Source organism: Chrysoperla carnea, chromosome 2, assembly GCF_905475395.1.
Source record: "Chrysoperla carnea chromosome 2, inChrCarn1.1, whole genome shotgun sequence".
Lineage (NCBI taxonomy): Eukaryota > Metazoa > Arthropoda > Insecta > Neuroptera > Chrysopidae > Chrysoperla > Chrysoperla carnea.
In genome coordinates, this window is record NC_058338.1 from 80,518,710 (window position 1) to 80,590,798 (window position 72,089).

Genomic DNA, 72,089 nt, shown 5'->3' on the forward strand with positions numbered 1-72,089 from the left:
GCGCTTTCGTTCTCATGGACTGTTATCTTCATTTTTTGACCCTTGCCAAAATACCAAAATAATATGAAAAAGGTCTTTTTTTTTATAGTTATTGAAAAAAAGAATGAGGCAAGATTTGTAGTAAATTTAATAAAAAAAAGGGATCAGTTTGATTATTCCCTATTATTTTAAGGGGATTAAATTTTGTCGTGAGAATGTAATTTCCGTCAGATTGTAAAAATGAGTTAGAAAAAACAACTCGAACTAGCACTAACTGAACACCTACTAACGAAATTCGACTACTTGCGTTATGTTTACCTAGTTTGGATGAAGTTAGCATGAGTTGGGGTGATTTTGTGCTCTTTTTTGGAAAATAAATTAAAAATTTTACTCGTTTAATATTTAATTTTTTTTATTTATTGTCATTTTCGCTGATGAAAGACTAAAAAGATATAAATTTGACTTCTTGAAAGTTGATAGATTTAGCTTCTGAAGATTGCCTTAAAGATTATTATTATATTTTTTAAATAAATTCTTTGAAATTATACATCCAGTCGCAAGACAGTAAACGCCAATCTGATGTACTTTGAAAGTAGTACTGCGTCAAGCCATATGAAAAGCTATGTACCCTTACAAATACAACAATATGTAAACTTGCCAATACTTGTAACTTGCATATTCAAAAATGATTGTATGTCAAGTAATGATGTCATTCAAGACGCCATGATACTCTACACTTTTTTAAAAGTCAATTTGGATTCGTTTTTTGAAATGCAAAATACATAAGGTAAATAGAGTTTTTTTTTTTTTCAATAATACTTTTTTTGGAATTTAATGTAATTTATTCATTAAATTATTAATTAATAATAATTCATAAAGCAGATACTAATTAATACATAAGGTATAAACCAATTTTTCAAATTTAGGAGAAAAGAATATTGGCATATATAGATGATCATTTTTTTATCTGCACATTTTCAGTAAGAATATATCATATTGCTATTTATACACCCTATATTATTAAAACTAATAAATATTTATTTATGCATATTCATTGGTGTTTTGTTATAAATTATATTTGTAAATATAGTTCGTACAAAACCAAGTGGCACCGAGCAAGAGAGAGTGTATGATGTATATGTATGTGCACTTATATCTATACTCTCTCTTGTTCGGTGCCACTTGGTTTTGTACGAACTAAATCTCTAAAAAACAGAAATAATAATAATAATAATAATTATTATGATCATTTATTTATTTGAATATTTACAAAGTTAGAGTGAGCAGTCATTCGTTCATAATATAATTATTATTATTAACATTACCAAAAATAATTTGTTGTATTATTATGATTATTATGATTATACAAATTTTAGTCAAACTGTACTATTATACAACATGGATTATTTAATCAATAATTAAAAAGATATTGTATTGATATATGTAAATTACAGTAAACATTTTTAAATAAGAATTGAAATTTACATCATTTAAAAAATTCCCGGCAAATTTTTCGAGTACGAAACCCTAAACTTGCACTTGAAACGTATGTGAGAACATCCTCTATTAAATTATCTTTTTTCTTAGAGCCTTCTCAAAACTGAACCGATTTCGAAAAACATCGCCTATTTTCCAGTTCTTTCTATTTTTCAGCGACCCCAATTGAATTACATTTCAAACGAAAAAAATCAAAATCGGTTCATCCGTTTAAACGTTACGATGCCTCAGACAGGCAGACAGGCATAGTTATTTCTTTTCAACCACCGTATGGTGGTCTTGCTATAAAGGATTCTGTTCAACAAAAATTGTTTCGAATGATTTAGTTGGTTTTTTTCTTGAATTGAAAAACTTTTGAAAAACACGACCTCTCCCTCCTACACTCCACGTGAAAATTATTCGAACTTACGTTAATCTCAATTTTTTAGTCATCAATGAATATAAATTGTGTTCGCAAGCTAATGTATATTTTTTAATATTATTAATGCGCAATTGTTTTACAACAAGAGGGTTTCCTGTTTTCCATATGTCGAAAGATTTTTAAATGTTGCAATGTTATCCAGTTTCTATATCATCAACTGACGTCAAACATCATACCCCCATGACTTATTCTTTTTGAATGCCACTTTTGAAAAAAAATTTTATTTTTGATTTTGCTATGAATTACTTAGACAGAAAAGCTTGTCCTTGTACAGAAAAAAAATTGTAGTTTTTAAATAATTTTCTTAAACAAAATAGAATTTTTTTTTGGTAAATATCAAAAAGAGGCCTTTGTTTTCAACTTAAACTTGATTCTATTTAAGAACAAAAACAATTTAATCTACTTTGCCCTATAAAATATCTTATTACATAAAGATTTTATGTATTTTTGTGAATTGTATAAAACTTTGTACATCACCAATTTACTTATATGTACATCACACTTAATACAAGGTGGGCCATCCTAATCGATAAATGGAAAATTTTCAAACGTTCCTAAAATGCAGAAAAAAATTGTTTTAAAATGATTCAAAGGGGAACCGAAGGGAAAATATCTTTAAGACACTATGTGACCTCGACGTTTCTCGAAACTCCTTTTATCCGGATCAATTTCTCGTAATAGCAATAGCTGAGTATATATTTTAAAAACCTACCTTTATATCTCTATCTCTATCTCTATATATTACAAATGCGAAAGTAAGCATGTTTGTTTGTTTATTTGTTTGTTACGCTCTCACGCTAAAACAAGCGAATGACTTTTAACGAAACTGTACAGCAACATAGCTCATACATCAGAATAACACATGAGCTATAATTTATAAAGATATACTTAAAAAAAAAATAAAAAAATAAAATTCAATTTGACGTTTACTTTTTTAAATTTTTACAGAAATCTGTAATTTATGGTTCAAAAGATCTATAATGGTCATTCAAAAGATCTATAATGGCCATTTTGAACCATAAATTAAAGTATTCTGTAAAAATTGTAAATACTTAATGTCAAATCATTCATGGTCAACTTTTCTGGTATACTCAATAAATACATTTAACAAAATTGAAAACTGTGCACATCAAGAGAGGTGGAAGCTATAAAGCGGTGTTTTTTGCTTTTAAGCCCAGTGAAACGGGCGAGTATCAAGCTAGTTTCTAATAAACCTGACTATGCATTATATTAAGGCAATGCACTAACTTATGCATTATGCATTATATAACAGCTTTCTTACTAAATGTGTTTTTTTTATCTATGACCAGTTACGAGATCAAATTCAAAGTGCTAAGAACATGCCCCCCTTTAAGTCCAATTTTGTGTTAAAATATTTTCTGTATTTTATTTTGGATTAAAATGGTCCACCCTGTATATATGTATAAAATACATCCATATTGATTAAAACAACGATATCAGACTTAACACAACCCTTTTTGTTGGCTGGTTTTGTGCAATACTTCCTCTCATTAAGTCCTCACCATCATTCCTTTTTCTAATAAAAAACTTTTCTTTAATTAAACGTCTTTATTTCTATTTTAACTCAATTCAACATGGAAAATTTATACAGAGAATTCGTAAGAAATGATAAGAAATTTACAAAAATAGTAAAGCAAATTTTTGTATCCCTTGAAAATTGTTTATTATTTTCTTAAAATCATTTTCTATGAATGTTTTTACCCAAAGATTACAAAATATTGTCTATTTACATTCTTTTCTTCGTCCTTTTTCGTTTAAAATTTCATTTAATAAAAAGCGTTTAATTATAATGAAAGAAATAGCTGATCATCTCCGCTTATAAGGGTATAACCGTGTTGGAACCGTTTATTAACGGTGGAGTAATTCAGCACAAAATTAAGCAAGAATCTTACACAGATACAAGCTCTCAAATCCATAATTTATAAAACTAAAACTGTATAATATTAATACCTTTCAGAAAAATTTTTGTGGAAAGGTTTGTATCGTAGCACAACAAAGTGTCAAAAATCAAAATAATAAGGAATAAAGTGAAATTTTCCACAGTTGTTTCTTAGATAGTAAAAATTTCGTACCAAAAAATCGGCCAAGCTCAAAATACAACTTTGAAGAATCTCGAAATACTCTGTGTATAAAGCGTTGCCAAGTAGAGAAATAACTAACTATATTGCTTTCTAAATAGGTATATCTTTAAATACTTTATATTATATTTTATATCTAATTACACCAACATAAAATTTATCTGAAAATTGGATGACATAATCTTTCGACAAGTTATTTTGTTTTTTTCGTTTTCTAGTAAAACGAAAGACGCCTAATTTAAATTAATAAGGTGTTGTATAAATTAGGAAGAAAAATAAAAATTTATATTTTCAATTAAAATAGTGTATTTGAACAAATTAGTAAAATTTTCATTAAAAAAATTCGTAGAATATATTAGATTGAAAAAAGTTTTCAATTCTATAATAAATCGTTGGATATTTATTTAAACTTTTAAGTAAATTGACAAAAATGAATTTCATTTGAAAAAAAAGTCATAATTTAGTGTGATTTAGAATATATTTGAATAAATGTCATCTGTTGAAAAATATTTTGGCAGAGTCGTTTATCAATTAATTTTTCTCACCTCCGTGCAGAAAGAGCCACCTCTTGCCGCTTTCCGCCTACGTCAGAGAGATGGTCAGGGATCTTCTTTTATCTCTTCACAGACACTGGTTAGGCGACATGCACTCTAAACAACTTGGTCTACCTTTGCATAAAATTTATTGCAAGAGAGGCCACAGCCGGAACGAGGGGGAAACGATGTACCATCTTGCTTGTCATTGTCCAGCTCTTGCCATGAGGAGATGGACTTACTTAAGTCAGTCTTTCTTCGACGACCGTACTGACCTGAAGTGCCTTGACGTGCTTAAAAACATCAGGAGGATTTTCTGTATCACAATGGTTACTACGGTATCTGCAACGGATTCTATGGTACACCCCAAGAGTGCCACTCTAACCTAACCTAACTTGCCTCTTCGCTGCACTATTTGTATGTTTACGTTGAAATAAATATTATCTTATGAGATTAGTACCTATCGATACATTCGAATCGCGTTTCTATGTTAAGAGTACGTATATAGGACAAGAAATCAAGTTATGGCGTAATCAATCGAACATTTTGTTTTTTCTTTCGCAAAACCTTACAAACCTCTACATATACTTTCTCTATTCAGTTTCATTACACACATTTTAACCAAAAAATCAACGTGACTTCTCTCGAAGTGGTTTCTGTAACGCAATCTTTGTTCGAACACTCGAACAAAGTGTAATAACGGAATAACACTGATTGCACGCCTAAATGTTATTAGCCTCCGACTAAAAAGAGGGGTGTTTTAAGCTTAAGTGTCTGTGAGTCTAGGTATCTGTGTATCTGTGAGTCTGTGGCATCGTTTCTCCAAAACGAATGGCCCAATTTTTTGTTTCAAGGGTACTTTAAAATATCTGTTGTTTCTTTTAATTTTTTATATTGGTACTATGTTCCTGATCGCACGATAGTTGTTTGCTGGTTGGGAGTTAAAAACCAAAAAAAGTGCAACAGACATCATAAACCGACATCTAGGTTACTTAGGAAACTAAAACTTTTTTCAATTGATTCACCTTGCTATGAATTTTGAGAACATGCAAAAATATTTTTATAACCTTCAACTTGCATTTTTTGTAAAAATTTTAATTTTATCATTTTAAAAAAATGAGTTGCGAAAGTTATCAGAAGTTAAAGAAAACCGCAAATTTTTTGCAAATTGCAGGAAATGCAATTTTCATGTTATGTCATACATAATAAATATCCTGATCAAGCCACACGTAATGTTCTCATACATTGGGTGGCCTACTAAATCAGAAGTATGTCTTTTTAAATCAAATAAGGTTGGCTGATAAGTCCCCGGTCTGACACATAGATGGCGTCGCTAGTATTAAATGCATATTATTTTTATATAGTACCAACCTTCAAATGATTCGTGTCAAAATTTGACGTCTGTAAGTCAATTAGTTTGTGAGATAGAGCGTCTTTTGTGAAGCAACTTTTGTTATTGTGAAAAAAATGGAAAAAATGGAATTTCGTGTTTTGATAAAATACTGTTTTCTGAAGGGAAAAAATACAGAGTCCGGAAACTCATTATCAAGCCAAGTTTTTGCTTCCACTGTATTTTTTCCCTTCAGAAAACAGTATTTTATCAAAACACGAAATTCCTTTTTTTCCATTTTTTTCCACAATAACAAAAGTTGCTTCACAAAAGACGCTCTATCTCACAAACTAATTGACTTACAGACGTCAAATTTTGACACGAATCATTTGAAGGTTGGTACTATATAAAAATAATATGCATTTAATACTAGCGACGCCATCTATGTGTCAGACCGGGGACTTATCAGCCAACCTATTACTACAATAATTATTTCATAGTAGTTAAAACTAAAAGTAGCTATAAAATTAAATTTAATTAAAGAATGAAACAAGTATTTGACTTCTAAAATTAATACTTTAAATCTTCTGAAAAAATAACTTGTAAATAAATAGTAAGCGCTACATTTATAATGTACCAAGGTATGAAGGAAATATGGTTCCTACCGGGTTTCCCAAGACACTTGATCTTTTTTTACAATATTTTAAAGTCAACGATTCTTAAAGCGTTTGCTATTTCGAAGTTAGTCTAAAAAAATTACTTTTGATCAATAAAAAATATGTTTAATAAACCGCTTTTAGTAGGCCTAATAACTAAGGAATTTCAAAAGCTCTAAAAAGACTACGAGCGTGACTTTTGTGAACTTTTTTCGAAATGGATACGCACCCATTTGAGGTATACCCACGTTTTGTTGCAACATTAATATAAATGAATATATAATCAACATTGAAATAATCAAACCGCAAAACAAAAATGAAATCATTGTTAACTAATTACAAAGAAAAGTTTTGTTAGTTAGCTCGGATTGGGACTGTTGTGTATAGGTTTACAATATTCAACCCTGTGTATATAACATTTATAGAAATACATCTACACCATTGTTTATTTTGAGAGTTTTGTGAATGTGGACCACATTAATAGTTGGATGGGCTAGGAATTGGGGTAATGGTGGTAGGTGGTGTAACAACACTAGTAATTGTAATAAGTTTATACAATTTTAACAACATTAGAAGGAAGTAAGTTACTCTCTCAACAGAGTGGTATATCCTTATTGTACTAAATAGTATATAGATTCAGCTTCCATGACAGTAACAAACACGTCATGGGATACGTATAAATGGGTAATGAATTATCTGATGTCATCAAAGAATTTTCCAGAACATTCATAATGTTCACATTTCGCCTTTAATAATATTAGTTAAAAAATAAAACATTTTCTACAGGCATTTTTAACGATTTCTATGCTTATAAAATTCCCTTGACGAACTTTTATACCATGTATATATGAAATATATATTAAGGTATACCTACTTTAAACCCAAGTTTATAACGCTTAGAAATATTCATGATATGAAAAAAATTTTGGTAGACACGATATCTCAAAAACGAAAAGGGATATCAAACTGAAAGTCATACATCGTGCTTAGGAGGTTTGAGTTCGTAAATGAGAAACATTGGATCCTTGGGTCGGAGATCCTATCTTGTAAAACATTAGAGATTGATAAAATGATATAAAAAATATTTCTTAAGTTAAAAAAACTGAGGTCCTACGTCCCTCTCGGGATCATAGGACATAAATATATAAAATATATAAAAACTAACAACTTTTATTTGAAACATTTTTTCGTAAGCATCACTGTTTACCTGTGGGGGCGTAAATTATAACCAAAACATTGGTGTCCAACTTTTCGAATTTATTTAAAATAAAGCACGCACTAACATTCAACACTTTCTGTACAGGGTATTTCAAAAATTAACTCTATTAACTCTATTTTGTTTGTTTTTATTTGTTTATTTTGTCAAATAGATAATCTACCTAAACAACTCCATCCAAAGTTCGCCTAAAATAAAGCAAAATTTCTGTTTTGCGTTACGCTAAGAAATTGTATTTTTAAACTTTATATCAAGTATAATATGTCGAAAACAGGTCAATTTTGACAAAACTTTCAGAAGCAATTATTGACTCTAGAGACATACATATAGTTCGACCAAGAGTGCTAAAAAACTTCAAAAAATGCTATCATATACCAATTTGACAACATGAGCTTTCGCATATCTACTCCATTGGACCTGCAAGAAGTTATACTACAGTATTTATTGGTTTATTAAAATAATTTCTTTTTTAAATAGTGTCAAACTGCCCTGAGTTCTTGGAAGTCAATAGTTTTAAATGCTAACTGTTATGTGACATTAATTTACCTATACACATGACGGTAACTGTAATAATATATATAGTATAAAGTCGGTAATGTAGATATTATGTTGCAAGTTAGCCAAACAACATTCAGGTTGCCTCATTTTAAGTTAACAAATTATTTAAATTTATTGTTTTACCACAAAAATAAAACATGAAAAAAGAATATAATGAATTTCCATTCTCTAAAAGTTCCTTTTCTTAAGAAATTTATAACATTAGAAGGTTCACTGTTTATATTTTTGTTTTCATATTTTAATATACAGATTGTTTGTGTTTTGTTCAACTTAATTATCACTAGAAAATTAGAAAACTTTAAGAGGCTTAAAAGGGGTACATCTTGATTGCTTGGATTAATGGAATCTAACATTCAAGTAGAATTTCTCAGCTAGTTGGGAAAACCCCATGGTTTGTTATGATTGAAAAACTACACTTCGACCTACATACTACTGTGTCCAAAAAATAAGGTGACATTGTATTTATTTTGAAAATTCTTTATTTATTCTTCCAAATCAATTTCAAAGTAACCCCTCCCGATGCAATGCACTTATACCAACGCATTTTCGCATTCGCTGCAGCTTGAATCTCCTCTATCGTATCAAAACGGTGTCCCGGGGGGCAGTCTTTTGAGCTTGCTGAACAGCCAGAAGTCACACAGCGCCAGATCAGATGAATACGGTGGTTGTGGAACGATATGAGTTGAGTTTTTGACGAAATGATCACGAATACGAGTGCAGTATGGGATGGTGCATTATCGTGGTGTAAAAACCATGGATTGTCTTTCCACAATTCCAGCCTTTTAGGCGGATAGCGTTACGCAAATGATGCATAACGTTCAAATAATTTTGCTTGTTGATTGTTTGGTCGAGCGGAAGGAATTCATAATGCACAACAAACTCGCGCAGTTTAAATTCAAATGTCACCTTATTTTTTGGACACAGTATTATAGCAGATTTTTAAACATTTCTTTCCTAGATGTTTCCTTGTTGGTTGTAATTATTATTTTGGTATGTAAGTCGCCGTGTTATTTTGATAATATCTGGCTAAAAAACACTGTTGGATGTTTTCGAACTAAAATAAAAAACAAAATAAATACTCAAATTGAAACAGGCATTTACCTTTGTCGATTTTAAAAAGATGACAATTTATTTGATAAAATTTCAAAGTCATTATACCAAACCATTATGTGTTTATTCTAAGGACCGTGAAGCAGGATAACACCATATATAAAAATGTACTTAAGTTATTTATTAGTTTCTTACCACATTAAAAAGTTATTTATTTGGAAAAAACTTTTTATACTCAGATATATGTGTTGTAAGGATATTTTATTTTATATATATATATAGAATACAGAAAGAATAGAATTAGGGGATGTCTTTTTCTCATATTAAGTATACATAGTATAAAACACAGGATAACTATTTTAGATATTACAATCTATAAGCAGTAATTATCTTACAACAGTTGTAATATATCTGTAAAAAGTCTCAAATATATTACTTACATCTTCAAGAATATAATATAATAATGTTAAGAGTTCGTTTAAAATATTATTGCATTGTTAAATATATTATTTACCTAACATTTATAATACACAGAAAGTCATTTATATTGTCGGTGGTTGCAATAAAAACTTAAAATGTAGAAGCTGCATAGTCTTCAACAACTTTTATGTTGAACATTATTTGAAATGTTTTCAAAATACCTTACTTCATGTGATTGGTTTGAAAAAAATGTTAATAGGTAATATTTCTTTGGTAAAACCATTATGCCATCAGTAAAAAATTTCTAGTATCAAAATAGAGACGTTGTATGTTTTTTAATCTTTTTTTTTTTTAAATGCCTACTTAAACGACTAAGAAAAATTAAAAAAAAATTTTTTTTTTATTTTTCATGTAGTTTTACAATTGAAAATGGTTTTTTTAAACTATAAATACAAAAACCAGTGACGGCAACACATCATTTTAGCAACGCCACAAGCAGATAATCATGAATGGTTTGTCTGATTAACTGTAATTTTAATAATGAATAATAATTTTCCATAGAAACAAACTGAAAAATGTAGATTTAGCGTGATTCCAATTGGCAAATCGCCTCAACAAATGTAAATATGTCACTACCATTATTCAAAAATATAACTCTTTTTTATTAATAATTAATAACAAAATGGAATTATTAATTTAAAAAAAAATTACATAAATATACATTAGATGAATTATTATTTAAATATGAATTTGTGGTAAAAAAAAATATATATGCAAGTTCTCAATTCACATGTATACTTTAAACAAAGCCATACACTATAAAGAATGTATGGCAGAAAACTTTGCCGCCATCTTTGCAGCTGGATTGTACTAGTTTGGAACAAGTTTTTTTTACAATTTACTTTTCATTAAGTTTTATTTGCATTTTGGATTCAACGATTTGCAGATGAAAGTAAGGTCATTGAAAAAACAATATTTCACTGTTAATTTATGTAGTATTTAAATTTGAAGTTTTATTTTGATGTCATACAGTGACGTCAAAATGATTTTTTCGGTGACGTCAAAATTCATTAAAAGTGTAAGAAATACCCTTGAAAACATCAGGCAGTTTTTCCTTGATAATAATTGAAAATTTACTGCTACTCTCATTAATATGTCCCTCTCTCTCTGAATGCCCGTCATGCTAAGAAACTTACATACGTTTCTTAGCATGACGGGCATTCAGAGAACTATTATACACTTAAAAGACAGTGGCATGTCATGCAAAAAGGGACGTATTCGTGGCATTACAAAACATATATTGCGAGACGACAATCAAAAGAATGGCAAAATTATTATTTTCCTTTAAAACTATTCACAAACAACATAATGCCATCTGTTTCGAAGCACGGATTGGGAGGTAAGCAAGCTAAACTTTTGAACCTCCCACTATACTTCCCCTTTTTCGCTAATGACACAAAACAGAGAAAATATAGGAATGAATGAATCAACCTCTTTACCGTACTCTTACTCTAAGAAAATTACCTCACTTGAATGGACGATTCTTTGCGACAACGGTGATACATAATTTGTTGGCATCAAAATCCAATCTTTTTTCTGTATAGTTTGTTTTTTTTAAACAGTCGCAAGTAGTTTAAGAAAAATTGTCTGAGGCCTTTAGGGACGACTTATCTTAATATATCCCTCGTGTATAATATATCATAACGAAGTTCTTCCTCAAATAACAAAGAAAAGGGGAGCATTGTACATTACGCAGTAGGTACCAACTTAATTGAGCTAAGAAATACCATCAACAATCTCATATATTATAACTACATAGGTTTGATATAAACATGGATAGGCTAAACTATGTGCAGGATAATGCAACTACATACATACACACAAGCAATACAAAGTAACTACCTGTACAAACCAATCTAAAATGGTAGTTTGAAAACTGTATTTTAGTAAATGTTCTATTTATTCTAGACAACCACCACCATACAAAACTATATAACTACTCAAGAACATTTTATAAAAGATCAGTTTTCGGTATATAATGGTTGAAGAATACTGCTTCGGTCATCAGTTTTACCAATAGGCAGATCACACAACATTTCACAGGAATGAATTGTATAATGATCAGTGGTATGAGTTGTACCAGGTAGAAATGATATCCTGACGATCAGAGACTAAACAACGTATACACAAATACAAACAGAAACATACATACAATGCATACACATACAAAACGCTTCCCATGGGAACTGTTAGGTTGTGATGTAGGTAGGTAGATTGGTTTGTTGGAACCCTGCAACTATTTTCTTCTTACATTAAACCTTGTGTATTCAACCATATAGAAAATAAGACAACCAACGTTTTCTGTTCGACTGATAGTGACTCACACCATAAACATACATATAATAATACGTCTTTTATACAGTATGCTTGCCAGTTTATCCGTTGTTGATGATTAATAAATAGTTTCACAAGCACAACCTGGAGAAACATGAATACTATAAACTTGCTGCAAGATTCGGTTTTAGAAAAATAAAATTTTTATAAATTAATTATTTAAAAATATTTATTTATTTATTATAATTTGCAATTCCACTCTTTTTTATTTTAAAAATATGTTAACATGTTTCGGGTTTTATCCCACTGTCGAAACTAATTTCGACAATAATTAATTTATAAAAATTTTATTTTTCTAAAACCGAATTAAAATAAACTTCCACAAATTAAAGCTCACAACAATTAATTGCTGCAAGAAGGTGGAGGTAGGCACAAATTATTATGGGGGATTACAGAACACTTTTCATTATTAAAAAAAATAAAGATAGCTCCGAATCTGAATGGGGCTCCCGTTAGGAACGAAGTTCTTTAGAAAGCAGTACAAAAACAAATGTAAACGTTAATAAATACATATAGGTACTCTATTTTTGATTGTTCTCCTAAAAAAAAAGATATAAACTACCAGAATAGTAATAGATTATTTGGTAAGTGTCAAGTAGGCAGTGTTCCCAGACGCACATAATTATAGCACACAAATTTTGCCATTTTTGTATTATTTACATCCAAAACTAGTTATACATATGTATTCATATGAAAAAATGCAAAATTCTAGTAATATAATAAATGAAAATAATATAGAGTAGGTAGGTGAACATATGGTGGTTGTCATGGATATGGAACACACACACAAAGTATATCTCACATTGTTACGGGACGGTCTCTGCCAGTATTTTCTGTTACTTTGCGCACCATGGCAAGCCGCGTTAAGTTACTTCGATACCTTCTAAATATTTTAAAAGCAAAAATTTTCGCAATTAAATTCAGATTATTAGCTAAAATTAGTTTGATATTAAACATTTTACCACTCACATTTCTCTACTCTCCAGCTTATTAATATCTTTTGTCTGCTAGGCGGCGAAAAACATGAGTTGTATGTTAAAACTATTGATATGATTACTCACTTTTATCCATAGCACAAGTTTATTTTTTAGTTTTATAACTCGTGTGCTTTGGAATGTAAAAACTGAACAAATTGATTATTTAATAGTGTTATGTATTCAAATATTTCATTGAATGTGTAATAATTATGAGTGAGGACCAAAATTAAAAATACGAATTTTGTCTTGAAAATCGGTATATGAGTATAAAAAAAATATTCTAAGCAACTTATGAACTAGACAAAATATTAATAATAAACACTATTTGTTAATTTGTATTGGGCTAAGTTGAAAGTTTTGATTTCGATTAAGTATCTTAAAAAATTTGACCCATCAAATTTGACACAAATTTGACCATTTTCTGTATGAATGTGCAAAATTTCAAATCGATATTCCTATAAATAACGAAAATATCGTTCATATTAAATGCGACCCGGCACGCTGTATAACTATGGTTAGTGTTAGTAATAATTATGAATGGAATATGCACAGTCTCAGCACATACAGAATATAGAGCTACCTATTCGTTTGAATTTTAACAACTTTTTTATTATTAAATACTTTAAATATTTATTAATAAAAAAGAAAAGTTTTTTTTATTTTAATCTATTAAATTTTTTTTTAAATAACAAACCTTACTCAATAGATTGAAAAATCATCAAATAACCCAATTTTGTTTTATTTAGAAACAAACTGTATATTTGGGATACCCTCATAGAGAAGAAAAAGAAAAACTAATCTGCCTTTTAAGTAAAACAAAAAATAAAAATGGAAATGTTTCGATGAGAAAGAAATAACACACAAAAAAGTAGCAACATATATAAAAGCTCATTAGAGTTTCTTTCAAAAAAGGTTTTTATTTACAAAATGTGCTTGTTGCTGGTACGGTATAACTATATAGTGTATTGTTTTGTTTGGACTACCTAAGTTCAATTATTGAAACAGTTGTAAACACAACAAAAATAAATAATAATAAAAAAAAAGACTAGAATAAATATATTGTTTGTATATTTATTGAAGTAAGATAGACATACCATTTAAGGGAAAAAAAAAATATATTCTTATATTTTTCCAAAATTCGTTTGCTGTTTAATGAAATTACTAATTATTTTTGGGTTATACACAAACATTTTATACACATAAATAGACTGATAAAAGTTTTTCTTTTTTAATATTTTTAATTCATGCTATTTTCATTTAATATTTTTATTTTCTAACTTCCCAGTGTCAAGAAATTATTGTAATGGGTCCGCAAAATCAAATAAAAATTTTTACGTTTTAAAGTCAGCAAAATGTACCAATAACATTTTTAGATTGATGTCTGTATATATGCATGTCATGTGTGTTTGCCCATTCGTGGATAAGAAATCGTCAACATAGCGTTATAACGATCTCGGACTTACAGCAATTGAATTATTAAGCAAAATTTAGTTTAGATAAAAATGGAAAGATATAACGGTTTTTCTGCTTAAAAAAAGCCAAGTGAAGTTTTTTCACCGCGATTATCTTTATTCGGATGCAAGAAATGACCTATGAAAAGTCCATTGCAAAATCATGTGCGCAAAAAAAAATTCAAGATCAAAGGTCGCGAAAATAGATTTTTTTCAAATATCTCATAAACTTTTAAAGTTTATTGCAGTTTTAGCAATAGTTTTCGAAATATTTCGTTAAGAAAAGTTAAAAAAGTCGCATACTTTACTACACAGAAATATCAAAAATACTTTGTATAAATTAAAAATATTTAAAAGAATAAAAATAAATTTTTTTTATTATTTTCGTTTTTTAATCTTCTTTTAGATATTTTTTTCAGTCTTGAGAACTATTGCTTCTAGAGATATTTTGTAAAGAACCTTTTTTATGCAAAATTTACTTACAGGAAATTTTATAACTAAAAATGAGATAAACTTAATATTTTACGAGACATTCGAAAAAACCTATTTTCGCAACACGAATAAAAAAATTTCGTATTACATCGTGTGACGTAATAATATTAAATTTGTATGCATATACAAATTTATACAAAGGTTTTTTTATTCTAACATTTACTTCGTCACGAGCATATCACACAATGCCTAAATTACGTTTGTAATTGGTGAACTTATAGTCTAAGATCCCAATTAGGATCGACCTTCACCCATCTGTTTACCGAATGAAAGTTATTTTTTATGAAATATAAAATGTTAACAAATATCCCTGCAATGGGTTGCCTAAAAAAATGTGGTCAAGACTACTTTTAGTGAAAATATCAAGAGTAAAATTTTTTGAAATTTTTCACTGACTTGCATATCTAACGAATATTGATCTACTCGAAAGTAAAAGCCATAAAGAATATGCAGCAGCTATGCTGTCTGCCTCTTTTCGTTCACTATTTTCGCATTTATACAAGTTGTGAATAGTAATTACGTTCATCTGTTAATTCATTGCCTCACATAAAGATAATTTTATTGCAAATACGATGCTATATGATTGTCCACAAAATATCAGTCAAAAAATAAAATTTACAAGCTTTCCAAGTTTTGATATTTTTATTAAAAGTTGTCTGGACCATATTTTTTAGGGCAACCCACAACAGGGATATTTGTAAATATTTTACATTTCATAAAAAAAAACTTTCATTCGGTAAACAGATGGGTGAAGGTCGACCTTAATTCGGATCTTGTACTATTATATTTAATTATACAAACGCAGGTAGAAGCGATAAAACTTTTGGAATTTTTGGGAGAATTTTGTAGAGTATATATTTTCCTACAATTTACAATCTTATCATTTTTTTCTAATGACAAATGTTTACCTTTTGAATGTTCATTTTCTTTTAGCTCTTTATTGGAAAAATCATTATCATGGAAATCAGTTACGATATATGAAACGCCATTCTACTTACAAATTTCCTTAATGAAATCACAAAAGATTTGTATTGAATATTGCTGTTAGTTTATACCGACGATGAAATTGGGGAAAAATTTCTAAAAAATGATTGATGGTGACATCGTGAATTTGCCCTTTGCATATTTTTAATGATTCTTAGGCAAAAATAAGCTTCATTTACACCCAAACATTGAAACCATATAGTGAGCGCCAGGGAGGTAGCTGTATCTGTATACATGTAAAATTAACTTTTATGTAAAGAGCTTGATTTAACAAAATTTACTGCTAATTCGCACGTAAAAAATATACTGTAGTTTTGATGTTTCTGCCTTCCAGGGTAAATCAATCAACTTTTTGTAATGAAAATGGCCATTAGCGTTCACAAAGTAACAAAAAATTTATATGAAAATTTGGAAACAATTGTTTACAAAACATTTACAATATGGTAGATGTAAATATGATGAAAAAAAATTAATTAACTGTGCAATGAATATTCATTTCAAAATCAAACAAATTAAATTTTTGAATTCATTTATAATAAATAAATAAACGATGATTGACTATCAAAATAAAATAATACAAACATTATATATTGTTTGTGTTGATTAATTAATTTATTTTTAATATTCATAAATTTATTTATTAAAAAAAAAAAAAAACTTTTTTTTTTACTACGCAAGCAGTTTAGTTAATTTGAGAGCTTTTATAAATTACAACGCTAAATGTATTCAAATGCAATCACCAATGTAAGGCTACATCAAACACATTGTACAGGTTATATTGGGTGTCACGAAACAATAATTTTGATGTCGAATTGGTCATATTACCCATAAAATGTAAAAATAGACTTGATACTATGACAAAATTTGAAAATGAAATTAAAATTGACTAAAAAAAGAAGAAGTTACACTCAATCAAGATTACATTCAATGGTTACCCATCTCCTTTTAGCAAAATAAAGTTTTATATTAATTAAAGTAATGTCTATAACGATACCCACGTAAGATGTCACTGGTCGGTACCTTCCTTTTTGTTTAATTAGGAATGTTAAACGTTCATACCTTGCATAATAATAAGGATTTTGTAAAAACCATTCACTTTGCTATTCGTGAAGTGGGAATTCTTCATGTGAAAAGATAAAATAATTTTGTCCGATCCCTATCCTATTACGTTGGAACAGCAGGAAGATAAAAAGTTTCCAATTCGTAGAAGAAAATTTTTTTGAAGTTTTCAAGGCCGATCCTTAACGACATAAAGATCATTTATTGTATATTTGAATCAAAAATAGAAACCAATATTTACTACAATTTATTCTCGAAACTTCATCTGCTACAATTTATATTTTACGACATAATTGAGTTAAAATTTCTGAAATTTGATTTTTTGACGAATAAAATTTCATATTTAGTATTTTAGATGATTTAGATGATGAGGTACTACCTATGCTGATATTTTAACCACATATTCTTTGATTAAAAGTCCATCTTTAAAAAAATTTTGAGCCCTTAAATCAAACATTGTTGTCATGCTTATACATTCTTTAACGTTTGTATTCGTAAATATGAAACTTACGAAAAACAAGCCGTGAGTAAGCTCTTGTGCGGCTTTTGTGGTTCACACGAATAACTTCTTAACATAACAAATAGTTTTAAAATATTTAAAAATAAATTAAAACTCAACCGACTCACCAACCTAAACGAAATCGATATGATTTTTTGTTGAGGCGACATCGATAAAGACAAAATTTAAAAAGTACTAAAAAAAAGATTATCGATAATTTATCCAGATGATTTTGGCCTAAACTAATTATTATTGTATTGCCATCGGACTCTGATATGAGTGTAAATTGATTGGACAGTTAAAGTGGGTTAAAATTGACTTCCATGATTTTATAGCATTATTTTTTAGCTTTTTTTCGAGTGAAATTATTATAAGTTTGTTAATAAAAATACAATTTTTTATTTAAATTCTGTGTAGTGCTGTTTCTATACCGATAAAATATAAATTATAATTTCGAACACCATGTATTGCACAGGTTTTAATATAACTAATTGTAATATGCCAAGTTAAATAAATGACAGTTATTACAATTTCAATTGTGAATGATTTTATTGAATGGTTGGTATCGTTTGAAAATAATTACCAATTGTACACAACAAAAAGTACACCTATATATTATTTATAAATATTTAATTGATTGAATGTAACAACCAAAAAGCGATTTATTTTATTTGAGAGCATTGATTAATGTTTGGAGCGTGAAAAGAAATCGTTATTACTTTGAATGGCTAGACTAGGATCAAAATTTTAAAGTAAATCAAAAATACCGTTAAATATTTCAGGAGTCAATTTCCATTGTCACGGTGAAACCGAACGATAAATTAGTTTTGGTTTGATTGAGTCTGTTTTCAGGGAATATGACATATTTCAACAAAAAGTTTCATTATGTATAGGTACAGTAGGCTCACCCATTATCTGCTATTAATTTGGACACTACACATTTTAAATCAAGATTTTCAAATAATGGGTGACTAAGGCCAGAGAGAAAACAGCTACTGTGAAGTGATGGACATTAATTTAGCACAAACCAACGTGAAAACAAACAATTGACTATGTTAATTGTTGAAATACCATGTATAGACAGTGTTGATTTCACTGTCACATTACACGTACATACATGTCACACATACATAACTGATATTCCCATATAATACATACTATACAATTTACGCCTAATTTGCGCTCTCGCTGGTAAACAGTGATGTTTACGAAAAAATGTTTCAAACAAAAGTTTTTTTTTTTTAATAAGAAACATTTTTTTTATTTAAACTTTATGTCAATCTCTAATGATTTACAATTTGGGACCCAAGACCTTCAGTTATGTTGCTCATTACGAACTTGACCTCACTTTTTATGTCCTTAGCACACTTTAAAAATTTCAGCTTGATATCTCTTTTTGTTTTTGAGTTACCGCGTTGTCAGCCGAACAGACAGTCAGACAGACAACTAAAACTGGACTCATTTGGTGATTTTATGATCTCCTATACAAATATTTTTTCGTAGTATCAATATTTTTAAGCGTTACAAAATTGGTACTAAACTTAGTATACCTTGATATATATTGTATATATGGTATACCATGTATGCATGGTATAATAACAGTACGCAAAGTGTATTCCTAGAGATTTTAAAATACATATCTACAATTTTTTGGGACAATGTCAGCATTGGGTGGCAATTTGTTACTTTAGAATATTTATGGTAATAAAAGTTTTTTTAGTTTTAGTTTATGAATTTTTTTTGTCTTGGCAAATTGTTGATAGGAAGAAATTAACAAAAATACGTGTTTATAAAACGAAAAATTTACAACTGCAGAATAGGATAAAAAATGGTGTACGGTTGAAATGTGGAAGTTTTATACTTTTTTTTCACTATTTTATAATTCTTGAAAAACTAAAAAATTGAAAAAGCAATTTTTGTATAACTCTATTTACAGTTATTTATCCCCCAAAAGACATAGGCAAATAATCGTCGATATTTCTTACAGTAAGAGCAAGTATTTCTTACGGTGTACAGTAAGAGCCATAGTACCCCGAACTAAAAAAAGGGGTGTTATAAGTTTGACCGCTATGTGTGTATCTGTCTGTCTGTCTGTGGCATCTTAGCACCTGAACGAATGAACCGATTTTAATTTTTTTTGTTTTCTTGAAAGGGTTATTTAATAGCGAGTCTTCCTAGCTATGTTTCAACTGCAATTTTAGGGTTCCGTACCCAAAAAAACTAAAGATTGATTATCTTTAAAATCGGCTCAGTATTGAAAAACGCTTTAAGGAAAAAGGTAATTTAATAGAGAGTAGTCTTATATATGTTTGAAGTGCGATCTAAGGGTTCCGTACCAGAAAAATTTGTCGGGAGTATTTTAAATTTCGTAAATTTCACTTGTAATAATTCAAAGTCAAAAATTTTCGTCGAATATTGAAATAGTAAAACATAACTCACACACAAAGGATTTCGTACCATCACACAAGATATTACATTGCAAGACTGAACCCGCTTGCTCAAATCAACATAATCAGACTTTTCTTTAAAAATGTTGTATGGTCCCCGTTTCGGAATTTATTATCTTGGTTTTTAAGATTTATAGCGGAAAAAGTAATACACATTCTGTCAAAATTTCACATATCTAACTAATGCATTTTATGGGATACAGCCCGCTGACAGACACACGGACGAGCGAACAACGAAATTTTAGCATTAGGGTTCCGTTCGTTACTTTTAGAATACGGAATCCTAGAAACCAAATATACTTGCTTAAATTAATAAATGTTTTATCTAATAAATAAATATTTAATTGTCTCATCTTTATCATCAAATACTACATAAAATGCTGATATAAAACAATAACATATATTTTACTACTTGTGTTTTGTATATGCTCAATAAAAGGGATTTTAACCAGAATAAAACTGGACTTATAGAAATTAGTCGAAAGGATATATTCTTATATGCGCATTAATAATGGATTGGTGTTGTTATAACAAGAGTAAAGTAGTATAAGTAAAGGTATCCCTTAAATATCCTTCCTAATCAAAATTATTATAGGGAGTTTTATTTAATAATTTGTAATATCTATTTAGTTGGATTATTTTATGGGTGTCTGTGATTAATGTTCTTTTATGTTGCTACTACACACCATTATTCGTACGTATTAAGGAGATACGTCCATGAAGCCACTTTTTTTTGTAGAATGTAATAAAAGTTTGGGTAGATTTTAAGAATAATCGTTCCCTTCAGAATTGATAAATTTAATTTTTTGTCCCTCTAATACACGAGATATGCCTCAGCTTGCAGTGTTCCAGATGATTAAAAGTAGCATATTTTACGTAATAATTTTAAAACGTACATATGTTAATTTTTGACGAATTTTTTTGGAGCTAAAACTGGTTCTTCAAAAAGATACTTTCAACTTAGAAAAATGTAGTTACATGTACAAGGTGGGTCATTTTAATATATACCAACATCTAAATATCTTGTTTTATTAACCAATCAAAAATAACTTAAATAACAAAAGTTGCAGAGTTTGATGGGTGACATCATGTTCTGACATCAGATGGGGTCTTGTTATTTAGGTTTCCTTAATAGCCAATTTAGATCCTAATATTTCGATTAAACGCAATAATGATATATTTTGAAGTCGTATTTCTTCCGAAAGCAAACGTTTTTCGAAAAAATGTTTTTAACAAAAATTGTTAGTTTTTAATGATGATTAACTTTCTAAGTTAGAGTAGTACCATAATAATATAAATTGGCTATTAAAGCGACTCGAAAAAGTTGAATCTGCTGTCAGAAAATGATGACTCTCATCAAACTCTGCAACTTTTGTTTAACTTATTTTTTGATTGGTTAACTACAAAACAACCAATATTACCAATATTGGTTATTTAGGTATACAGATTAAAATGGTCCACCTATATATGTGTACATATAACTGCCGAAGAAAAATTTATTTTTGATTATTACTTTGACTACAAAACGATCTGAAACTAGAATTAGAATTTTGAAACAAAATTCGAAAAATGAATTCTTGAATACATTTATTTATTTATTTATAATTTCTTACGCATTTCTTGAAGTCGGTTATAGTTTTATTTGTTCATATGAATTTCCATGGAAATTAGGTCATAAAATTAAATGCACAAAATTTTTTAGATTCAAAATTTCAAATGTTGGGGGTCTTTTATGATATTTAATATTTTTTAAAAATACATAAATTATGGGTAGCAGAACAAAAGGTTTGAAAAATATTAAATCAAAAGATTTAACTTCCAGTAGGTCGAAAGATTTGACCAATAACAAACAAAAAGATTTGAGTGATGTTTATAACGATATTGGACTTACTGTAGAGCAGAAAAAGCAACTTCACTTTATGGTAAGTCATATGAGAAAATACATTAAAATTTAAAACTCCAAAGACATGGAATATTTTGGTAACTTATTTCGAAAAGCAAATAAAATTGAGAAGGTTTAATCAAGATCGAGCCTTACAATACTTCGTTGTATACAAAGTAGTGTTTTTGATAGTCGAAGACATCTCTTCCAGGAGGCGCACAAAATTTTAAGTTTTTCTTTAAGCTAAAAATTGATATGTATTTATTGAGAACAATTTTCATTCAAATAAGAAGGTTCATGAAAAAGGCATTTAAATTCGATTATCATCAAGTCCTAGGAAAGTTTTTAGGCACGAAATCGACAACAGCCTCTCAAATTTCTATCCTTTACTAAATGAGTTCCCAAATTCCTTGTGATCCAAAACCACTTACGATAATCTGTAGAATATATACGTCATTTTTTAGAAAAATATCTGGATGACCGAGCTTTGCTCGGTTATTCGCCAATAGATGTCAGCAAGAGTCATATTTTTCACTTTAGACTACTCAAACGCCTCCTTTTTGTTATGTTATAATTTGCATTGTATTTCATTAACTACGTTATACACCAATAGATGTCTGATGAATTTTTTTCACTTTAGACTACTCAAACGCCTCCTTTTTGTTATGTTATAATTTGCATTGTATTTCATTAACTACGTTATACACCAATAGATGTCTGATGAATTTTTCATGAAAAGACGGATAAAAGGACATTTCTGATAAATGAAACCTAGCTAGATCGACTTATCGCCCCAAAAAACCCCTACATACTCATTCTCATGAAAATCGTTGGAGCCATTTCCAAGATCGTTGATATATATATATATATATATATATATATATATATATATATATATATATATATATATATATATATATATACAAGAATTGCTCGTTTAAATATATAAGATAATTCAGAAATAATGAAACCTTCCAAGCCAATTATTTTTTTGAGAATCGGTGAAAAGTTGGCATTAGGTTTTTAGAAAAAGCTTTCCAAATCCAATAAGTTTTAATCCATATAATTGTTTCAGGTACTTCGTGTTCAAGACTTAGTTGATGTGAAAGCTTTATCAAATATTTCTTACAACGAAATTGAAGATTTAAAATGTTGCAACGATCCTATGTGCGTTTGTGGAAGTAGTATGAAGCCACTTAGGCAACGTTTAGCCGAAGAAGTGAGTAAGAACTTTATGCATACTTAATTGCACAAAAAATGCACTTTTTACATATAATATTATATGTAATCTGATACATTTTTTGTGCAATTGAGTATACATAGTAGCGAGCCAATAAATCTTATTAGGGCATGATTATGTAAACCATGCAAACGAGTTTTGACGATTTTCGTAACAAAACGAATCTTTTTACAATATTTACATCTAACGTTAATTATTTGTTTGCCAAAAATGAAATTTCTTAAACTTAGGAAAATTGGAATACTTAATTTATATTTTATTCTGAAAAATTATGACTTCATAAATCGTCCGCGGCAAAATGGATATCGTAATCTTGACGTTGCCTGGTTCTGCTTTTAAATAGATTTAAAATTAAGCACTCCTTTGGGTACTATTTGAAGAATTTTAATGAGTTGAAGGTCCGAAAGCTGCTTATCTTCAATTAATATCAGGAAGTTTCCGCCGAGTATAAATAATTCTATACGATCCATTCACAAATTTGTTCCAAATCAAAATTGCTATAAATCAATTTTGTTATAGGCATTGAGAAATTATCCAACCAATGTAATTGATGAAATAAAAAATAAAACACATGCCGTAATACATTACTCAGAGAAACTAGAAAAGTTGAAAGAAGAGGTTGGAGCCGAATATATCCTATATGAAAATAGAAGAGAAGAACATGATTTACGAGAATTACTACATGAGTATAAAACAAGAATTAAGGATATTGTGTTTGAGTTAAATTTAACAAACAAAGAAGATGGTCTACAAGGTCTTTAGAATGTTAAGCCAAATCTAAACTTCAGGTTGATAAAACGTTGTTTAAAGTATATGCACAGTTAATTTTCTTGTTCAATAAAAGAATTCCTATATTAGTACATCCCATTCTATTATATACAAGGTAGAAGTACAGAGCAGAAAAGTGTGCGATTTTATACGCTGATAAAATTGTGTAAATTATAGTTTTAACAACTTAAATTGTTGTGAATCATTTAAGAAAATTAGCTAAATATAAAATAAGTAAGTTAAAAAATGGGCTACTGTAAGATTAACCGTTAGCATTCTTGCAGACCGCAATGTTATTCGAAAAGTTGTTATTGCTTAAACTGTTCGGGGTTGATTATACTGGTAAGATTCCACTTTATTATCCCAATACTCTTGTCATAAACTCATAAGAAAGAATCGATAAATCGAATCAAATTTATAGCTGATTTAATTAACTTTAATCAGTTAAAAAAACAACAATTTATTAAAATTTTTTTTAACGCTTTTTTATGTATCATAAGATAAAAAACTAGAAAAAATTGCCCACTTATTTTATAGAATTTTCAAATTCGCAACACACTTTTTCTGCCACATTTTGAACATACACAAGTGCAATTTAAAAAATTTAAATACCACCGACAATTTTTCTAGTACGGAGCCCTAAACTTGCACTTGAAACATATTAGAACACTCTCCTTTAAATTACCTTTTTCTTTAAAGACTATTCCAAACTGAATAGATTTTGAAGATCATCGTAAATTTTTTAGTTTTTTCGGGTACGAAACTCTAAGCTCGCTCTTGAAACATAGCTAACAGCACTCTCCATTAAATAACCTTTCATAACAAATAAAAGAAATCAAAATTGGTTCATCGGTTTCGGCGCTACGATGCCACAGACAGGCAGATCCACACACATAGCGGTCAAAGTTATAGCACCCTTTTTTTTAGCTCGGGTGTTAAAAGCGAACTAATTCGTCGATTTAAGCAAATCATTTTGTGATAATAATTTATCACCGGTTAGACTGCAGATAATTCTTTCAACAATTTTTAAAAAAATGCACTATGTCTAACTATAATTTTTGGTTAAAAAAACCATTTCTAACCATTCGTTTGCGAAAGAAAGTCGTTATATTAAAATACGTGAGTTAATTTTACTTTGGGTACCTACAGAGATATATATACAATAAAGTAATGCATTTGGTAAATCGAAAAAACCAGTTACATACTATTTGTAGGCCATACACGAAGACACATTTTGTGTATGAGATTTTAATGCAACAACATATAGTTATACACGTTTTTATAAAATCTTTGCACACCAAATGTTTGTTGACACTACGTGTTAATTACATCAATTTTTTCTTTACTTTTTGGTGTACCGTTAAAGGGTCGAAAGTAATTTAAAAAGGGATAAAATCTTACTAAAATATTAACAATTTTTGAATTTTTCATTTCAGAATTTTTTATTTTAACCGTATTTTGATTTTAGTAAAAAATAAGTGGAAACAAACAATTGACTGAGTTAATTGTTGAAATACCATGTATAGACAGTGTTGATTACGTAATCGTTTGTTTTTTTACTTGTAAGTAAAGAAAATTAATCATTGTTAGATAGCCACATAACCGATAATCCCACATAAAACATACTATATAATTTGCCCTTTCACGGGTACACAGTGATATTTACGAAAAATGTTTCAAACGAAGGTTATTTATTTTTTTATGAGGAGCATTTTTTTCATTTAAGCTTTTGTTCTATCTCTAACGGCTTACAAAATAGGTCCTATGGGCCAAACCCTATTGACCTATGTTGCTCATATACGAAATCGGGCTCAATTTGTATGTCCTGAGCACGCTATAAAAATTTCAGCTTGATATTTTTTTCGTTTTTGAGTAGTCTTGTTGACAGATAGGTGGACAGAGAGAAAGACGGACAGAAAACCGAAAAAGGAATAATTAGGTAATTTTATAAACACCTATACCAAATTTTGTTGGTAGCATCAATATTTTTAAACGTTGCACACTAAACTTAGTATACCTTGATATATTTCATATATACATGGTATAAAAAGAGAATGTATTAGAAATTGGTTTGTTAAGTAATCGAAGTAATATAAAAATACACCAAATTTTGGCCGTTGCCTGTAAGATTATTATTAAAGGAACACTTTATATCGAAACATTTGATTTAATGGGCACAAATAAAATTTTTTTGGAATTGAGACACTTGGCTTTAGGAGGTGTTCAGAATATTAATTCATAGAAGGTGTCCTAAAAGTAACGAATAGCAGCGAAAATGGAAGCAGGAAATAAAATTATAAGGCGAAGCCTTACAATTTGGTGTTATTCGAGTGCGAGATTAGGATTCCATACCCGAAAAATTTGTCGGGGTTTTGTTTTAATTTTGTAAATTTCAGTTGTAATCATTTAAATCTCTTGATTTTAAACACCAGAATACATGATGAAACATGTTAAAAAATTTGTCAAATAATTATACTTTTGCATTTTCTGACATTTAAAAATGTATTTTCTTGTGGAAAAGGTTTACAAATATTTAAAACAACAAAAACTTGCAACTGCGCATTTCATCTGGAATCCATAGTTTGTTCCTTAATTTGAAAACTATTATCTGGTAATATTTCTGAGATTTATAAACTGCAGTTGTCAGGAACAAAACCTGAAAAAATAGCGTTAAGAAAAGTACTTTTAACATGAACTCATCTACTTTCATCAACGAAACCATCGACTAGAGATATAATGATACTTGAATTTCTTTAATGAAGGAATACAAAATTTTAGTTAGATTTTGACTTGAATTTTTTTAGAGTTTTTTTTTTTAGTTGTCAAAGTGTAGATAATAGATAAAGTGGTTATTTAATATGTGATCTTTGATTAAGTGAATTACATGAACTTGTCTTTTTCGTTCACAACGACATTGTAGACTAAATATAATGACGTTACGATTCTTTAAGTTTCAGTATGAGCAAAAGTATAATGCCACAAGCCCAACATTTTGTTGGCCACTTTATGAAGTGCAAAAATAAAATAGCATTTATATATAGTTTCCTTTTTGAACAAACAAAGTTAAAAGAATAATACGTGCTGTGAAAAATAATGATATCTAGCCAGTTGTCCTCCAAGGTTTCGGTATGCTATGTGCTGTTCATCCAGTAATACACACATAAAAATATATAAAAAGTTTTTGAAAAAAAACACACAAAATGTGTAAATTTATTTAAAATGAAATGAAAAAGAAGAGAAATAAAATTTAAGTTATTTTAACTTTACCTGTAAAGGGGTTTGCCAGCATTTTCACGAAACCATAATACCATATATACACGATCTTCTCGGGTATCCGGTGATATTTCACAGGGTAATGTGGCTGTATGTCCTAATACTGCATCCACATCCATCGTACCCACTGAAACAAAATGATTATGACGTTAAAGAGAATTGTTTACATTTTTTTTTTTTAATTTTAAATTTGAGGGAATTAGTGTCTTTTTTTTTAAGTAAAACAAGCTGCTTATGTGTATCAAATCCTTATGTAGTCCACGCGTTCAACTTCCCAACATCACTAGAGAAACTATTTTTGACCATGTTTAAGATGGTTGCTTCTTCGGGGAAAAGTTTTTGCTGTACGAGTCGTTCTGCATAAGTTTTTGGTAAATTGCCTTTTTCTGCCAAATGACTATACTCGTTTAAGAACGCTTGTTTATTAGGAATTCTCCTATCAGAAAACCGCTGTTGATATTCCCGTACTGACGCTTTTGCATTTCCGTCACAATATCCGTGAATAAAGTGGATATCGGCATATGTAAACATGCCCATTAAATTTGTAAACATACCCATTAAATGAATCTTAAATTACAACTGCAAAAATAAAAATCACAAACAAGGCTGTCCTGGGGAGGGGTACACAAAGACCATAGGGTCCTTTCTGATATCGAAAGAGAGTTGGCCCATCCCCGGTCACTACTCCGTGAACCATTTGGAGCTGTTAAGGAACAGCAGGAGTGCTTTGACGTCAACGGATCTCAGGCCGGAGAGATCGTCAAAGAAAGGCTGGCTCAAGTGATTACACCTCCTCGTGGCAAAAGCTGAGCTGTGATAGAGAAGATAAGACATCGTTTTTTCCTCCTCCTCACTGTGACTGCTCCTGCGGAATCAAATGCCATCATAAGAACACAACATGCTATTAAACTATGTCCATCAAGTTATGGGACACTCTGTATATAATAATATGATACACATGTGATTAATCACAAAGTAATGTTTTTGATAATAAAAGTGTTAACGAAAACAGATGATGTAGATGAATATTGTATTTAAGTAAGATTATCATAGGTAGGTAGATAAGTTTATGGCTTATATAACTATAGCTACACCTTCTACCTACAATATTGTGTTAAGGTATGTTGTACCTACCATTATATAGGTATAAAAGGTATAAGTAGGCATGTGTGTAGAAAGTGTTACATTGAAGCCTGTCCTGATGTCTATTTACTATACACATAAAATGAAATTGTAATTAAACAAAACAGTTGTATTATCTACTGGCTTGCGTAACATATAGTCCCAGCAAACTAGTAATTTTTATCAGTTGATTTTCTTTAAACTTTAGAACTTGCACTTTCTTAAGTTATGGTATTTTTTAGAACAGTAAACTCATAGCACCTAGCAAATTATGTATATATTTATATTACATTTAACATATTTGTGTAAAAAAATTGTCTATATTTTAAAACTTTTTGAATGAGACGAAACAAATTCCTAATTTGCTTGGACTAATACTTATTTATCTATAGGTTGATTTGATTCTAGGTAGAAAAGCCTTTGAATACTGAGTATATAGAGTGGTAGAACTATAATGATTCAAGTAACATTTTATATTTATAAAAATAAATATTAACCGTTGTTGCAATAAATAAAAATTTTAAAATAAATATTCACTTTTGTAATAATGCCTGACATTTCATGTAGTAAAATAAAAATCCTCGAATTGATTGTTTTATTAAATTCGATGACTCAACGGTAGTTTACATTCAATGGCTATATGTGAACGCGGATAAGATTAAATTTTTTTTCAGTTTGTTGAAGCTTCGCAAACGCCTTTAAGATGTCATTGGTAATCCTTATCTTTGGTTCAAACACGGGAAACCAACTAGGTGTTTTAAAAACTTTTATTCAAACACATTATATTACGATTTTAGGGGTAACTGCATCAATACCCTTCCCACCCTAGATATACGGTGTGAGAGACAAATTTTGATTATAAAATATTTTTATTTCAGGTTTCATAAAAGCGTATAAACCTAGTGCTCTTGTGTAGAAGATGACATGAATGATTCTTTATATAAACTTTCTTCCTTCAAAAATCGAGTCGTAAATTTAAACTATTGCATCGCATCAAAGATGTAAAGTACGATTTAATAGGTTCCTATATGCCTACCATTTATACTAGAAGAGCCTTAAGGATAAGAGTGACGATATCTTACACAGCTGAACCGACCAATATTTTGTAACAAAACAATAACATTGCTATGTGTGTGTGTGTGTGTGTGTGTGTGTGTGTGTGTATGTGTGTGTATGTGCGTTTTGAATACATAAACACACCCACTCAGATACATATAAGAGTAAAACTTAACTAACATTAATGTAGGTAAATTTATATTCAACGTATACAAACAACACATAATTAATTTGTAATGTATTTGTAGTTAAAAGTAGGTACTAAATAAAATGTGTTTTATCTTTTATGTAATATGTACATAAATATACAGGGCGTTATGTTATTGACTGCATATCCTTGGCCTACAGAAAAAAGCTCATAAAGACAAAGGAAAAAGTTATTTACCATTTTTGGATTTGAGGCCTACTTTGCGAGATAATTAACAAAATAAATTAATATAATATTAATAAAAAGTAAATAACATCAACTAAGAAATAATAACAATAATAAGAGAAGGGAAAGAAGTAGGATGTACTACATTGTACATAGATGCAACCATTCAAACTTCTACATCATATCAATATGCATACAACTGATGATGAGTCAATCAACAAATTCAGACATGCTAATTTTTTTACTGTTTTTATTTTATATATGTAAATAGATTATGGGACAACCTCCTACCATGCTTAAATATTTTATTGAACTGTGATTCGATATAGTTATTTACTTTTTATTTATATTATATTAATTCATTTTGTTAATTATCTCGCAAAGCAGGCCTCTGATCAAAAATTGATAAATTACTTTTTCCTTCGTCTTTTTTAGCTTATTCTGTGGGCCAACGATCTGCAGTCAAAAACAGAATGCTCTGTATACACATAGGATGTTGCAGAAACAAACAATAAAGCCTCCTTTACAATATTGAGAAGTAACACGAAATCCTGCCAAGCACGACGCGTGCATTTGATACTTGTAGTGTCTCGTCTGTACTCACTCTTTCTTGCCCGACTACTTTTAAACCCGAGTCCAGGGCAAAACCAGGGGCCCAGATGAATACAGGCGTGCCTTACTTCTATATTATCGTGATTGCTTTTATAGTTCCGTAGCTATTGTGGCTTATATAAAGAACTGTTATTGATTACGGTTAATTTTTTAGTAAACTTTTTTTTTTAAATAAAGATAGTAATAGAGGATAACCCTGATGTCGAATTAGCCTTATTACCCGTAAAAATGTAAAACAAGATACCATGACAAAATTTGAAAGTGAAATTAAAATTGATATAAAAACGAAGAAGTTATAATATTGCATTCAAAGGTTGCCCATCTTCTTTTAGCAAAACAAAAGTTTTATATGTTATCTTTATGGTAATCAACACATAAGACGTCACTATTGGGTATCTTCCCCTTTGTTTAATTAGGAATTTTAAACGTAAATATTTTGCATGCTAGAAAAGATTTTAAAAAATCATCCTCACCAAATGACAAAATGTCACATTTATAATTTATCAGGATTGCCATATTCTGCAGAAAGAGCTGGCCAGAAATCGATTTCTTAATCGGTCTGTATTTAGAACTTATATATATTTATGTATATGTTGTATTTAATGTTAGTTAATGTATTATAAGCTTTTAATTTAAATTCATTGTAGACAATGGCATTTTATAATAATAATTGAATATATGTAGCTTTGAGTTTATGTATATTGCTTTAAATAAATTTTTTAAATTTTCTATTATTAAAAAAAATTAACTCAACCATTTGTTAAATTTAAAAATTTAACAAAAAAAAAATGCCGACATACGCCTATAACAGACGCCACCCACATTATTATTTATTTAACAACATCCATGTTTCACAATTACATTTATGATGTGGGTGAAATCGGCTTCGTTCTTATCCAAGGGACCAAGCCGTTGACACTATCGGAAAGTACATAACAAACCTGCAATTAAAAATAAAAAGTTAAAAACCGATGATTTTCCTTCTGAACTATTGTACGAACTGTTGAAATTTATCAGAAAAATTCGTTTTTCTCAAAATTGAGATTATGCATCGGGCTAAAATTTACCACACTTTTTTTAGGATCAATACAAGTCCTTCATTTTTCGAAAAGTTATCAGATACAAGTGACAACATGTGGTTAATGCGATTTTCTTGAGATTTTAAAAATATTTTGCTATGTTCAGGGTTCGATAGCAGGGAAAGTCGATGCAAAAATTCATAACAAACAATTTTTTTTTATTCGCCTCAATTCGATCAATAGAAGCAGATATATCCAAGAAAACAACGTAGAGATAGAATGTCACAAAACCGCGTGCAAATCGTTCCGGAATCAGAAAACTCGTTTTTCTGTTATTTGCAGCCAAAGAAACCTATTAAAAAATTAGCCTTCTCCCAAAATTTTCCAAATTGATTATCAAAATCCAGTAGATTAATCTCACTATTTGGAATAAGGTAACCAGGTGCTTAAATTTACCTAAAACAAATAATTCTGTAATTAGTAATGTTTATATTTTCTATTCTGTTCTATTATATTCAATTGCTAACTCTATGGTTGAATGTATCCATTGTATACAGTGAGTCTCACAAATTACCTATGCAATCTTGAATCATTGGCTTGGAATGAACTTGACTATCACTTGGATTGTATATGACACAATCTCGGTTTCAACTGCTTCACAGTCGATATATAATTCCACTGAATGATCGAATTAAACCGGATATTTACAAATAATATTATTTTTATTTTTTGAAAGTTATGCATAAAAGTTACTGCAGAAATTCCTGATTCCTGATATAAATGTGACATCTTATGGGAATGAATGAATGTATGAAACTAATTATAACTGCTAACCCATAGGTATATATTTTAAACATACAGGACATGTCACATTTGAGAGTTTCAATAATTCGTCTCTTTTTTTTGCTTTAAATTCTGAACAATTTTCTTAAAATCCCGATAATACTGGCTATGCTATGTATTTTATATGTTTCCCTGTAAATGTTTGTTTGTTTGTTTGTAATGCTTTTCTGCAAAAACTATCGAATGGATTTGAATTAAACTGTAGAACATTAAAACTTACATCAGAATAACACATGAGCTATAACTTATAAAGATACATTTAAAAAAAAATTAAAATTTAATTTAATCTGACATTTTACTGCTCCGTCCTTGATTATCATTTTAAAACATTAACTTTTTTTCTGTAAAAATTTAACATAATAAATGAATCTAAATAAATTCATCACCATCTTTTCTGATTTACTCAATACTTACTATTTTACAAATTGAAAACTGTGCGTATATTTTATCTGTGTAAAACAATCCCTTCGAGTGTTATGGAAGGTGGATTAGTGAGATCAAGAGAGCTGGAGACTATAAAGTCGTGGTTGTTACTTTTAAGCCCAGTGAAGCGACCGGGTATCAAGCTAATATAATAATAAATATGTATTATAAATTTTTTTTTTAAATTTATAATATAGGTTTATACTCATTCAGTAATAACGTGCATATGCTTTTCATAATACCAAATAAAGCAAATAGCATCAAGGGATTTATATGTTTGATCGTAATAAAAAAAAGGCTCAACAATCCGTTTTATGTAACGACCGAACACTCAATAAAAAAGAAAAACTGGAAGTATTATTATTATTCCTAAAATTACACTTTAGCATTATTATTATTATATATATATAAACTTTGGTTGGGTTTATTTTTTTCTTTTCATTTTCATTTTAATCAGATAAGTGTTGAATATGTACGGATAAAAATTTTCAAATACAATATTTGAACATAAAAATGACTATTATAAGTTGAAAACAGAATTTTTTTTCGCATAAGGTATATCATTATGTTTGTGTTTTTTTATAATCTGTAAGTCTAATAAAAAAATTCGATTAATATGTGCGAGAATATGGACTAAAAATCACAGTACCTTCACTTTTGTAATAGGGTATTCTACTGTTTGAAAAAGTACTTCAAAATGTTGATTTGCGTAAAGTCACAAAAAATTATATTCCGGCAAAATTAACACGCTTTCTTGTAGTAAAATTAAATTAAATTTAAACTTTTTATCCTGTCAAAAACGCTGTCATCCATTTTGGTGACGTAATATTGGTATTATCAACAGTCATTACTTCAAATTATTACCAAGCAGTAATTCTCCCCATAGTTGAACTTGTACCATAATCCACTTCTATGTTGATTCTTGGCTTCTTTTTCTGCGTTTCTAATATTTTTGTCATTCAAAAAATGTGCTATTTGTTTCAAAAATTCATCACAATCATTGCAAACTTCAGACTAAATTTTATATACCTCGATATATTTATTTCATATATAAAGGATATAAAAAAGTACTGTTGGAAGAGGTTGAAATTAAAATTTGATCCTACCACGTGGTGCTAAGTTCAGATAGTACTCGATCGATAAATGATACCTTAAAATAGCCACAGTTTTTCAGAGTTTTTATATTCGGAGTATTAGTTTCAGTTTGAAACAATGAGAGATTGGAATTAAAATTACATAACGTCATGGTTTTTAAATATTTCACAAACTTTCAAAATTACTAGAAAAATTTTCAAATGTGTGTAGTGTTTCAAGTGTCTTACTCCTTATAAATACACAATTGGTTTGTTTGTGAAAAATGAACGAATTAAGGTCAATCAATAACTTGAAGTGAGTATTAAGGTTAACATAATAATATATAATTGCTATTACGTTTATTGAAATTGCTTTTCATTATTTATTATAAGATTGTTTGAAATATCAAATTAAAAACCATGAAAATAATATCTGATTCTTTTTGACTCAATTAAAAAACCGTAAATTTTTTGTTTGTTTTTGGACTTTCACGAAAATGTTGAAAATGTTTTGCTAGATTTATGTACATTTTCCTAAAGTTTGTCCCTCTGGAATCTATAAAAAGCTAGCATTATGTTTAATATCAGGGGTGAATTTAATTGACTGGTACAGGCACTAGTCATGAGACTAATCATGTATGAGTGACACCTATCAAATTATTTTCTATTTTTTGGTACAATAAAAGCTTGTGCTTTAAAAAGTATTTTTTATTTAAATTTGTTTATTATTGATAGTATAAGACCCATTGTATATCTTATATAAAAACAAGTGAAAACAAACAATTGAATGAGTTAACTGTTGAAATACCATGTAACGACAGTATTGATCACGCAATCGCTTGTTTTTTTACGTCATATAAGTAACGAAAGATAAACAAACATACATACACACACGATTAACTGATATTCCCATGTAATACAAACTGTATAATTTGCGCCTAATTTGCTCTCTCATGGGTAAACAGTAATGTTTGCGAAATGTTTCTAACAAAAGTTGTTTATTTTTTTATAAGGGACATTTTTTATACTTAAACTTTTGTTCTATCTCTAACAGTTTACAAAATGTGTCCCACGGACCAAAGATCCAATATGTTGCTCATTTACGAACTTGACCTCACTTTTTATGTCCTTAGCACGCTATAAAAATTTCAACTTGATACCTTTTTTTATTTTTGAGCTATCGTGTTGACAGACAAACGGGCAGACGGACAGACGGGCAGACAACGTAAAATGGGCTAATTAGATGATTTTATGAATACCTATATCAAAATTTTGTTTGTGGTGTCAATATTTTTAAGCGTTACTTGGGACAAAACTTAGTATACCTTGTGTATTTCATATACACGGTATATAAATTTCGTTTCCGTATGTTTATGGCCATAAAACTTGAAAAGTAGAAGACTTACTTGAAAATTTGGGTAGGCCGTTGCATTTATGATATACTTTGCATACTGAAGTTCTCACCGGAACAAATATTTAAAAATATCTGAAGCGTGTCAAACGTGTCTAGACTGTTTTTATTTACTCCCCTCACGATAAGTATCAAACAAAGCCACAGCGAAACGTGTCCGTACTCAGCTATTATACTTAAAATTTTAATATTCAAACTATAAAATTTTAATTATTCATGCTATGATTAATTTAATATTTCAAAAAAACACAGTTATTCCAAAGTTTTAAGTTTTTACTTCTGTCGGCAGTATCCATATGATTGCTAACACAATGTTAAACTCAAAATCCTCCATTTTAATTTTTGTGGCCGGATAAAAAATTAAATTTTTTTAAAATAATTAAAAGACATAGCTATTACAAAGGGGACTAAAAAAACATAATCCACAATAAAAAATGTATTAAGAATCAATAAACGAAACATCACACAAAACTTGATAGGTTTTGTTAATAAAACAAAGCCATTTTCATTTGAAAAGTAAATCTGTAAACCACATACAATATATATTATCTCAAATACAAATAGAAAGCACTCTTTGAATGGAGTGGAAAGTTGCTTATGGTAGGTATATATGTGGGTATATTGTATAAGTCACTATATAAATATAAAATAAAACGCTTACAAATTATTTATACAATTGCCGTGTATTATTTTTGAATGTAAGTAAACGTTACACCACATCACCCAACCAACACTCTTCTTCTATTCTACTTAACGCTACCACATCATCGTCGAACACACACAAGAAAGCTAACAAAACCGTCTAGCAGTAAAGTAGAAACGACACGATAAAAAGGAAAACCATTGAAAGACAATGTGTAATTATGGATTATATCATTTAAAATTGTATATAATAACATTAAGACTGTGTGTAAATGTCGGGTTGTCGTTCATCACATAAACGGCGTCTTTTCTTCTACCAATTCCTTATTATAATTCCGTAGATTTTCAATAGTGTAGTGTATAATTCCTGTGAAAATATCTGTTGGTTTAATTATATACCCTTAAGGAATATTAATTATCACACAAGTTATTGTGAATTTTTTTTAATGTGCTCTATTGCGCCTCACTTTACTACACGGAAAAGAAAATATATCAATCAATTCTTAATATCAACCGATATGAGGTTGTTTCAACCTCATCGCGGGAGCAAATGTGACAAATAGGGCCACGAAGGTGATACAACTACCGTACGGGGTTGAGTAATGTAATTGACACAACAGCATAAGTTGTTTGTATGAAAGTAATATAATGTCTAACATATTTCCAATATTGGTGTTTTGAAATGCAACATAGTTTTAAGCAATCCTTTTTTTAATTGCTACTACCAGCTATAAACATTATTATATAATAGTGATGTGATTGACACAACCGCATGAGTAGTCTTATTAGGTATATTTAAAAAAAAATCTTCGTGTAGGACTTGAACCAGCTACCTATTTATTATTTTTGATTTTAGTGTCTAACTCCACCGCTGTACCAACACTTGGCTACCGATGGTTGTTTACATCGATGGTTGTTTACAGTTGTTTACACAACTACATATTGGCTAGACGCGGCAGGTATCGTTCGTTCGTAGTAACCAAATCCTATATTTAAAGCAAACGCAAATAATTTTTCTTTTAATTCGTTTATTCGTTTCATTTAAACGATTATGTATTCCAACTTACAATTTTATTTTCTATCAATAAAATGCATGACTAAACTAAAATCAATCTCTTTCATGGAAGTTATGATTTTGTTTATTTAACTTCAGTGATTTTGTATCAATTTATTCATATTTTAAATTTAATCCCATTCTATTGTAAATAAAAATATTTAGTTTTACCTGTTCCAATCATTAGAAAATTGTTTGCAAGTATTTTAACTTTATTTCAATATGAAACGGCCAACTTTGGGATGAGGTTGTCATTATTTTAACTTTCCATTTTCAGTGTATATATTTTTATATGTTTTCAAAACACTGATTGATTCAAGTATCATGGCCACTGGTTAGATTATTTTTAAAGCAAAAACAAGAACTTTGCAATTAGCCTCGAATATTTTGTCGGCGGTGTTATTACCAAAATTTTGACTTCCTACTGCTGAGGTAAGAAGGTAAGGTCGGTCCCATGGATTATATATCTACTTAAAATTTTTTAATGTGTAAATATTTACATTCTCTACAAACAAATTTTAGTACTAATCCATTCGAGTTACGTAAAAAGTGGTCCCTTACAGATAATTTTTCGGGATAAAACAGGACAAATTATTGCTTGAAAATCCTTGAGAATTTTTTCCAAGCTTAGAATCGTTTATGCTCATGAGTTAATTTCAATTTGTTTGCTTTAATATTTTAGATTTTAAAAGAGCATGCCAGCTCTTAAATTTTCTGTTAAATTAAGTTTGTTTGTAAAACAGCCGATGAAATTCATTCCTCTCATATATCATGAATTCGTTTTATTGACCCTGAGTTGTCCTATCTCCCTCGCATTCTATTTAATTATGTATTCGAATAGATTTACTTGCTAGAGATAAATTTTTAAAAACAGTAATCTATCGAAAAAAATTTGAAAACATGCCTAAAATAATATATACTACAATAATGAGCTTTGTAAACGTTCTTCGGAATCCTTAACGTACACTTATGGATATTGATTTAACCGATGTTTCTAAATGCTTTTTCATTTAAATGGTTATTATTATTATGATTATATAGCACGCGTCGTTCAAAACGTCAAATTCATTTCTTACATAATTTTTTTCATTACTACATTCACTTTTGTATGTATGTATGTATATGTCTTCCCTTTAATTTGTCAAAAGAAAAACCATTCTATTACAAATAACTTGTAAAATATAATAAAATATTATATATAATTATATAACCAAAAAATATTATTAACAATGAAAAGGGTTATCATTATGTACTTATTGTAAGATACAATCATAATATTATCGCATTTTCTTCACTCTATACTACAAGCACTCAACTCTTGTGTCTTTTTAAACAGATGCTAATTTCCTTTTACTATATAAATATTTTCTTCTATCCTTGTTGATTTACTCTGTTTTTTTGTTTGAATTTCTTTCCCCTTTTTGTCTTTTTTTTTTTGTGAGATACGTATAAAAAGACAATATTTTAAAATGATAATAAATCATTGTATAAAAATTCTTTGATATTATTAGCGCGTACTAAATACATTTTTAAAGAACATGCTTTTCTTGGTAATAGTTTAGTATTTATTTTTAATTATTATAGGATGTTGTCCAAAATTAATTTTGGGTGCCCGATAAAAAGAATTCGAATTTTCTCATTATGGAAAAGGAAAAAAGAACTGTGAGTAGCAGTAATTCAAGGAGCCCTGATGAGACCTCACTAAATTGCCTACCTATAATCCTGATTTTTAGAAAAATTGTATAATGCTCGCAAATAATTAACAAAAAAATAGTTTGTATCACTTATATGAGCAGTGAGAACTGTTTTTGGATATTACATAAACATACAAATGGAATTACATATAAATAGGTTACACATAATTGAGTCTCTTATGTCGAACTGATTCAATTGATCTATATAACTCATTTAGGAAATCAATCTCTCTTTTTATGTTCCAACCACGCTATAAAAATTTCAGCTTGATATCTCTATTTATTTTTGAGTTATCGTGCTCACAGAAGAAATGATTTTATAAACACCTATTTCAAAAATTTTTCGTAGCATTAATATTTTTAAGCGTAACGAACTTGGGACTAAACTTAGCATACCTTGATATATATACATGGTGTAAAAATAGTTATTTTTTCATAAAACTTTTGGATAAAAAAGGATGATCGTAATTTAGTGAATGGCTTTCGAACCATCAAATAAACAGTCCCTGCCGCAAAAAGTTGATAACGAGACAAATTATGAAAGCAAGAACTCGAACACCATCAAAAAAGCTTTTTAAAAACAGCAAACATTTTTTTCCGAATTAAAAATTATTTCTAGAAGACAATTTAACGAAGACAATTTTATAAAAGTAAAATATTAAATCTACAAAACATATTTTATTTTCCATTTCAATAAATAGCACCTCTCATTTGTGGTCAAAATAATGAAATTATTTAACTTTCATATAAAAATTAAATAAATTTATACGCTTACCAAAAAAGCATTATTATATTTATTTCTAAAAATGTGTTAGGGATAAGGAGAAATTTTTTGGCTCTTTTCTATACCTACATATATTGGCAGAAACATTACCAATTTCTTGTTAAAACTTCATGTTTTTGATCTGGTAGGTGATTATCATAATCAGCGCAACATTGTATTTATCCATGTGCAATAATTTCCGTAATATTAACAAAAACAATAGCAAATGGTTTTTGAAATTGCAATTTTGAAATTTTATCATAACAATCGCAAATATTCCTCTACTCGTGAAACTATTCATATCAAGTGATAGAGTATATGTTTAAATTTTCCAAGAACCTATAATTCTTCTACGATATTGAATTTACTTAATTCAAAATATAATTTTACTGCACGTATTGCGAAACGTAATTCAACAATTTATTCTAAGAAAATTATCCATGAATGAATATATTCCAAATATAGTTAGTACAATACGCTCCTATAACTATATAGGAACTAAAAAAATATCGAAGTGCTCGACAATGCTCAATGATACATAGACCTTTCTATATTGTACCTTATATAAACCTAGCGTGATACAAAACACATACAGACTGATTTTGTAAAAAGTTTACACTTTGAAATCAAAGTGGTATTAATTCATTGTTACCGGAAATGAAAATACAACATTTAGTATTTTTAAGATGTTTTCATGGTCAAAAAAGAAACAACTTTGATTTTTAAGGCAAATTCTTGTTCTTTTTGCTTCAAAGAGTAATATGTTTTAAATATTGTGTTTTAACTTTCAAATAACCAACAAAGTTGACTCCGTCATGAGGACACCGCATACAAATACTTACCTATGCGTTTTCAAAATATAATAAATTGGCAGTACATAGTCGGTGTGGTACTGAAGTCGTGTAGTGCGATCCCTGTAGTCCACACGACTACTTTGTCATAGGGGAAAAAACATTACAAAAAAGGTCTCGTGAGCCTTCATAGATTATTCTTCGAACATGTACTGCAGCTTATGGTGGAACGATCATTATCTACATAGATAAATGATGTGTTTTATCCACTTTTCAGATTCTGTTTCTTCAGTTTTTTCCAGTTTTTTTATTACCAATTAAAAAAGGCTCAACTAACTTTTTCAGTTCTGAAATACGGGATTACGCGTCGAATAAGCCCATTCACGTGTTAATGCCATAACTGGTTCTCGAGATAATCGAGGTGAAAGGAGCCGAACGAACATACGCACATACATACATGCACACACACACACAGACATCACATTGAAAAGGTTTGATTCGGATATTGCGTAAAACTGGAGATTTTCAAAATCGGCCCTATTACATTAACTTTATCTGGGAAGTTAAAAACGGAAACTTATAAAAAATAACCAAGTATAAACCTAGCGTTTGTCAGTGGTACACAAAAACGTATATGCGCGTCTTCACAATGCTTTTCACCCTTCTTTTCTCTTTAATACAATAAAATAGAATTTTTTTCTATTCTTTACATAATATATATATATATATATATATATATATATATATATATATATATATATATATATATATATATATATATATATATATATATATACAAGAGCATCTCACCAGAATGAAAAAGGTTTTTCATGCTTTATTTACTTTTAGTGGTTTTATTTCGTACTAATTTACACTTCAACAAATTTTTTATCGAAATTCAAATATTGAAACTAAATTACATTATATGTCATATATGTACGAAAAAAATAAAAATGTGTTTTTTTTTCTTTAACTCGTAAATAAATACATAAGAAAATAGTGAAAATTTTTACTATACAGACTATTCAAAATTATTGACCCAAGGATTGATGTAGGAAACTTAAGAATAGGAGAAGAAGAAAAATTGGAAAATAAGAAGTTAACTATCAATCGTTATTGATAAATATTGAAAACCGATTAAATTTCATAAATATAGATTCTAGATAAAAGTTAAGTAAATAAACAAGAAAATTGTAGACATAACCTTTTATTTAATGGCTAATTTTGAATTTTGAACCTATTCAAATTTGCAAAAAAATATTGTAGTAGAAAATTTTATTTTGGATAATCTAGTTTGAACTGTTTCTCTCTCTGTTATAAGAATTGAAAGTGTTTTAATTATATTATCTTGAAAGTCAGGGCCATATTCAAACCTTAAATGATTTCACCTCCCTCGTGTGATCCAACATTTGTCCTTGTAATTTTTCCTGAATTGTCATTTGTCCTTCATTTCTGAGATCAAAGGGGATTCCGATATTTTTTAAAAACCCTGTGCATGAAATCAGGAGGTAGGAAAAGTGGTATATCTTTCAAAATACTGGCTTCAAAAGGCTATAGTAACTTTATATGAAGCAAAATATTGTCAGATGTATGTTATTTGTAAAAATTTGTAAAAGATAATGTTTTACAGTTTTAAATCAAGGAGAGATCTTTGGAAAATGCAAAATAATCCCAGCAATTTGTCTTGCCCAATAAATGTTTTTTCTTCTCTCATCTAGACACTACAAATTTTTTACTAAATAGGTACCAAAGAAATTAGTTTTCACTTTCACTTGACCGAGTAATAAAAATTTTGCAACTTTAATATCGGATTTTTTCAAAGAAAACTTGTGTATAATACATGTGACAAAAAAGAAGAAATAAACAGAAATTATGAAGCTCGTTACCATCATTTTCAGCGTATTTTTACAATAAAAAAAAACAAAAAAAAACTACATTTTGTTAGCAGTAACGTGTAATAATACGATGAAATTCTTTTAAATAAAAAAATCTAATTTTAGATTTTCACATTTTGTATGAACAATAGATATTCAAAATAAATACAGACTTCAATTTGTTTGAATTTTAATTAGTTTTTTGTAAAATATAATGAGGTATTTCCAAAAAAAGGAGTTTATTTTTTAATTGATTAAACAACAACTCAATGAATCAAAGTTAATTATGCTTCAAATCATAATGAAGTATTGTTTTATTCATTAATTAATAGGATTTAATTTTAATTTTTTGTAATTTTGTAATGAATTATCTATAATACTACTACTAATTTATTTATTTATTATTATTTTATTCGCAGTGGGCTTCTGAAATCTGAAAAGCGAATATGATTTAAATAATTAAAAAAAAATTGAAATACTGAAAGTCAACATTCAACGTACAGTTCAAATCGTATAAAAATTGAGGTAAATAAAAAACTACCACTTTCAAATTCAATACTTTCAAAAAGCATGTGATCATTTGAACGATACTTTATTCATAAGATAACTTTCTTTGAAGCGTTTAATTTAGTTTTTAAAACATCCTATATACAAAGTTTTTATGACAAGCATTTTCGAAACATAAGCATGTTTGGTTCGTGCTGTTGACTCTTTGAATGTGAATCTCATTTGTAAAATTGCTAACGATTCTAGTTTGGATATTTTCTGCAAACTTATCAGCAAATCAAACCAATGATATTGACAACAAGTAGGATGCGTTTCTTTGAAAAATATAAGCTACTACTGAATGAAGCTATCCCAAAAACGTATTGACTTTTCCCAAGTTTAGAGAGGAGAATATACTTGTAGCAATGTTAGACAGGAAGATATTATCTCTACGTCTTTTGATGATATTATTTCTCTTCGATAGGATTCTATACAAATACTAGTTGAAAGACTTATTGATTATCCCAATGAGATGAAATCAATTACACTCTTTTTAAGTCTTACTTTCTATCCAGAGAACATTTGATATTTGGAAGGGAGCGGGGAGAAAGGGAGAAAGACCTAACAAACTAGTGTTTTTCTTAAAGAAAGACGAATTTGCTTCGAATACTATCACGATATTCTGATGATATAATCTCTCTTCAAACGGTCTCTATACAGACACTGGTTGAAAGATATAAATGCTGAATATTAAGACCCCGCAGTTATTATAAAATCAAGGCTATAAACTGAATACCTCATAAACAGTCTATGCTTTAGTTAGAAAAATCTATTCCCCTTCATAAATACCTCAAAATGTTTTAAGAAGGTGTATGAGCTCCTTCTTAGTGGAATATTCAAACTTCTGGTCCAAATGTGATTCACTCTCGAACAACCAATATAATCTAGCCAAAAATAGACACATTACTTTCCAAATAAAGAAGGCAAGACGTTTTGATAGATACATATAACGTTAAACGGCTAATAAAAAACATTTTCTCGCATGTATCTATGATTTCCAATAAATGTTAGTTATTTTGTTTGTCTGTCAAATGTAGTTAGCACTGTTCACATGGGTAGTTAGTTTCCTGCTAGTGCTGATGGCATTCAATAAAATAGTACACAACTATTTAACAGGAAACATATACCCAGTCACACATATACCAACACTCACAAATACACACATATCCCACACCTAAATGATAGCGATGAAGTCACTACAATTTAATTTGTGCTGCCAATGCTTATGCTACGAATAGATATTATTCGGCGAATACCTCAAACCAAAATGCATTTTAAATTTTATTTAAGGTCTGTTTTACAAAAAACACTATCGGAATAAATCGTGAAATAAGAAGAAATTCTGAGTAATATTTTCAGTCAAGTCCTGCATAAAGATTTAAGTTAAGAGATCGTTAAAAAAGTAAGAGTAAGAGAGCGACCCCCAGTCTGATTCGAGTTTTCGAAAGTAAGAATTTCGAGGTAAGAAATTTAAATTTATTAAAAGTAAAAAAGTAACATAATCTCAGGCAGAGACTTACTTTCATTATGTAATTATTGTTTTCAAATCAACATCGACAAAGCAATGAAGCCCTCATTCAATTTTCAGGCTATTGTACAAGAAATGTCCTTTTTTTAAACATTATGAATAAAAAGAGGGATGTTATAGCTTTAACGTGTTTGTGCATCTGATCTGTGCGTCTCACTATCTGTGGCATCTAAGTTTCTAAAGTATGCATCAATTTTTGGTTTTTATTTTTGTTTGATCGAGAGTGTTCTTAGCTAAGTTTTAAATGCTAGTTTTTGGTTCTATACCCATTAATAACTCGGCAAGACATAATCTTCTACCGGATTTTCTTGAAACTAAACTAAGAGCACTCTTGATCAAATTACCTTTCAAACAAATCGATTAAAACTAATTTTATGGTGGGCGTTTCTTTAAAATTTAACTTAATATTAATTAATAAAATAACAGAAAAAAAAAGGATTTTTTTTTTTAAATTTTAAGCTATAATTTAAATTTTGTTTCCTCACTGTTTTTGGACTACCTAAGGAAAGCCTACTTCCTCACCTTCCTACAAAAAATTTAAAAAAAAAATGTACGCTCACGAAATTATTTGTTATATTCCCGCAATGTTATATCCCCGAATTACGAACTTTAAAAATAATGCTAGCAATTTTTGACTAAGTATTATGCTATCTCACAATTGCCTAGCGAAAATATATTCGCTAGAAAATGTATGATAGTGATAGTGTTTTTACCATATTTTTTCGCTGTCTTTATTTCTTTTTGGAACGAAGTTCCTTAACGCGAATTGCCATAGTGAGCAAGCTGCCATAGACCGCCACGTATTAATTTGAGATATGCTTTGTGTGTGTATGTGCCATATTCATGGCAACCACGATATTTTCATCTACTTTATATTACTTTTATTTATTATAGTATACGAATTTGGCATTTTTGCACTATTTACATCCAAAACTAGTCATAGGCACATATGCAAAACTATTTTGGGATATAAATGGTACAAAAATTAAAAAATTCGTGTACTAATTTATGTGCGTCTGAAAACAGTGCCTACTTGACACTAACAAATAATCTATTACTATTCTTTCAGCTATCAAACAAACATCCATCTATAAACGTTAATTATTCATTAAATTATTAAAACTAATTAGTAAATAGCTTTATTTAAGTGAGCAGTCAAAAGCATATTACCTTTATGTATTTATTTAACGTTTACTTTTGTTTTTTTTTACAGCTTCGCTAGAAACTTCGTTTCTAACGGGTGTCTCAATTTCAGTGCCTTTTTTCAATTTTATTATATTATTTGTATTTGAGTGGTTGAGTACACCGCCCTAGAAAACACCAGCCCATCACAACTATTAATTAAATTAACTTCTGTAATGGCGATGAGAAATCGCTTCCCTAGAAACAACACCTACGGGATGGCTTGCGTTTTATCCAACCGAGTCACTAGGGTTGCTTCGATATCAAAATTATAACGCTAATCTATTAATTTTTTTAAAATAATATAAAGTAAGTTTAAACAATCCCATAAAACCCATAATAATATTGGAATTCAAATAGGTTTCACACATACATCACCAGAAAACATTCACCACATAGTGCCATATTGACTGGCATCATCCAGGCAACACAACGCTTGAACAAACGAATAAGGTTGACGTGGCTTGCATAAACGATGCTGTTTCATGTATTGAGGTGTAACAGTGTTGGGATAATATCTACCTATATATATATAGCCAAGCACAGGTCGTTGCATATACATTTATTTATGTTTTAATGTATGCCATTTTAAATCTATTTTTTAAGGTTTGAATACTGTACAGTACGGGGTATGAGTGGTGAACATAAACTAATTAAAAATTTATCCATAACTAGACACACATGCAGTCTAAATTTATAAAAATACATAAAATTTATAAAGTTTTATTATTAATTGAACCTGTATTTGGAATATTAATGACACATGTTTAAATATTATTGGCATTTTAAATGTCACCTTCATGTGATGTTACCAGTTTTGTAACACATCTAATATTTATTATAACTTATCCTGAAATAGTGTAGAATTTTGTTTTCCAAATCCTTTCTTTCTATTTGACAAATGAGTCGAACCGTTCGACATATCTTCAAGAATGCAGTTGGTGGAAACGCAATTAAATTATGAAATATAAGAATTATTTTACGTATTAAATATTTATTTGAGCTTTCACCTTGTTTAATATTTGACCTGTTTGATTGACTTAAATTTGATTTTTATTCGTTTATCTATCTTACCGAAAATAAGCACAAACGAAATCAATTCATTAAGGATATGCTAGCGCTCAGGCAATTTTGGATAAAAGGCTTAATTTATTTTTATATGAAGTTGGGCTAAGCCTTAATCAATTCTGAAAATTATAGGGAGGGTTGTCCGATTATTTAAATAAATAAATGACTTCAAAAGTAGCCATATTTAACCCGGGTCTTATAGTAAAACGGTAGATGGATGTTTTCATAGATTTCTCCAAAACTAGTCGGTGGAAATAAAAAAATAAAAATAAAAACTTTTAAAATTAAAGTTAAACCTTAATAAATTATTGAAAACAAAAAAAAAAACCGTTTTGCCTGATTAATTAGGGATGGCACGGTAGTGCGGACAAAAATTAAAAATATATGTATATTTTCAATTTTGACTGTGAATTATGTTATAACTATGACAATATAAGATGAAAAATACGACTAAAATTTTTCGATATCGGGAGTAATTTTCAAAATATCGAAAATTGAAAATTTTGTTTAATTGTTTAGCTTTCGATATTTCGAAAACCAAGGCGGATATCGAAAACTTTTATTCTAATTTTTCGTCTACAGTCATGAAGTTATAAGAAAAATTCATCATGTAGCAAATAACTTATAAATAATTTCAACCACAAGTTTAAACTTGCCTTGCCGCTCGTACTACCTTAAGTAATTTAATAATTATATATATTTTTTTAAGTGTAGGTTTGATTCTTTAACAGGCTCGATTTTCATGATATAAAAATACTTGTTGATACTTGGAATAAATAATTCAAACCACTTATTTAAAACATTATCAACAAAAAATCATTAAATTTATTTTTAGAATACAATGACGTTAAACAAACCCACACAATAAAAAAATTTTGGGTGTTATATAATATGTTATAATAATTTCGAACCTAAAACTACTGAAATAAGTAAAAATTATTTCGTATATTATTTGAAATTCTGTCAATCAATTATTAACATACTAACAAAAGGATATTTCATGTTCAATGACGTATTCACCGACGCTTTATTTTAATGAGATTATTTAAATTAGAATACTTTTTAAATAAATTATATCAATATTTATGTAATTTTGTGATTTGGTAATTTGACTCGTAAATATTATCCTGATAATTATAAATGTGAAATTTGTAGGGATGAATGAATGTATTAAACTAATTATAACTGCTAACTCAAAGGTATATATTTTAAACATACAGGACATACAGTCACATTTGAGAACTACAATTATTCGATTATCTTTTTCTTTAAATTCTGAACTATTTTCTTAAAATCCTGATTATAATCTGGCTGTGCTTGCTTCTATACATAATTTAACAGATTGTTTTAATCATTCTATCCAATCCGAGCCCATTGCTATCCCTACATATATTTCATATATTTCCTTATAAATGTTTGTTTGTTTGTTACGTTTTAACTCAAAAACTACCGAATAAATTTGAATGAAACTCTGGAAAATATAGCTCATATATCAGAGTAACATATGAGTTATAATTTATAGAGATATTTATAAAAAAATAATATTTTTTTTAAATTAAATTTAATCTGACAATTTACTGCTCCGTCTATGATTATCATTTTGAACCATAATGGCCATCTTTTCTGATATACTCAATGAATTAAGACTATTTTACATTTAAAAATATTTAAAACTGTGCGTGTGTTTTATCTGTGCAAACGATCTCTTGGCAGGCGCGGTTCTAGAATTTTTTTCCGGAGGGTGTCAAAAAAAATCAAAAATAACCAAAGAAACAAAGCAAACCAAATTTTTTGAATGAATTAAAAACAAAGTCAGAATAATCTTATGCAAAAACCTACTCAATTTGTTTTACTTTAAAATTCATTACATTTATATTTGAACTTTATATAAAATTATAAACTTTGCGACTATCCGTCGCCTAAAAACCTGGTTGAGATGAACTATGGAAGAAGACAGACTTACCGGACTTGCATTACTACACATCCATCGCGACATCGAATTAGACATCTATGCGATCTAAATATTATCGAAGATAATAAATGAGAACTCTAGGATATGTCGAAATAAATTTCGATTTTTGCCCCAATTCCTAGATCAGTTTTTTGTATTTTTAAAATACGTATTTTCGACTACCAAGTAGTCATCATCAGTAAGAATTAGCTAGTGAATGTTACTCTTTGCTAATTTGGTGGCGGACTGCACACTGTTATAATTTGTCTTCTAAGACAAATAATCAGAAGACAAATTATCACAAGATTCAAAGAACATATGGGCCATTTAAAATATGGAAGAATTGAAAAATCATGTGTAGCCGCTCACGTTATCGAAAACGACCACAAAATCGACAAATCAAACCTTAAGCTCCTAAAATCGGTACCCAATCCTTGCGAATTAGACGCTTATGAAAGCATCTTCATTCAAAAGATGGGTAATGAAGCAATGAACTTGGACAAAGGACCTATTCCAAATTCGGATTTAATAAAAATTGCAAAATCAAGGTTGAATTTCTAAAAATTGTCAATACGTTATAAAAATAAAGCATTATTTATTTTTATGATTTGTTTATAGTTTTTTTATTTAGGTTTGAGTTGTAATTTATTATTTTAAACGTCAAAAAATACTCGAATGGGCTTGCGCACAAGTATCATGCTCATTGGCCAGACTAGTCAACTGATGGCAGTTGATTGGCTAGCGCCACTGACACTACAATTTGACAGATACTGTGAACAGTATAAATTGTAAAAACACGAAAGTAACAGTGTGCAGTCTGCCACCAAATTAGCAAAGAGTAACATTCACTAGCTAATTCTTACTGATGATGACTACTTGGTAGTCGAAAATACGTATTTTAAAAATACAAAAAACTGATCTAGGAATTGGGGCAAAAATCGAAATTTATCTATGCGATCATTAACAGATTTCCGAAAAAAAAAATAGAAGATTGGATTTTGTGTTATAAATGATGTTTCAGATCACTTGAAACTTGTAAACAGATGTTAGTATATAAAGTATAGCTACAATCCAAATATAGAGCAAATAATAAAAAAGTCAGTATTGTGTAAGAAAATCAGTGAATTTTGTTGATTCAGTCATTTTTAAATTCCAATTTTTCCAGAAGTGCAAAGAAGCGAGTTAATTTTGGTCGCTCGGTTAGTTTCCGGGGTCATGAACCCGGAGGGTCACAGGGTTCATGGCCCCCTCCCTCCTTGAATACGCGCCTGTCCCTTGGAGCGGTATGGAAGGGGAATAACAACATCAAGGGTGCTGGAGAATATAAATCGGTGGTTGTTACTTGAAACGGGCCCAGTGAAACGGGCGGGTATCAAGCTAGTAAGTTTATATTGGCGTTGCCAGCAAGTATCTAAAAGAACAGTTTTCTATTCAATTTTCTTGACAAACAATAATAGCAGTCGAAATTCCAATTAATTTTTAATAGATTTTAACAACATTCATAAAAAAAAAAAATTAATCAAGTTCAAAACAAATTGGTCTTTAGATCCTGCAACTCTGTGATCGAATAGAAAATGTAAAATATATTTTCAGTAGCATGAGCAACACAATTTTATACTTATTTTATACATTTATATAAATTTGTTATTTTATTTCCTCAATTGGTTGTTTATTCGATTTTACAGAAGTTTTATAAATTTCTTATGTGATTATATTATAAAAATATATTTAAATTTTATACCAATAATATAATTGTATACAATTTAAAAAATATAAAATAACAATATTAATAAAACTAAAACTAAATAAAAATATTAAACTATACATGGTACATGAATATACAAGGTGTATACTTTATGTTTTCCTTTTACTGGTATACTTTAAACTGAACTTGGTTAGTATTGACAAAAGTTAAACTTGGAGAAACAAGATCAAAATTCCCAGTATTGGTATCAATCCTATCCTATCTATCATCCGGCTTCATACATTTTTCATTGTGCGAAAATTTTTTAGCAACTGAGTGTAAGAATTAAAAAAGCACTAGCTATACTTTCAGTAATCATAAAAAAATTGGCATGCTTTCTTTGAGATAATGCCTCATTTTGTTCCCTTTCTCGCAGTCAAGTGTTATACTTTTAACCTAAATGAGGAAAATTTTCGAAGGAATGTAGTAGAAAATAAAATCAAATTCTTATAAATTTTTTTCCGTTGCAACTTTTATGTCTATTTATTTCCGATGCTTGGAACTATTTTGGAATTCTTGCGGTGACCATAATAGAGTTGCAAAAGTTGTAACTGTATCGAAAATAACGATATGCTACGCGGATCAATTGCAAATTTGTCTTTAGTTTATTCATTTTTGTTCAACTTTTCAAGAAAAAACAAAAAAATTAAGTGAAATGACTGTCATCATTTCCAATCTAACCAATAACAGCCACTAAAGCCAAAATGATGAGACGATACTCATATTTCCACTCGGATAATACCCTCCTGGATCCAAGGCTACAACAAAAAAAAAACAAAAACAAAAATAAAATAAAAAATTTTTTATTAAAAAAGTAAAATAAATTAAAACTTCATTAATTGTTGCCAATTGGGTCCAAAGAATGAATGCTTGAGGAAGTGTGTGTATACGAGGAGTGTCGACTTAGGCTACATCACACCCACCGAACAAAAAAAAAAGAAAAAAAAAAAAAAATTTACAAAAATTTACAAAAAAAAAAAAACAAACAATGTCAGTAAATATTCAAATTTAATCTAAAATTAAAAACAATTGAGTTCCCCAAAAAATCATTTCAAAAAAAAAAAGGAAAAAGGTCATAACTAATTTTATTTATTGATGCATTTAAAATACAATTTTTTTTTTCTCATTACAATTCATAAAAATAAAAAAATGGCCGAAAGTGGACACCCGAATGGCCAGGCACACGACGCACAAACAGAGAATCGCACGCAGCATCGCAAGCGGTAAACACGGCGCGAAAGGTCGTGATTGGATCACGGCGGCACCAGGCACTAATAAAACAAAAACAACAAGTGACCTGATGGTCTTCTGGATAAAAAAAAAAAAAGGACTTAACTTTAACCTTTGCATCGAGCAAGTAAAGAGCTCGGAATTATTATATTGATTCGTGATCAAAAATTAATCAATCGACATCGATTATTAAACAAGTAAAATAAAATCGACATTAATTAAAATTGGACCGACATTGTGGATTTAAAAAAAATTAATAAATCAACAACGATTAATAAACAGAAGTAAAATAAAATCGACATTAATTAAAATTGGACCGACATCGTGGATTTAAAAAAATTAATAAATCAACAACGATTAATAAACAGAAGTAAAATAAAATCGACATTAATTAAAATTGGACCGACATCGTGGATTTAAAAAAATTAATAAATCAACAACGATTAACAGAAGTAAAATCAAAATCGAACTTTAATCAAATCGGACCAACATCGTAATTATAATTAATGGATCGACAACGACTTAATAATCAGAAACAATAAAACAAAAAAACAACGACCGGTACTCACGAGTAGTGTCCTGGTGATACAAGTTTCGAGTGGACGACCGCATGGTTATTTCATCCTTTGTTGTCTGGGAATTCAACATCGCCCATCAACGGCACACCTCCGCATGGAAACCGATTCGATCTACACGATATAAAGGAAAATCTAGTATACCTCGAGGATCACCCAGTGAATCCGCTGTGTGCTGCTGCGAATCTCTCCTGGCCGTCCGGTTGTTCAGCCCCCGGTCCCGTTTCGTTAATGAATATGTAAGTCTGCATTTATCTGATTTTTTTTTTTTCTCTTTACCAAACTAATTATCGGCCAAAAAGGACATATTCTAAAACAAATAAAAATTGACATTAAAAAAAAAGGTTGGAGGTTTACCATATATTTTAGATTTAGGAAATAATATTAGTTAAGTTTTTTTTTATTACCGTGTGTGGTGATTCCGGGTGCATCCGTTAATCAACCCGTCGAGTGGCCCTTGTCCCATTAGTGTTGGCCAATAGCCGCATATTAACGACAAGGGACAACCACTCTCAATTTCACGGCACCAGGTGGTGGTGAAGACGATCCAATTAATTCGAAGATCCATACATCTCGCCCGTACTGTAACGGCAAACGGCCCTTGACCGAATGTGCATATGTATATGTATTCCTATTATTAAAAAAAAAAAAAAGAAATAATATAGTAACATATCCGTATGCACCTTTACCTTTAAAAGAAACTCACCAGGAATCACCATCGCCAATATTAATATTAAGTTGTGTTGTCCTAAAACAAATATTAAATTTTTTTCTATTTTTATTAAATACAAAACCTAGGTTATGTATCTACTCATTCACATGTCAAATAAATTGTACTAAATTCACCATTGTTTTGCAATATACGTTTGATAAAACCGAAAGGAATGTAATTGTGAATAGTAGAAACGATTTATAAAATTTTACTAAAAAAGAAATTGAATAAACAGAATATTGAAATTTAATTGAGATTACTTACGTTTGTTCAAATCCATTGACACTTAAGTAGTACCAAACACAGTAGTGCCAACTCCATATAACTAATATCGATTTAGTAGATCTTCTCTTGAAATTGCGCGCCATAACCCGTCCGATCAACAAAAAGACTTCCACTGCGACATCTTATTTATATTCGTTTCTCTAACTAAATTGAGAATCGTTTTATGGTAGCAAAGCGTATGGTAAATGGCGTAATTTTCAATCAGCGTTATCTAAGACAAATTGAAAATAAACAACGTATTAATCGTATAATCCCATAAATTTAATTTTTTCAATATTTCTTTTTAACTAAGCTTATTTCTACAAATCTTTTTCTGTTTTCTATAACACTTACATATACAATCGTTGAACAATCGCGGAGTCTAACATGCCGGACACCAGGAGCGGACGCATATTCACACCCGCCACCAGCTGTAATCCACAACCCGAGGTGACTTCTCCGGGCTTCACAACGCCGCCAACAACAATGTCAGTACCCGTCGCACCGCCGCCAACTACAGTAGTCAACCAACTTCCATGGCTCGATTTCACGACGGCGCCTTCAACATCGACGTCCACAACAGCCACCACATTCTCAACGTCAACAGCTCCATCAACTTCGACACATCAATCGCCTCCATCACGTGTGTTTGACTTTATAAGAACCCAAACCGAACTTAGTGCTGACAACCAACATCGTCTTCAGGCCATGGAGAACCAATTGATAAATATGGGTGAGTTGTTATGTAGTCTAAGTCGAAATATTCCCCAATCGCCCCACGCTCAGGGTTTAGTTGAACCTAAACACACAAACAGCTCAATTGGTGACAATGAAATGTACAAAATTAATTATAAAGTTGATATCAATACCTTTTTTAAAAACGTTTCGAAGTGTGACGGCATTTCCAAAGCTGGTATCATTCAATTCATGGAGGACGTAGAAAAATTATCAGATCTTGGCATCCTCCACGAAAAACCTCTTATGACCCACCTCATTCAATTTTGTGAAGGTGACTTCCAGAGATGGTGGGCCCACAATATTAAATATGCTCCATCATGGGAAGTAATTCGAGGCCGCATACTCGATGATTTCTTTGGTCCAGCCGACCGCTCTCTTCTAGTGTCCGAACATCTACACCGGTGGCAAAAGCCAGAGGAATCATTTATATCGTTCATCGAGGATATCAAACTAAAGTCAAAAATTCTCGGCACGTCCATGTCGGAATCAGAGGTCATCGTGCTGCTCTGGGCTCGCATGAACCGTAAAACTTACGACCTATGCAAATTCAAGGCCATCCCTCAAAGCTTTATGGACCTCGACCTAGTCGCCCGCGAAATTAGGCAAATCAGTGACCGAGAATCCCTCTATCAGGAAATGGAACCTAAAACAGAAAAAGCAGACAATCATTACAAAACCACAAAAACCACAAAAAACTTTTAGAAACCTCCAACTTACACGAAACTTCATCCACCTTCATTCGAAGACGCCCTCGCGCCTTAGTTGGCCGTCGCAAACTCCTGGCGTACGAACCTCGTAGGACCTCCATCCCTACGATCACTGTGAAGGTGGGGCCTCTTTCCTTCATTTGTCTCTTAGACTCCGGAGCTACAGACAGTTTCTGTTCCAAAAAATTCGCTACCTCCATAGTTAAGCTGAAACTGGGCCATTTGACAAAATCCACCTTCAACGTCACCTTGGCCAATGGTGCAATTAATACACTAAACAATAAATTACATTGTTCAATAAAAATTGGTCAATTTTCATGGCCAATGAGTTTTCCGATTTTACACGGCTTAACCTATGACTTACTGTTGGGAGTGGACGCGCTTTGCAAGATGAAAGCCAAACTGGATTTCATCAATTCCACGGTGGTTTTCGGATTCGATCCACTGCGTAACATCCCATTTACAGCCCAACCGTATGGTAGCGAATGTAATGCCATCATGTCCCCGACTCTATCACGCCCGCAACAAAAGCTATTAAACGAGCTAATGGCCGGGTTTGACGACGTTTTAACGGACAGAATTGGCTGTGCCCGGGACTATGACTACTCGATTCAGATGAAGGACGACATACCTGTGAGAAGCCCACCCTTCCCTCTATCTCCACCTAAGGCCAAAGAAATGGACGAACATATTAACAGCCTAATGGACCAGGGCGTCATAATAAAATCCAAAAGCCCGTACTGCTCACCTGCCTTTTTAATAAAAAAGAAGGATGGTTCCCCAAGGCTATGCATCGACTACAGGAAACTAAATTCCAAAGTTGTCTTCGACGCTTACCCAAGCCCGAATGCAGACAGCATTTTTCAATGCCTGGGGGGAGCAGCCTTCTTCAGTTCGATCGATTTGTGCTCAGCTTTTTATCAAATCAAACTATCAGATTCGAGCAGAAAATACACGGCCTTCTCCACCCCGACGGCTCACTTCGAATTTGTTAAGGTCCCGTTTGGCCTGAGTGTCTCCCCGGTGGCCCTTAATCGTCTGATATTTGGATTATTCGCGGATCTGAGATATAAGTGTGTCATCCCCTACTTTGACGACATCCTCGTCTACAGCCCCAGCTTCGAAAGTCACCTAGAACACCTAGAAATAGTCTTCCAAAGACTACGAAACGCTGGATTGACGGTTAAGCCAAAAAAGATGCAACTATGCATGCCGTCAATCAAATTTCTAGGCTTTGTCATCTCATCAGCTGGGGTCGAAGTCGACAAAGAAAAGGTGGCCCTTATATCGGATCTCCGGGTACCCCGAACCCTCAGACAGTTAAGGTCCTTCATAGGTATGGCATCCTTTTTCGCTCGCTTCATTCCAAACTTCGCCGAGGTCATCGCACCCCTAAATCAGCTGAAGAAAAAGGATGTCAAATTCCATTTCGGAGATAGAGAACTCGAAGCCTTTGCCAATGTCAAGCGAGCCCTAACAGAAGCCCCCGTTCTAGCCTTCCCCAACTTCAAAAGGCGTTTCATCGTCCAGACGGACGCGAGCCAGAACTCGCTCGGGGCCGTACTTATGCAACATTTCCCAGACGGTCTACACCCCATTCAATATGCTAGCCGAAAGCTCACAGCAGCGGAACAAAACTATCCAGTTTACGAACAGGAAGCCCTCGCTATCGTTTGGGCCCTGGAAAAGTTCAAACAATATCTCCTAGGGACCAAGTTCTTGCTTCAAACCGATAACGCCGCTCTGTCCTTCATTTTCAACCACCCAAAGCAATTGGGTCGTGTGGGCCGCTGGGCATTAAAACTGTCTCGTTTCGAATTTGACATAGAGCACATTCGTGGTACTCGTAACGCCGTGGCCGACGCCTTGAGTAGGCTTTTCACAATACAAGGTACCCCCGAAGTTTCGACCCTCCCTAAATTTAACCCCCTATCACCCTCTGATGGCGCTAAAATCCACTTTTTGGACGAGGTGCCCCAAAGCTTTGCCTCTCTACGAAAACACCAGGAAGAAGATGAAGAGCATAGACTCATCATCTCCAGAATTGAATCTGGGGAAGATGTCATAGGATATGCCCTCAAATCTGACGTCCTGGTGAAACTCGTGGGGAAACATCGCCTGAGACGAATTTCCGTCCCCAAAGCCATCAGAAACATGATAATGTTCTTCTACCACGACTCCGTAACGGCAAGTCATTGTGGAATTTGCGTCACACATCGTCGAATCGCCCGTCGCTTTTGGTGGCCGGGTCTCTATAAGGACGTCCAAAAATATGTCAGGTCCTGTCCAGAGTGTCAACGCTGTAAACCATCAAACCGCGCCTCAGGCGCACCCTTAGCATCAACGGTCCCTAAACACACCTGGGAACGTGTTTACATAGACCACGTAGGCCCCCTAGTGGCTTCCAGGAATGGGTTCCGATATACCCTAGTGATGCTGGACGGATTCAGCAAGTGGCTGGAGACTATACCCGTCAGACGCGTCACCGCAGCAGTAACCGTTGACACTCTGAACAAGATTTGGCTTCGCTACGGACCCCCCAAATATCTATCTACGGACAACGCTAGGTGTTTCACGAGTGCTAAATTCAAACACATGTGCCTCAAATGGGGGATAAAACACCTCCTCACTAGCCCATACAGACCTTCTTCTAACGCCTCCGAAAGAGTAAACAGAGATCTCAAAATGAAACTGACCATTTTGCTAAAGCAATACGCCCCATCACATAGGGAATGGGACAAATATATACATTATTTCCAACATGCTCACAATAGCCAGTTTCACGAAGCCACCCAAAACACCCCAGCATCAATATTCCTAAACCGGGAAATGGAAAGCCCTCTCGGCTTGCGTTGGAACCTCCAGGAGTTAGTAGGTGTCGAACCCCCTCCCTCACAGGATAACGTTAATGAGGCCCTAGAGAAGGCACACGAACGCCTCAGACGTTTTCACAACGCAAAACGGCCCCAGCAACACCATTTCTCCGAAGGCCAAGTGGTCCTGCAAAAGGTGCACGGATTGGCCAATTTCGACGAGGCGCAGAAATTCATACCCAGGTGGTCTACGCCCCGACGCATTTTACGCTTCACGTCACCGGTCTCATGCGAGCTAGAGTGCGTAGACACTCATACGCGATATAAAGCCCACATTGAAGACATTAAGCCCTACAATGAGAGAGTAGAGGAAATGCCGTAGCATTTTAGCCAGTGGGGGTGGATGAGACGATACTCATATTTCCACTCGGATAATACCCTCCTGGATCCAAGGCTACAACAAAAAAAAAACAAAAACAAAAATAAAATAAAAAATTTTTTATTAAAAAAGTAAAATAAATTAAAACTTCATTAATTGTTGCCAATTGGGTCCAAAGAATGAATGCTTGAGGAAGTGTGTGTATACGAGGAGTGTCGACTTAGGCTACATCACACCCACCGAACAAAAAAAAAAGAAAAAAAAAAAAAAATTTACAAAAATTTACAAAAAAAAAAAAACAAACAATGTCAGTAAATATTCAAATTTAATCTAAAATTAAAAACAATTGAGTTCCCCAAAAAATCATTTCAAAAAAAAAAAGGAAAAAGGTCATAACTAATTTTATTTATTGATGCATTTAAAATACAATTTTTTTTTTCTCATTACAATTCATAAAAATAAAAAAATGGCCGAAAGTGGACACCCGAATGGCCAGGCACACGACGCACAAACAGAGAATCGCACGCAGCATCGCAAGCGGTAAACACGGCGCGAAAGGTCGTGATTGGATCACGGCGGCACCAGGCACTAATAAAACAAAAACAACAAGTGACCTGATGGTCTTCTGGATAAAAAAAAAAAAAGGACTTAACTTTAACCTTTGCATCGAGCAAGTAAAGAGCTCGGAATTATTATATTGATTCGTGATCAAAAATTAATCAATCGACATCGATTATTAAACAAGTAAAATAAAATCGACATTAATTAAAATTGGACCGACATTGTGGATTTAAAAAAAATTAATAAATCAACAACGATTAATAAACAGAAGTAAAATAAAATCGACATTAATTAAAATTGGACCGACATCGTGGATTTAAAAAAATTAATAAATCAACAACGATTAATAAACAGAAGTAAAATAAAATCGACATTAATTAAAATTGGACCGACATCGTGGATTTAAAAAAATTAATAAATCAACAACGATTAACAGAAGTAAAATCAAAATCGAACTTTAATCAAATCGGACCAACATCGTAATTATAATTAATGGATCGACAACGACTTAATAATCAGAAACAATAAAACAAAAAAACAACGACCGGTACTCACGAGTAGTGTCCTGGTGATACAAGTTTCGAGTGGACGACCGCATGGTTATTTCATCCTTTGTTGTCTGGGAATTCAACATCGCCCATCAACGGCACACCTCCGCATGGAAACCGATTCGATCTACACGATATAAAGGAAAATCTAGTATACCTCGAGGATCACCCAGTGAATCCGCTGTGTGCTGCTGCGAATCTCTCCTGGCCGTCCGGTTGTTCAGCCCCCGGTCCCGTTTCGTTAATGAATATGTAAGTCTGCATTTATCTGATTTTTTTTTTTTCTCTTTACCAAACTAATTATCGGCCAAAAAGGACATATTCTAAAACAAATAAAAATTGACATTAAAAAAAAAGGTTGGAGGTTTACCATATATTTTAGATTTAGGAAATAATATTAGTTAAGTTTTTTTTTATTACCGTGTGTGGTGATTCCGGGTGCATCCGTTAATCAACCCGTCGAGTGGCCCTTGTCCCATTAGTGTTGGCCAATAGCCGCATATTAACGACAAGGGACAACCACTCTCAATTTCACGGCACCAGGTGGTGGTGAAGACGATCCAATTAATTCGAAGATCCATACATCTCGCCCGTACTGTAACGGCAAACGGCCCTTGACCGAATGTGCATATGTATATGTATTCCTATTATTAAAAAAAAAAAAAAGAAATAATATAGTAACATATCCGTATGCACCTTTACCTTTAAAAGAAACTCACCAGGAATCACCATCGCCAATATTAATATTAAGTTGTGTTGTCCTAAAACAAATATTAAATTTTTTTCTATTTTTATTAAATACAAAACCTAGGTTATGTATCTACTCATTCACATGTCAAATAAATTGTACTAAATTCACCATTGTTTTGCAATATACGTTTGATAAAACCGAAAGGAATGTAATTGTGAATAGTAGAAACGATTTATAAAATTTTACTAAAAAAGAAATTGAATAAACAGAATATTGAAATTTAATTGAGATTACTTACGTTTGTTCAAATCCATTGACACTTAAGTAGTACCAAACACAGTAGTGCCAACTCCATATAACTAATATCGATTTAGTAGATCTTCTCTTGAAATTGCGCGCCATAACCCGTCCGATCAACAAAAAGACTTCCACTGCGACATCTTATTTATATTCGTTTCTCTAACTAAATTGAGAATCGTTTTAATGATAAAATGAGATTTTTATGGTTTGAAATTTTTGAAAGATTTGAACTACCTGATTTGAAACAAAAAATGCCCAATTTGATAAATTTTTCAATCGTAGCAACTTTCCGATGTAACAATTATACTTTTTAACCAAGTTGGTAAATTGAAAAAACTTTAAATCAAAAGATAACAAATATATTTGAGAACAGAAATCTTTGTAAATACTTCTCTTAACATGATATAAAATTAATGTGAGTAATTATAACGAATTTGATATTCTACGCTTCATCTAATAATTTGACAAACACTAAGCTTCATCTAATAATTTGACAAACACTAAAAATGAGATTTTGAGCAATTATAAACTATTGTTTAGAAAAACTTATCTTGTAAAAAGTACATTTTATCAAGAAATTTCAAAGAACTTTTCTTTCAAGAATTTTGTGCTGTTACCAAAAATAATTTATGTTACTTTTAAAACATTAAATGTTTAACGTTGAGGATTTTGAAATTTTAAAATTTCAGGACAATAAGATTCTTAAAATCCAAGCACCCTATACCTTCTTTGTGGGTTTTAGTTTACAATATACACAGTAAAAACATTGATAGTAAAATTGTAGCATACAATATTGTTCTGTCTTATATAAGACACAATAAAGTGTATAGTAATTTTATTTTCTTAAAGTTTTTCGTATATATTTATGTATGTATATATATTGAATTGTTGGTTCGAGGTTGGCTGGTTTGCTTGCTTTAGTATAGAAGGAGTTCAAAAATTTTGAGAACCCCTCTGAATTTGAGTAAAAAATGACTGAGAAAATACTAAGACAAAAGGATGTCGCTCGTAGATTCGAATGGTGACCTTGGATTTGGCTTTAACTTTGACCATGAGGGTCAAGAAGATTTTGGTGTCAGGACATTAAAAATTAAATACTTAATTTCAAGATACAAAAATAAATTGGAATGAAAGTTGTTTTAGGAAGATACGCAAGAATTGAATAATATTAGAGATTTCAATAAAACTTTATAAATATATTTTTTGATTGACAAAGTTTCCAAAAATCGAAAATAAGGCCGAAAAAAATATGAATAATATAGGTTATCGTTTTCAATTGGATATTTCTATATCAAAAAATCTAGAGAGTGTGATAAAAAACTATCTAAAATATTTAGACAATCTTGTAGTTCATAATAAAATTTAAATTTAATTAGTTCATCGAAGTTCCATCATTTGATGAACAGAGACGACTATAGGTAGAGAATAGATGACTGAAGAGAGATATCTATATTATGAAATTTATAAGCAGCACTTGCACACCATATATTATATATTTTTGTAGATGCGTGGTATTGTAAAGCTAAAAATAACTCATTACTTGACTACAAAGCATGTATTTGGTTTATATGTACGTAGCGTGCAATAAACCAAATTTTTCTACAATTCTGTAGGGAAACAAACAACTTAATGAATACTAGAATTTTTTAAATATATAATACACCTATTGTGAGCTTCTGATGTTCATAATTTAAAAAAAAAAAAAAAAAAAAAAAAAACTTTTAAGCCACCGTGCTTATCACACCATGGATAAACGGTTAAAAGTCTCATTTAAAAAAATCGAAGTGACCTTTACCTTGAAGTGACTTACATGATAAAGTCAAATCCAAGTCAACCATCAGATTGCCCAAGTGAAACCTTACAACTTTTATATTAGTTCTTTTCTCGATGGGGTATCGACTTTTGCGAATACCCTGTATACTATACAGTATCAGTATTACCAACATATATACTCTATAATAATACATATATATCTGTTATTCCTTGACGCAGTATAGTTCAGAGAGGCCACTAAACGGTACTTTGGGTTTTGACTTTGATTCCATTGGGATTCCTTTCTACAGAGATAAAAAGTTTGCAAGTAGACAGAACATATCGGCTTATTCAAATCAGGTTCAATTTCTTTCTCTTTTATACTTTTCCTTACGTTTGCTTTTCTTTCTTTCTTGTTCTTCTTCTTCTTGATTTTCTACATGAACAAAACAGCATGAAGAACAAACTTCTTGTATTTTTCTACTTTAACGATTCTTTCACCTACACAATACTACTTTGGTAACATTATAATAACAATGTTTTGTTGGTTTTTAAAACAATATATTCTTATACAATCGATATGTATATATTCTAGATAATGCGTTTTACATACGTGTTGTAAGGTATATAACAAATGTAACGTGTTTTGCATTTCAAATGATGCGACTTAAAATTCAATAATAATTTTTTGAAAAATTGAACCAACTAAAAACGCACTACAAGTCGTGGATAGAATCTAGTGGGAGCCTTGAAGTCCACACGAATAACTTTCCAGCTAAATATAAAGTTTGCAAAAATGTAAAAAAAAATTATTCGATCGATTAGAAACAACTCGACTGAAATGCTTTCCGGATCATATTGCCGTTAATACGCTTAGATTGAAATCCCAACGAAGTCGATATCATGTTTTGTTCGCGGGATATCGATCAAGAAAGAATTTTAAAAATAACTCCCCGGCGCGTAATGACTCGACCAAATGTTATGAAATTCATTTCAGATCAGATTTGTGTTAATACGCTTCAATCGACATATCAAGTCAATATCATTTTTGTTCGCACGGTATCGACGACGATGTATACGGACGTACGTACATACTTACGTACACACACACAAACCCACACACACATACTTCTTCTCCAAATTGGCATGAATGCCTTGTCTTAATCATAAAAGGTAAAGGTATGTTGAGAATTTCGATTTCGAAAATCGAATTTATTACAATAACAATATTGAGAAGTTGAAAAAGTAAAAAATAATTTTTAATGTACCGATTCTAATGCTCCAGTTCCTCCTAACCATATTCTAAGGTAAAAACAAACTCACTAGCACCGATTTCAAAGTGTAATTGCTCACAAGTAAATTATTGAATGGAGTCGCTTTAAAAATAATTTTTTAGTTTTTGCTGCACTATTCACTGGTTCTATCTTTACAAAAAATTTTAGGCCATATTTTTGTGTTATTTAATGTTTATTGAAATAATTATTTGCGTCTCAAATGCCGATTTTATGTAGAAAAGAAATAAACTTATAGGTTATGTACCAGTAAGAATGCTTTTAATAAAAATTATAATAAAAATAAGTCATAAAATAGTTACTTGCAACAATGTCATCTGAATTTATTAAACTGAATTAATAATTATTAATTATTATCACTAAAATTATAACACATTTAAATACTCTAACATTGTATTATTTTTGACAAATAATATTCAACAATTTATACCGTATAGAGCCGAATATCCTAACCTAACGGAAGAACACGAGCAGGCCTGGAAATTTCCAAAGGTTATATTTTTTTGAAGGGCTTGAAAAAGATACATTTATAAAATAGGTGAGCTGTAGATAATTTGAAAAAATCTGAAAAATTCATAATTTCAAAATAAAGAAAATATGAAGAAAAAATTTTCAAGCACATAAACCCTTTGAAAAATAAAACTTCTTTTGCGTTTTAAAGAGTTTGATCAAAATGCTCATAACGAGAGTGCTGAATTAAAGTTTTAAGTTCTATCATTTTAAATAGAAATACGTTTACTAGCTTTCGTTATATGTGTAGTTAGAAAACATTTGATATCCTTTGTGATAGAAAGTTTACGTAATTAAACCTTATAAATGAATTATTTGTAATACATAATCCGCCAATAAGCCTTGTACCAATTTAGTATAGCAGTATCATATATCATTATTTGCGTTTATGATGTATGATATTATCGAATTTCTCGAAAAGGTAACTTCCTAAGATTTCCAAAGGCTTCAAAAAGATTTTTAAATGCAGTGCAGTCTACATAAATACAGTTCAAAACCAACTGAAAATAAGAGCACAAAAGTTTTATTATTATGTTTAAATTAATAATTCTCGCTTTAGATTGTGTCAGTCAAAAAAAAAAAAAAAAAAAAAAAAAAATATATATATATATATATATATATATATATTCTGAAAAGAGGAAGTTTCTGAAAAGTTTTTTAGAGCTAGCTTTTCAAGCGTACGTTACAAATAATCTAGACCCGAAATTTTTTCCTACTACAAACTTTTAAACTAATCAAAATTTATTTTTGAGCTACGTGATAAATCTTAAACCAATGTAAAACGACATCTTTTACACTCTTTTGTTTAAAAAAAAAAAACTCTTGTTTGTCGATACAGAAAATAAATGAAAAAAAGCGCTACTTGAAGATATTTTCTTTTGATAGACTCGATATGTTATTGTAATCTTATAACTTTGTTTCTATTATTTTATTCCTGGAAGTATCTTGTACATTTCAATACCAGGAACCAGGATTATTCAATTCCTAGAAAATTTGTTTTTGTTTTCCTTTTATAAACAGACCATGATACATTCAGATATAGAACGAATTTAATTACCGATTTTCAGAACAAGAACGACGTGATTTAAAATTATCTTCTTGTGGAAAATTCAATAAATAAACAATAACTAAGAAAGAAGTAAAAATTCGTAGAATTTGCATTTTCTACATATATATATTTTATCAAGATGGGTACAATGTCTCACTTATATTTTATGATCATTTTGCTTTGAGGCTAAAGTTTCTAAAGCTAGATTGAATCACTGTGAAAGGTGAAAAACTGTTTATATTTTGTTAAACATAAAACTGGGAAGCTATAAATAAACGATTTTTCTTAAAGTTTAAACAAGTCGACAATCCTGCTAAGGAAGAAATTATCTACTGATTTCAATTGGAACCTTTTTACTGGTTCAGTTTTAGACATAGGATGTTATACAGAATGTAATGTTTCGCCATAATTATGGTTGTTAATTATATGTTACTAGCCTGATACTCGGCCGCTTCGCTGGGTTTAAAAGTAATGACTGGGAAAGACCACCGCGTTATAACCTTCACATCTTTTGCTCTCACTTATCCCTCGTCATAATACTCAAATAGGGATTGGGTTACACAGGTAAAATATATTTACATTTTTCTTTTTTTCATTTCATTTCAATTCATTGTATATTAAAACAGATAGCCATCAAATGTATCTTGTTTATCATTTTACAAAAATCTATTAATTATTGGTTCAAAATGATGCGCATAGATGGCTCGGTAAAATGTCAGACTAATTTAATTTTTCCTTTATACTTTTTTATAAATGATAGCTCATGTGTTATTCTGCTGTATGAGCTATATTATTGTAGAGTTTCATTTAAATCCATTTAGTAGTTTATTCGTGAAAGCTTAAGAATTGATTAGAATGACTTAAACAAGTTAAATTATGTAAAAAGGCAAGCATTAGGTAGTCATATAAATTATGTATATAGAAAACATTATATAGTATGTATACAGGTATTGCATATATTTTAAATTTATACGTTACATATATTATGTATGTGATTGTTTGTTTATAGCATATATTATATTCACAGAAAAAGTGAGCAGAAAGATAGTCCTATTACTTTGTGTGTATGAGTGGCTATATTTCTTTAATTTCATAAATTTAAAACAGAAACATATTGTGGAAAAAAAAACGAATAAAAACCATTTTTGTTTTCACTTGTTATTCAATGAAAATGATCAGCTAGATAACCTGATAAAAGATTAATTTTTTTCAATATCGCGGCGCTGAGATCTTAAAAATACTCTCGGATAAAGTGAAGTTTTTTGTCTTAATTTATAGTCTCTAGTGACGTACTTTGTATAAAAATAAGACAGTTTATATTTTAAATATATTATTTTAAAACTATATCTCTCTTTTTGTTGTCAATATAAAACCGTCAGGATGAGTAAATATGATATTTGGTAAAATTGTTGAGACATTATACTGAACGTATATTCAATTGTGTTTGTACTTTGATGGTTAGTATAATATTATCCTTCATTTATTATTTACTTTGAGGACCACCGGATCATGGTTAATATCCATATATGACTTTGTACCTAATATCTCTTGTGAGTTCATTATATGTTTATTAAATTTTAAACTGCTATATAAGATACCACATAAACTGGACTTTATTCGTTTTATTTTACAATTTATATTTATAGTACAGTAAAAGATGTTACAAATTAAAAAAATTAAAGAAACCGCTCGCATTTTGCTAATGGTGGAATGTATTTCGTAGATGCCAAATACCATTAGTAAGGCATGCGTTAGTGGCGCAAATGTTTGTACTTGTTAATAAATAATAAATTGATACTTCAATGAAACGGTTAATGTTAAAGTTGGCTTACGAAATTAATAAATAGACAACTTCAATAACGCATGTATAATAGTTTTCGAATATTTGACAAACAGTTAACATTTATGTCATACAAGTTGCCTATTTACTAACTTTTTAATTGAACTTGAACATTGATCGTTTCACTGAATTAAAAATATATTATTTATTAACAAATAGAAACATTTTCACCACTAACTCATGCCTTATTATTGATATTTGACACCCAAGAAACACATTCCATGAGGTTTAAGCAAAGTGCGAGCGGTTTCTTTCCTTTTCCTTTATTAGCCGATTTTTGTAACATCTTTTACTGTGCTATTCCTATTCTGAAAAAAAAAAAAAAATTAATAAAAAATATTAAATTTACCATTTTATTATACAAAGTACAACGTAGTATATTAGATTTTAGTATGAAAGGGCGAAAATCATTTAAAAAAGTTAAGAATAAATTTTATACTTTTACTTTAGCGTTCTTAGGAAAATATTTTTGTATTGCAACAATCAGTGACTTAAAATAGAACTACCATAACAGGCTTCAACCGTCAGCAATTCCCGTATGCTCACGCTCGACTAAAACATAAATAATTTTTATTTTTCAAAAAAAAAAAAGGTTGAGATTTTTTCTACCTTCGTATAATTTTACTTTCAAATTAAGAATTGTGTGTGTGTGTTTGTTTGTGTGTCTGTCTATATATCTGTCTGTGTATCTGCTTGTGGCATCGTAACGCCTAAGCGGATGAACCGATTTGGATTTTTTTTGTTTCATTTGAAAGATAATTTAATGGAGAGTAGTCGTGGATGAATTTCATAAGTGTGAGTTTAGAGTTTTGTGCCCAAAAAATTTTTCAGAGCTTTTAAAATTTTGTAAATTTCACTTGTATAATATAATTTATGGTAAAACCTAAACGCTTGAAATTATGTTATGGTAAAGGAACAAACAAATAAGTGTATAATTAGAGAAAGTGAATAAACATAACGTGAATATCACTAAGTGCATAAAGGAAAGATACTGATTGTGTCGATGTCAAAAATTTCTACACGATGCATATTGTTGTAATAGATGGTAAAGCAATCTTAGTTCTTATGAACGAACGATGATGATGATATAGAGAGATAAAATAGTAGGTAAAGTAAAATCTTATGATTTACTGTATTTGTATGTTATATTACGATAAAGATCATCATCTCATGATGTGCCTAAGAGGATTTTACCACAAACTAAGTTACTTTGGGTTCACCAAAGTATGTTTGTATTTCAAAGATCATACACAGTATAGGTACGTGTGTATAGGCATACTTTATTATAACAGAAGCTTTTGCTTATTCTGTGTGTATTGAAGAGCTTATACTGAGTGTTCCAAATTCAATCATCCAATTCAAAATATTTCGAAAATAATTAATATTTCATTTAAATTCAGTGCACCAATTTTAGTTTGAATATAAGAATTTTTTAAGATCATCGAATACCTTTCGAAGATCATTATTTTCTTTAGAATGTGCAGAAAAATATCATCTATTTAATGTAATCAAAACATATTTTCCCACTGAATTTATTTAAGGTAGTACGAGCGCCAAGGCATGTTTAGATTTGTGGTTGAAATTATTTGTACCTCATTTTCAACTTTGATTATAAATTTTGCTATAACTTTATGAATGTGAACGACGGAAAATTAGAATAAAACTTTTCGATATATGCCTTGGTTTTCGAATTATCAAAAGCTAAATAATTAAACAAAATTTTCGATATTTTGAAAATTACTCCAGATACCGAAAAATTTTACTCATTTTTTGTCTTTTATTCTCAAGTTATTACATAATTCACTATCAAAATTGAAAAAGTATATTTTTTTTAAATTTGTGTTCAAACTACCGTGCTCATACATCCTTAATCAGTCGGACACAACGAGTTTTTTTTTTCAATAATTTATTTAGGTTTTAACCTTATTTTAATTTCCACTGACTAGTTTTCTACCGTTTTCTCATAAACCATGTTAAATATGCTAACTTTTGAAGTCATTCATTTATTTAAGTAATCGGGCAACCCCCTAAAATTTTCAGAATTGATTAAGACTTAGTCCAACTTCATATAATAAAATAAATCAAACTTGTAATATAAAATTGCCTTGGCGATTGGGTTCATTTGGCGATTGGGCAAATAGTTTTTGCAATTTCGTATAAAAATTTACACTAAGAGTGGCATTGTATAGTGATTTTTGGAGTATATTGCAAACTCCATAAAATGAACTGTTTCTTTTTGTTTTGGGATTCTAATGAAATTTTTGACTAGCAAAAATGGCTTTCTAAGAATGAAAGACAACTTTCTTATTTGATATATTCTCAGAAGGAAACTTCCATCGATTCAGAACTGTAGTATATAGTAATTTTCGCGACCTAGGAAATGTTTGGGAGACGGAATTTCTTGAGCACCCTGTAAAAAGTACGGTTGATTATGATGAAGGTGAAAACACACATTTTATATGTAAAGGACACACTAATACAAATACAAGGAGCTTGAATGCGGTTTTTGAATGATTATTATGATCATAGAGATAGTTGTGTATGAAAAACGATATTCAAATCCCTTTCTTCTTTGAATTATAGAAAAAATAAATTGAGACATAAAGAAGCCATTGAACATATATATATATATATAAATATATATATATATATATATATATATATATATATATATATATATGTGAATCAAGCAAAAAAAACACAAGGATTTAAAATCTTTCTATTCGCACCGTGCATGATTTTTATTTCAAGAGTCTTCATCGTAATGGCAAACTACTTTATTAATATATTTTTATGGTTAAGCATAGAAGTCCATGGTTTGTATATATGGTTTATATTGATAACCTAAGACTATTTTCTAAAAATTTAAATTATACATTATACAATTAATACATTTAAAAAATATGATTTATGCAATTTCGTTCTTTATTTTCAATATTTTCTAATGCAACAAGTTTAATTAATTATTTATTATTCAATAACTTTTATTTCAAATCCACTGCACCACATTTTAACTAAAACATGTCATTTATTACAAATTACATAAGATAGCAGCGCTGCGATCGATTCTTTTCCACCAACTTTGCACATAACGAATAGAATTTTCTAGTATACATAGTTCATTTTCGAAAAAAGTAAATTTCTTTTAAAATTGTTCAACTAGCCTTTAAAATACAAAAAAATCTTTCACTGGTGGCCGATATGTTCTAGCGTTGGTCTTTTATACGATACTTTTTTTCTTACTATATGATACTTGTATTCCCTGCAGCCAGATCCTACGAAATACCATCATGTTAATTTAATTTAATTAATTTTTATTTAAAAAAAAAACTTCAAAATTTTATTAAGTAATGTTTTTTAAATATATTTTGTGGTTACAAATTCACATTTTATTACAATCTAAATAAGATTACGCAGACTGATTCAAAATTTCGTTAATCCTACGATGAAAACCAGAAGTACATGGCGATCACAGAAATGAAACTCACTAAAAATTTAATGATGATCAATTTTAATCCTCAAAACTTGGTTATCGGTATTCTTCCAGCACTTTCAGTGGATAATTTTGGCGTTAAAGGAGGCTGTTATGCAATTCTTTATATGTAAATGTCAAATAAAAATGATTGAAAAATGACAATTGAAACATGGAAAAAGCTATGTTTTAAATACAGAACACAAAATTCTACCTGCCAAGTTACTTAAATCAGATAGACATCACAATAGTTTAGATTATTACGAAAGCATTTTAATCCATAAAGCAGGCAATAAGACTCTGAACTGGGATAAAGGTCCTATACCTGACTCTGAATTTATAAAATGGACAAATGTTAAAGGCCAAGCCATAAAAGAATTCTCGTCAGTTATAGCGAACTTGGACACACCCATCTCACAAACAATACCAAGTTTTAGATATAAATTAAGGTCGATACAAGAATTTTTCAAACCCACTAAATAATTTTTTGTGAAATGTTTACAAAAAGTTTGATGGTATTGAGCAATTTTTTCTTCAAATTTGTGATAATTTTTGTATTTTTATTTTTTGTAAATCGTTACTGTTTTGTTAGAAATGTTTTACTTATTTATTTTTAATTTTTTAATTTTGTGTAAAATGTTTGTAATGTGTTATATGAATAAATTTTGCTTCTGACGATGATCGCGTTGCAATCGAAATATCGATATTTAGCAACATTAAAGTCCGTTGTATGTTTTTTAATTGTATTTTTAAAAAGAATTTCTTAATATACAATTTCATTTCGAGTTTCGTGGTATTTATTTTCAATAACTATGTCTCAACTCGAGGTCAACAAGAATTGATCCTTATAAAAAATATTAGTTTCTTAATTTGAGGTGGAAGTTTTTTTAAGCATTCTACCCACAGGAGTTGGACTGGATAAAAGTGAATGTTTCTAATGCTTGGCAGTTTTAAATCCCATAACTTAATCCTTTCATCCTAGTTAAATTGAATGGAATAGTTGACTGATATTAATGAATTTATTCTTCTTTTTTGGAGTCATCTGGACTCTCTTAGAAGATATTTTAAGACCATTTTTTTGTACGATTTTTTTGGATCACGTTTTTATTAAATTGTGGAGCTTATTGTAAATGTGTGAACTAGCTTTTAAAAATGTCTCTTTTCTGACTTAATTGTTTATAGAGGTCAATAGGTTATATTGAAAATAATAACGTACCTTTTAACTTTCATCAATTAAATCAAAATTATACATCTTGAAATGTATATACAATCGAATTCAATAAAATGTTATTTTCTAATATTGGTACTTCATTGACTGTTACTACAAAGAGTTAAAGAAGAATATTTTAATTGAAACTTTTTAATTGACATTATTTTGCATAACCATTATATCATGTCTATCACTTTTATTGTGCTGCTATTCCACAAAATAAAATGATTTATATTAAGAGATGATAGAAGAGAAGATGATAGTTGTATATATGGATTCTAGTAGCAATATATTAATTTTACCCGGAAAATCGAAACTAATAATTTTAATTTGGAAGTCAAATAACGATAAACCAAAGAAGATTACATTGAGGTCGGGGCAAAATTCAGAGCTCAGAAAATGTTTAAATACTTTAAGAATTCGTTACTAACGCGAGGATTATTTGTAGTTCATCCACTCACTAAGATTATCCGATGTAATATGATGTGCTGATTATACCCAAAGAAGTTTTTTCAAACTTTTTTTGCTGATATGAACTTGTATATTATTAATAGCTTCTTATATAGAGTACAAGTGCCTGATATCAGGTATATATAAATGATGGTCCATTAATGAAATAAATAATTTAAAAAAAATTAAAAATCGATTGTATTAAAAAAATCTTAAAGGGCAAAAAAATGCCATTAATTTACAACGCGACCTTAACAATCAGGACCTATTGATATCTAGCCCGGCTCAAATATTCCCAATAATGGTCCCCATCTGCAAAAAGTCGCATAGTAAAATACTTTCCTTTTTTAAATTATTTATTTTATTTTAGACTTTTTAGTGTCCCGGCACTAAAACAACCTTATTATACTAAATTAACACTTTTAAAACCTTTCTTTTTTTTAATTCCAAGGTAAATTAAGACATTTATTTTTGTAATTCACTTTAAATTAATTTTATTTTGATATCCCACTCGATAGGTTTGATAAATTTTTTTAATTAACGTATTACTATTTTACAACAAATATTTGCCATTTAGTTTTTTTTTTCAAACACCTATCTAAGAACATTTAGTTTTTAAGACGAATATAATGATACCTTAACTGTCAAAATCCATGGAGTTTTGTTATATTTAACAGAGTAAGAGAGAAGAAGCAAAATGTTAGAAATAGAAAGCATTTTAGACAAATCTGAAATAGTTCACGAAATTTTTGAGATAGCTGTCGCCACGAAAGACACGGTTTAGTTTATATAAGCCATTTGTAATGATTTTGTAAAGAATGTGTTTCTAAAGCTACGAAATAAATTAGATATGGAAAAAGATATGTTATAATGGGTTAGGTTAGGTTAAAAAGGCTGCCCACGAAGGACTTAGACTATAGAGCCCATTGTGATACCATAGATGTGTTTTACCACCTTTCCACTGATAATTTCATTTATCAGCTACTCGATTTCAGAGGCTGAT

At 30.1% G+C, this 72,089-nt stretch overlaps 1 protein-coding gene and 2 long non-coding RNA genes across 5 annotated transcripts; 1 reads left to right on the forward strand and 2 right to left on the reverse strand.

The window, feature by feature from the left end:
- The first annotated feature begins 21,828 nt into the window (after nucleotides 1-21,828).
- Nucleotides 21,829-23,955, forward strand: LOC123292977. Its single transcript, XM_044873692.1, has 3 exons — nucleotides 21,829-21,984; nucleotides 23,020-23,163; nucleotides 23,704-23,955. The coding sequence occupies exons 1-3, from the start codon at nucleotides 21,829-21,831 to the stop codon at nucleotides 23,944-23,946; spliced, it is 543 nt and encodes a 180-aa protein (XP_044729627.1). The 3' UTR covers nucleotides 23,947-23,955.
- A 26,747-nt stretch (nucleotides 23,956-50,702) lies between these two features.
- On the reverse strand, nucleotides 50,703-52,542 carry LOC123293510. Its single transcript, XR_006535017.1, has 4 exons — nucleotides 52,506-52,542; nucleotides 52,207-52,430; nucleotides 51,794-52,109; nucleotides 50,703-50,752 (listed from the first exon to the last, which is right to left on the reverse strand). It is a non-coding gene; the product is annotated as an uncharacterized LOC123293510 (long non-coding RNA).
- A 5,030-nt stretch (nucleotides 52,543-57,572) lies between these two features.
- On the reverse strand, nucleotides 57,573-59,277 carry LOC123291741. Of its 3 annotated transcripts, none has more exons than XR_006534971.1 (4): nucleotides 59,241-59,277; nucleotides 58,942-59,165; nucleotides 58,529-58,844; nucleotides 57,573-57,637 (listed from the first exon to the last, which is right to left on the reverse strand). It is a non-coding gene; the product is annotated as an uncharacterized LOC123291741 (long non-coding RNA). The 3 variants fall into 3 exon arrangements; XR_006534970.1 differs by lacking the exon at nucleotides 57,573-57,637 and adding an exon at nucleotides 57,798-58,000; XR_006534969.1 differs by lacking the exon at nucleotides 57,573-57,637 and having other exon boundaries at nucleotides 58,415-58,844.
- Between the last annotated feature and the right edge of the window lie 12,812 nt (nucleotides 59,278-72,089).

What these genes read in the sequence shown, in the direction of transcription:
- LOC123292977 (XM_044873692.1), top strand. Translation starts at nt 21,829, where the DNA reads ATGGGTAGCAGAACAAAAGGTTTGAAAAATATTAAATCAAAAGATTTA. An exon ending in AAAAGCAACTTCACTTTATG is followed by an intron (nt 21,985 to 23,019) that starts GTAAGTCATATG and finishes TAATTGTTTCAG; the next exon opens with GTACTTCGTGTTCAAGACTT. An exon ending in GGCAACGTTTAGCCGAAGAA is followed by an intron (nt 23,164 to 23,703) that starts GTGAGTAAGAAC and finishes ATTTTGTTATAG; the next exon opens with GCATTGAGAAATTATCCAAC.